General features: G+C 36.0%; 5 protein-coding genes and 2 pseudogenes across 9 annotated transcripts; 6 read left to right on the forward strand and 1 right to left on the reverse strand.

Annotated features, from left to right (window-relative positions):
• Positions 1-11,205: 11,205 nt before the first annotated feature.
• LOC137728866 (putative LRR receptor-like serine/threonine-protein kinase At1g53440) lies at positions 11,206-18,040 on the forward strand. Of its 2 annotated transcripts, none has more exons than XM_088677590.1 (26): positions 11,206-11,395; positions 11,545-11,695; positions 11,815-11,886; positions 12,089-12,160; positions 12,310-12,381; positions 12,492-12,563; positions 12,673-12,744; positions 12,893-12,964; positions 13,111-13,185; positions 13,281-13,355; positions 13,457-13,528; positions 13,831-13,908; positions 13,994-14,068; positions 14,583-14,648; positions 14,752-14,820; positions 14,938-14,997; positions 15,188-15,235; positions 15,314-15,366; positions 15,448-15,815; positions 15,907-16,105; positions 16,197-16,331; positions 16,458-16,588; positions 16,663-16,807; positions 16,988-17,228; positions 17,307-17,457; positions 17,576-18,040. In XM_088677590.1, exons 1-26 carry the CDS (start codon positions 11,263-11,265, stop codon positions 17,867-17,869), a joined length of 3,051 nt encoding a protein of 1,016 aa, XP_088533716.1. In that variant the 5' UTR covers positions 11,206-11,262; the 3' UTR covers positions 17,870-18,040. The 2 variants fall into 2 exon arrangements, with proteins under 2 accessions (XP_088533716.1, XP_088533715.1); XM_088677589.1 differs by having other exon boundaries at positions 11,207-11,395; positions 16,663-16,867.
• A 7,778-nt stretch (positions 18,041-25,818) lies between these two features.
• LOC148693949 (cysteine proteinase inhibitor 1 pseudogene) lies at positions 25,819-26,383 on the forward strand (annotated as a pseudogene).
• A 1,426-nt stretch (positions 26,384-27,809) lies between these two features.
• On the forward strand, positions 27,810-30,552 carry LOC137728645 (tonoplast dicarboxylate transporter-like). The gene is made up of 5 exons (XM_088678138.1): positions 27,810-28,122; positions 29,202-29,678; positions 30,130-30,173; positions 30,255-30,350; positions 30,457-30,552. The coding sequence occupies exons 1-5, from the start codon at positions 27,810-27,812 to the stop codon at positions 30,550-30,552; spliced, it is 1,026 nt and encodes a 341-aa protein (XP_088534264.1).
• Positions 30,553-30,788: 236 nt separating this feature from the next.
• On the reverse strand, positions 30,789-45,661 carry LOC137729517 (disease resistance RPP13-like protein 4). Of its 4 annotated transcripts, none has more exons than XM_088678515.1 (6): positions 45,304-45,622; positions 44,985-45,046; positions 44,137-44,221; positions 38,267-38,714; positions 32,147-33,939; positions 30,789-31,857 (listed from the first exon to the last, which is right to left on the reverse strand). In XM_088678515.1, the coding sequence occupies exons 4-6, from the start codon at positions 38,281-38,283 to the stop codon at positions 31,046-31,048; spliced, it is 2,622 nt and encodes an 873-aa protein (XP_088534641.1). In that variant the 5' UTR covers positions 38,284-38,714; positions 44,137-44,221; positions 44,985-45,046; positions 45,304-45,622; the 3' UTR covers positions 30,789-31,045. The 4 variants fall into 4 exon arrangements, with proteins under 4 accessions (XP_088534641.1, XP_088534642.1, XP_068324585.2 ...); XM_088678516.1 differs by having other exon boundaries at positions 44,985-45,049; XM_068468484.2 differs by lacking the exon at positions 38,267-38,714 and having other exon boundaries at positions 45,304-45,661.
• Positions 45,662-54,120: 8,459 nt separating this feature from the next.
• LOC137728646 (uncharacterized) lies at positions 54,121-64,456 on the forward strand. Its single transcript, XM_088677591.1, has 21 exons — positions 54,121-54,283; positions 54,433-54,559; positions 54,657-54,728; positions 54,829-54,900; positions 55,025-55,096; positions 55,205-55,273; positions 55,386-55,457; positions 55,649-55,720; positions 55,824-55,895; positions 55,991-56,065; positions 56,515-56,586; positions 56,691-56,765; positions 56,848-56,919; positions 57,447-57,512; positions 62,883-62,951; positions 63,070-63,129; positions 63,310-63,366; positions 63,446-63,498; positions 63,586-63,956; positions 64,036-64,230; positions 64,322-64,456. Exons 1-20 carry the CDS (start codon positions 54,154-54,156, stop codon positions 64,048-64,050), a joined length of 1,743 nt encoding a protein of 580 aa, XP_088533717.1. The 5' UTR covers positions 54,121-54,153; the 3' UTR covers positions 64,051-64,230; positions 64,322-64,456.
• A 346-nt stretch (positions 64,457-64,802) lies between these two features.
• On the forward strand, positions 64,803-65,384 carry LOC148693950 (cold-responsive protein kinase 1 pseudogene; annotated as a pseudogene).
• Positions 65,385-65,407: 23 nt separating this feature from the next.
• LOC148693951 (cold-responsive protein kinase 1-like) lies at positions 65,408-66,209 on the forward strand. The gene is made up of 2 exons (XM_088677592.1): positions 65,408-65,623; positions 65,745-66,209. Exons 1-2 carry the CDS (start codon positions 65,477-65,479, stop codon positions 66,045-66,047), a joined length of 450 nt encoding a protein of 149 aa, XP_088533718.1. The 5' UTR covers positions 65,408-65,476; the 3' UTR covers positions 66,048-66,209.
• Positions 66,210-70,933: the final 4,724 nt, after the last annotated feature.

Raw genomic sequence — 70,933 nt, forward strand, 5'->3', positions numbered from 1 at the left:
GCGTTGTGGGATGTCACAAGAAGAGTGTGAGAAATACAAATAGATGTGTAGATATCATACGTCTTTTAATAAAAAGAGTTTCACAAAACTATAATTTCCTTTTTTAAAGGAAGACTAATGAAAAATCTAAAAAAACTTTAGTTTTAATGAAAAATGACAAATAAAGGCGTAGTGAATAATACCAGAGAAATGTAAAAATGTGATTTTTCGTAAAAAGTGAATAGTACCGGGAGTGTTTCGTTAAAACTCCCTTTTTTTAATTACATGTTATGAGTAATCGCATGAACGAGAAGCACAATTATCCAGGAGTATCCTCGCCAGATCCTCTGTGTGAGGATCTTGAAAATTCTCTAATCATATTCGTTTATCATACATCGTGCAGTCAGAAGTCATTGTAAATTTTTTTATTTAAAATTGAATATAAACAATACTTGATAAAAATTGATCATATTATATACAATGCACAGACGTAATTGAAGAATTTCTGAAATCCTTACAAAAAGAATCTGGTCCTCTCTCTTTGCTATACTTGCCCCAAAAGCAAGTCTGCATAGACTCGCTAGACACGTGGATTTCCCCTAGCATTTAGATGAAAATTTCAAAATGGGGCCCACTTTAATGAAACCAGACATTAGATATATTCTTGTTTCCCATTTTAACCCTCCCATGGAAAGGAGAGGAAGAACATGGGTTAATGCTTCAAAGGGATGGCAATTTAATCCGTCAAACTCGATCTCCGTAGGTAATCGATCTGAACGATTCAGTTTTAAAGATTCGATTTCAGGTGCCATACCATACATTAGATATAAAAATTGATACTTTTTTCATGTTGTCTGGCGCCATACCATACGTTTCACTATCTTTGTCCTGCTTAATCTAAGTCAAGCCAGTCTAGCTTAGTCCTGGAAGTTAGTTCAGTCCGAGATGGTCCGGTGAAAAAAACACATCCACATAGTGTTGAATACACCCTAATCACTTTTAATGTGTATCACAAAATTATTTATCTTCTTCAACTCTTAAAACCACTATCGCCATTCATTGTGAAACAAAACCCTAACTAATAAAACTACAAACACGTTAATGGAGAAAAAAAATTAAGAATGAAATATAAGATCGATGTTTCAGAAGTTTCACATGAAGTACGACTTCATATATTTCATTGTTTTAGGTGATTTCAATAACATGAGCATGCCTATAATTGCGTTATGAATGGTATCTCTCAAATTTCATTGTTTTAGATGATTTCAATAACATGAGCATGCCTATAATTACGTTATGAATGATATCTCTCAAATGAAGTAGGAGGCTGCGTTACGCCTATAGCTACCGCTTCCGACAGATATCCAACTTTAAGTTTAAAGCATGAATCATATCCAACTTTATTTGAACAGATATGTGATGACGAGGATTCGAGGAAGCAAAAGAATGTGATTATTTATAGCATACAATGATTCGCCATAAAATATTTCCAGGCATAATTCCTTGAGTTTAATTTTTTTTCCCGGTAATCCTTTTTGCTTTCTTGAATCATGTATACTCAACAGAAAACTGTCCAAATAGTGCAACTAGCTCTTTATTGATATATGAACAGAAACACATGCAAATAAAGTGGACCGACTCTCTCTCCTATTCCACCCGCACCAATACGTCGTTTAGGATTTGTTGAACTAAATCCCCCCATGTTCAAAGTGGAGTTGTCCTTCATGTGTGCTTGGGAGAAGTTAGAAAAATTCCGGCATCATATTGGCCTTCAACTTCACATTGAAGGTGCTTTGGATGATTTTATGTATTTGCACTTAAGATGTAAATTATGTTGAGTTTATGTCAAAAATGTGAAGTGCACGTAAAAAATGTGAAGTTCATTTTGAGAGTGCGTCGTGTGAGAGTATTATGAGAAATAATGTAAGGTGTAATAAGATAAATTTTAATTGAAAAAGTAAATATAGAGTATATTAAGTATGTGATGTGTATTCATCAATATGTGGAGTGTTAATATAATAAGCCCTTAATGAAAATAGTCTCTCAAACCATGTTTTTAACCAAAATATTCAACCGACTTTGTTTAATCATAGCGACGAATTCATTAAACGTTTCCCTTTTTTTTTCCAGTCATCTTCTCTACTATGCAACTTTGAGTCATAAACCAGCAGCACCTTGTTTACTCCATCTTTGGTATACCTACGTTGCCTCTCCAAGACTCCACCATCACCACTCTTCTTCTCTCTGTAACACCCAGTACCTAGAAAAAATGAAGACAAAATATTACTCCCAAAATGAAATTGTGATTTAAACAAAAATAAATAAATAATATATCAAATAAATTAAAACTAATTAGATCCTGTTTGGGTTAATATTTGAATATTGGGTTTAAATGAAGGAAAACCCAAGGATGCCAATTTAAAGGAAGACTTGCCCGAAGCCCAGCATCGAGCTCAGAAGCAAACTGAAACCTTCTCAGCCAAGACACAAGCCACATGTCTATAACTGAAGTGACAAGTGATGAAGACTAACCTACTATCAGCCAAAGAACACTTTCTAGTGGCATTACAAGTAAAAAGATGATGACTCACTACCCTCCCAGTACTTTCGTGCAAGAGCAAGAGTTACAGCGGCCAAGCCAAATTGCCTATAAAAGGGAAGACAGGCCCTAGAGACAAGGACACTCAACCAATCAAACTTAAAGACATACAAACTTGCCCCTCAGACAAGCAAACACCCAGAAGCCTGTACATCGTCCAGACTCTACCCCTTTTAGACTTAGATCCCCCACAGATAGCCATTCTTTGGCAATATTAGAAGCTCTACTACCTGATCCCAGATTTGTAGTATCAATTCATTTTCGGAAACCCTCTTTGTATTTCCTACTTGCACTTATTTTCCCCAGTACTTACAATAGTTCGACAAACTCAAAGTGAAGTAGTTGCAAAAGGTTTGAACCTTGCCCGACAAGGTGAAATCTTGCCCGACTTCATTGTGTTTGTATTTATAGCCTGTAGATATGTCGTTTAATACATATTCTACTATGTTTTTAACTCTCTTTGCAATTGTCTCTCACGTTAAGACCCATTCATGTTCAGATCTGGTTAATAAGGTTAACTTTATTATTGTAAACATTAAACTGGAACTAATCAGATGAATAAAAGGGCTCTGGACTCCCTTCAGATGGACATATAGGACTACAAGTAAAAGTCCTTGGTCACAAGGCAAGAAAAGAACCTAAGGTGGACTTAACCCATCCACGACAATCCTTTGATAACAAGAAGTTTGAGTAACTTGGGGCGCAAGTACTCGACTTAAAACACACTTGTTTTACATCTACTATACTGATATAGTAGTGGCACGCCTAAGCACTTAGTTAGTTTTGATTGTGAGCCTCAATGCCTATACCTAAGACCCCACAAAGGCACCTTTCAGAACTAACTTCAAGCTCTTACTGTAACACACAAGGCAAGCAAGAGCCCGACTACCAAATATACACATCCAAAATGCCAATCCCTTGGGGAGCTGTGCTGAGGTCCAAGGAGAATTCTCCAAAGAAATCTTTGCTCAAAACAGATCCATTATCTTTTCTAAGCAAATCCAAACTTTCCCGATCATAATATCAAATTGCTCAATGACACAAAAATAAATTGGTGAGTGGCAGTAGGACAATCAGGGTTTATATCTGCACCCATACGTTCGTCTAGCATATTGGGATTGCGAGGGAGAAAACAAAACGAAACTGGTTTGGGATGTGGTGGTAGAAGAGAAGAAGATAAGTGGTGGCGGATGCGGCCACTGTGGAGAAGGGGGTGTGCGCCGGGTGCTTTTAAGTTTTTTTTTTTTTTTTTTTTATTTTTTTTTCTTTTCAGTTTTGAAATTGTTTATTGAAGGGTGATATTGATTTTTTTTTTCTTTTTTCTTTTCATTTTTAAAATTGTTTATTGAAGGGTGATATTGATATTTTGAGGCTGAACATTATTTATGGGGTGAACTTAAATGGGATGAGGAGTGTAAATAGAAAAACTATATTTCCTTATTCATAATTTTCTTTAATTCTTCAGGAAACTTGTACACCAATAATTGATTACTTTCCAACCATCCACACATGATTTCAAACACCAACAGATAAACTAAACCCAAACTCTTCCTTATCCTCTGTTTTCTGGATTATTTGCTTGGAAAGTTGCTTTTTGACCGTTCGGGGCATTTTCTTTTTGTCATGATCAAAGCTGAACTTTTTAGACAGCAAGTGGAGCATTTTTTGAAAAGCTTTAGTCCTTGTTTGGTACTGAGGTGATTCTGAAAAAAGCTGGTATAAAAAAAAGTTGGGAGCTGTTTTTGTGTTTGGTAAACATTCAGCTTCAGCTTTTTTTCACAGTTTTGGGTGAAAAAAAGCCAAAAATAAGAAGCTGCAAAACCCAACTTTGAAAAACCGGCTTTTTTTCACATCTATTTTACATAAAAATTTACCAAACACTATAATACTGCTTTTTTTTTTTTTTCAAAAGCACTTTTATAAAAAAGTTTACCAAACACTCTGCTGCTTATTCTCACAGCACAGCAGAAGCAGCTTTTTTTCAAAGCACAGCAATACCAAACCAGCCTTTACTATTGATGCCAAAAGAAAAAGGGCAGATTATGCATGAAACACAAGTTTTGTACAATGAATCAAAAAGTGGTAGACAGGACTCGAATTTGTTGTTGATCTTCATCTCCGTTTATAAGATTTCAGAAGCCATGTACAAAAATGATAAACGCCTTTTTATTCAGGTAAACTGAATGAATCCTACTTACATAATCTCACTAAAGTATATTAAAATAGTAAAAAAAATTATCATCTATTAGTATCATAATTAAAAGAAGGGTTGGGATCCGGAGACACGCACTTTTGATACACATTTTAACACACATTTTTGTAGGGTCCCACTTCATAATGTATTTTAATGATCAAAATCGTTCATCTTAAGATCATATCAACCAAAAATCACTCAATCCAAAACTATATGTCCGTTGAATTAAATTTAATGTTTCTTTGTATAATTGTATTCAGCCATTATCTTCCCTATAAATGAATATCTTAATAGTTTTGGATTTGTCTAATTTTTTGCAAGGATGATCAATGAATCAATAGACGATTTATATTTTTGAAATACATTACGAAGTAGACTCTACAAAATAAACATCTAAATGTGTGTCCCGAATCTCAACCCTTATACAAAAATAAAATAAATTATGTGATAACAAAACCATTAGCACACGTGTAAAAGAAACCATGAAACCAAAAATAATAATGAATAAATTAAGTAGAAACTAGAAACACTTATTCAAATTGCAAAACAAAAATTATAGTAAGACCTAAATTAAGGATAGTTTAATTTCCCGCAACAAATGAAATTAAAGCCTTAATATATCATGTGATCAATCAACAAAATCATTAGTGAACATATAAAATAAAATAAAAACCATGAAACAAAACAAAATGAAGAACAATCAACAACAAAAAGGCGTCTTTCTAGAGCCTAATCTTAAAAAAATTTAAATTATGTGATAAATAAAAAAAAATCATTTGGGTATAAAAGAAATCAAGAAACAAAACAAAATGATGAATAAATTAAAGTAGAAACGATAAACACTAATCCAAATTGCAAAACAGCAGTTATAGTAAGACATAAATAAAAGTAGTCTTTAATTTTCTGCAACAAGTGATATTAAAGCCTTGATTTCTCTACATATCTCTCCACTCCCTCGGCAAACAAGAAACAAAATAATCAAATCTTATAGTTGATTAATGGGACCTTTAAATGTGGAGGCTCTGTGCAATTGCACAAGGTACTCCTCCTTAATGCTGGTACTAATCTATTATTGTTATTGTCTTTTAGTAATCATGGTTTTCGTTCGTACGATTAGCCTATCTTGTGGAAAACTTTGATGCTAAAAGAAAAATGACAGATGCATGAAACACGAGTTTTGTGCAATGAATCAAAAAGTGGTAGATAGGAAAATAATTGTTTAGGGTTTAGATATGATCTAATAATTGTTCATAGATATGGCCTAATTATTTGAAGCAAGATTCCAATCAAATTTGCATGTACGCCACTCAAAAAAATTCCAATTGTTCATAGACATGTGTAAAGGACGACAACTTTAAACAAAGCCGATTGTTTGGAGCTTTAAATTTTATAGACAATATGTGGTGCAAAAGCAAAATGCCAGGTAATGCATGAAACAAGATTTCCAATCAAATAATCAGGGATACTTTTCTCGTTACTTCTCTTACAGAAATACAGGACCCAATAGTTATACGTGCCTGCTGGCTCAGACTAAAACATTCAGGACAAATTTATAAATAATTGATGAACTGCAACAGGGCAAATAGATGATGATAAGAGGAATAAAGGTCTAGTTGGTCCAAGAGGGATAAAGGCAATATGTTTAAAATTGAATAAGATGTTGGGTACATAAATGTAATCCTTAACTTCTTGGTTTAGGGTCTCCTCAATTCTTAATTAATCCACAATTTACGGTTGTGATAAATTTTCAGGCCAGCATAGTCCACTACCAATGCCACTAATATTACCTCCACTTAACCATCTATCAAAGAATTTGAGGAATAAGAGATTGTGTTTTAATTAATTCACAATTAACTCTCTTTTATTTATGAATTTGATTCACTCTCCTCTATCATTAACTGTGATTTATTTCTCCCTTCCCCAAACACTCATGCTTCTAATTTTCTCCTCCTCATTTTTTTAAGAAAACTAGCTTTTAATTATTAAATAAGATGAAGTTTAGAAAAATGTTTTATACAAAATTAAAAATTGATTTTAGTCCCTAGACTCTATTTAATGCCGGTGTATGTATTTAATGTCTTTTTTTTAATTTATAATTTTATGGTGTTCATAAATAAAATTTTAAGATTATATTATAAATTTTATTTCTCATTATGGTAAGTATCTTATATAAGAAAATATTTTCGTAGAGATTTTTCGGTACGCTTATATTTTTGCATATGTCTTATGCGCCACTAATTCATTGTAATATATTTAGGTATGAATATTTCAGTACACTAGTTTAGTATAATATATTTAGGTACGGACATTTCGGTACACTAGCTTTGTAAGATCCCACATCGACCAACGGATAGGGGGTGATGTACCTTATATGTATATGCTCCCCTCCCTATAGCACAAGGCATTTTGGGAACTCACTGGATTTGGATTCCATCGGAACTCTGAAGTTAAGCGAGTTCGGGTGAGAGCAATCCTACGAGGGTGAGAGCAATCCTATGATGGGTGACCCACTGGGAAGTTCTCGTCTGAGTTCCCAGAAACAAATCCGTGAGGGAATGGTAAGCTCAAAGCAGACAATATTGTGCTACGGAGGAGCCGGATTGGGATATGACAAATTTAGTATAACATATTTAGGTACATACGTTTCGGTACACTAGTTTAGCATCATATATTTAGGTACGGAATTTTTGGTACGCTCATATTTTTGCATATTTTCTTATGTGCCACTAATTCACTACAATGTATTTAGGTATTACAATATATTTAGGTACGGACATTTCGGTACACTAATTTAGTAAAATATATTATGATACGGACGTTTAGGTACACTAATTAGAAGAAGTTAAATAAAATTAATGAATTAAAATGTGTATAATAATAAACTATCTTGGGGTATTATTTTTCTCGAATACCTAATGTTTTGTGTTTAGATCTCTTCACAAAATTTGGTGGCTATTTTGGACTTCTAAACAACCATCTTAATCTCTACAAACAACCCCACAATCACTTTACATTGTGAATCTGTGATAGTAATGTACTAGATTTTTTTATTCTTTTGTTCTGTCAAACTAATCAGGCAATAATTTCATATTCCATAATTTGGCTTCTATGTTTTATATATAACAATCTACTGTATAGTTCATCATATATGTATATATATGTGTGTGTGTGTATATTCATCAAATCTAAATCAAAACGAATATATATACCCTTTTTAATTAGAAGTAACCTCAGATGGAAAATCATAATCGGCCATATACACGGACCACCAAAATAATCCAAATACTCATTCTAGACAACGATTCATTTGTTTCTCACAGCCTCACAGAAGGTGTGAAACGAGCTGGATTTAGCAGAGCACATCGACAAGGGCAGTGATGATGACGTGAGTTATTTAGTGTATGAGGGAGGGGAATGAGAAAAACATAACAAGCAATGAAAATAAAATATTGAAAATTTGAGAGCAAGAACATAAAGTACTTAACCAATATTTCTAAGTAGCCTGATAACTACAGTAACGTGTATGAATAAAACTAGAGAAAAGTTTGAAGAGAAGAAATGGAGACACTACTACATATTGCGTCATTAATAACATAAATGAGGGTGCCATACAAAATATGCTTTATGATGCATAAAATGCGCCATTGTTCAAGTTCAATAACACCTTTTCCACGTCATAAATCTAAAACAAGCGTAGTTGATTAAAAATAATGATGCTTAAACCGCGACGGCCTCGGAAGGCTTGGTGGGGCGTCGCTCTAATTCTAGTTTTGGTGGGTTCAACATATATAGCACGAACGTGGATGCTGACTGGCAAGGGAACCCTGGATCTAGTCTGTGAAAAATGGTGATAATCAATCGAATCCTAGCTAGGGCGGGAGATGATATAGGCAATCCCGACGAACATAGATAGATATGAGAGAATCGATTGGATGAGACGATGGGAGGTATTCATGTTATAAACAATCTTCCTTATTCGTGAAGAAGAAAACTTGGGGTTTATGTTATTGAGGTTTTGGTTTTTGTTTGAAATTAGTGTGGCTGGAGTGGTATGTACACCATGTCATTGTATGAATGGAGAAAAATTTAGTTTTCAAGTGTTCATCCACTTGTATAGTGATATGTGGTGTACTACCCTATATTCCCAGCTCATTGAAAAATCTGTCATTAATTGCAGTAACAAAATCTATCTATTTTGATTTAAACACAATTGCCATGCTACAAGAGCCATGAAATTTTGGTGTAATAGTTGGGGGTTATCTTATTCAAAACTTATTAGCAGCAGAACCAGAGAACAAATTAAATATGGACAAATAAACCATAGCAGGGATTTGAAACTAAATCAAGAGGAAGGTTCTATCCAAGGATGATAGAGCAAAGACTTGACAAGAGTGAAGGTCGATAAGCAGGAAACAAATGGAGGTATCTCTCCCATGCAGGTTTTGACCTCTTGTTTGCACCTTTACAGGTTTTTTCTTCAGTTTTTTTTTCCTTTCCCTTTTTTAGTTCTATTTTATAAAATCCACATTAGCGTCTATGTAATTTAATCACTTTTTTGGAGCATTTTTGCTCATCATCATAACTATAGCGTATGCTCACTATTTTTTAATAGAACCTTCCTCTTGATTCACCATACACCTAAACCATTCATCACTTATGTGGCACATTAATCTTTTTGTAAATTTTGTTCTTCACTCGATACGTCAGATTTAAACTATTATTAATTACATATTAGTTGTAATTAGTATTTCTAAAACAAAAGGTAATAACAAAAAGGGAAGTGTTATTGACACTCCAAAATCTCATTCTACACTCCTCACAAATGTATTTTTCTTTCTAAATATAGAAAGTTTGGAGTGTAGATTGAGAATTTTGGAGTGTCAAGAACAATTCCCTAACAAAAATTGTAAAAAACATTTATTACCCACTAAAAATAGATTTGAAGCAGCTGTCAGCAACTCTCTCTGTTATCATTTTATGTCATGCCACATATGAATTGGAATTTCAGTTGAGAAACACTAGTACTGTCTTTTTTTAACGTTATTGCTGATATAGACTTTTTAACATCTCTTTTGAATTTCAGTTGGAAACCATTTATCTTTTTTTACTGCATTCCATTAAGGATAAATGTTCATCACACACCTTAATGTTAAATGTTAAATGATGAATTTTAAAACACTAGTGCTGCCTTTGTACACACCTTAAAGATAAGTGTTAACTCAACAACGCAATCCTAACATTTGTATCTCAGATTTTCAAGCGTCTCATCCCCTTCTTCCTCCCTCCTCCCATCTCTTTCCTCTCTCGTTTTTTTCCCCTTCTCTGTTATTGGGCAAACATCACAAATCAAAAATCCTAAAGTGGTGAAGTGTTATTCTTTTCTTTTCTTTTTTTTGGTTGAAAAAGTGGTGAAGTGTTATTGCATCCAGAAACTTATGTCCATACAGAAGATCCAAATTACAATATTGATTCCAATTGCGAATTTGCAGAAAATAATAAAAAAGTGTGAGAGACTCCGGGAAGACGAAACGATGCCGTGCCAAAAATTGTGCGATTACTGCGTTCCATACATAACTAATTAGCCAACAGACAAAATACAAATTATATAATACAAGACAATCACAAACCCAGCCCTGTAATTTATAAATTATAAGTAAATAAGTCAAGTACTGAAAACATGGATAAAATCATCACAAGTAAACCCATTTCTTCAAATGCTTAATATCATCAAAAGAGAAGAAATATTCGAGAAACCCAATTGGGAACACCACAAAACGACATCAGTATCACCGTAATTAAGGAATGGAGGGTTCGGAGGTGGACTTGGCGTCCATGGCCCGGACGATTTGAAGTAAAATATGGAGGAATGGAGGGTTCGGAGGTGGACTTGGCGTCCATGGCCCGGACGATTTGAAGTAAAATATGGAGGAATGGAGGGTGGTGGCCTCGGGGCGTGGGTGTTTGTAGCCGTTGCCGGGGTGGTGGTTATTGGGTCGAAAAGAGAGGAAGAGGAGGAGTCCTGTTGGAAATTTTTATTATGTTTAATTTATTTATTTTTAACTCTTTTCAAAAGTATTTTAATATTAAATTTAATCCTGATTAGTTGGTGGGGGGAGAGGTGAGCATCCATCAAAACTAGCGGTAGTGGGCAAAAATGTTTCTGAAAAATAATGAAATGAGTGTGGCTATATTTACCACAGTTTTATCATTTTTTCAATAAAGGTAAGATCCATAAACATATGTGAGTCTCATTTATATTATAGAGGTGATACAATTACGATAGAAAAAATATGATAAGAGTATCATTTTTGTAATGAAATTGTTCGCAAGTACATATTTTATATTGATGACCACATTACCGATTGCGATGTTGACCACCTTTATAATATAGATGGGTCTCATTTCCACGGGTGATTTCGTAATATATATAGGTAATCGACATTGATGGAGCAAATTATCTTCTACAACGAGTCACGACCTAGCAATAGAAATGAGTAAGCCTTCTCTTAGACTGCAGCTTACAAAGCTTGTTTTTTACCATATTCTACTTTGGCAACTTGGACGCTGGCCTCAATCCAAATTCCACTGTAGAGCCGACGTGCCTCGACTGCCGGTAGATGAAGGTATTCATTACCAATATCACTCCATCTGTTTTAATCATCAGCTAACTTTCTGATTAAATCGCCTTCAAACACATGTTTAACTAATTAATTAATTTCAGCTAAGAGGCCTGATCATCGTATTTATTAATTACTTACCGAAATATTGGCAGTGTCTGCTCTCCGAGCCATTATGAGAGACTTAGAGTTCAAGCAACAACCAGCCATTACAAACACAATGTGCGTCGATGGAGTCTCAGCTTATGGTTTTACATTCAATTGTGATTGCAATAACGCAACTAATCTATGCCGCATCTCTGAAATGTATGTATGAAACAGTATTCACAAATACGCATTAGGTCAAATAAATCATCAAAATCTTGTTTAAATTATGTATAGAACGGTATTAACCCTTTTTTTTGTGCACTCATTTTGTGTGGCAGTGAAATAAGCAACTTAGATTTAACTGGAACTATTCATGAAGGTGTGGGTTATCTTAGTAATCTACGGAGACTGTACGTAATCCGACTCTTTCTCTGCCCACCAATCTTTAATGTAATTTCAGTTGTTTATGTTATGTTGCAGACTCCAGTGACAACTTTGGGGTGTAAAAAGAACTAACCTTCACAAAAATATTCACCAAGCAAGAGTGTAAAGAAATCATAAGTTCAACCTAATTAATTTTTTTTTTCTTTCTTTCAAATATCATATCAAAAGCATTCTATCCAGCAACAAACTTCATGGCAGCATACCTGATACATTGGGGAATTTGATGTATCTCGGAACCTTGTAAGTAAATATATACTAGATGGTTAATTACACGCACACACTAGAATTTGCATGATTATGAATATATGGATAGTTTTACATGAAAATTCATTGTTAATCAATATGTACTTGTGAAAATTAGAATCTGAATTGGGGTTCTCTGTATCAAGGGATCTATCGCAAAATCAACTCAATGGTCCAATACCAGCAAGCTTAGGGGGCTTGGTTTCTCTTCGATATTTGTAAGGGCTTGATGTCGCCAATTTAATTGTGGAGAGTCATCTTGATTAATTTCCATTAATTTCTTTTGTTAAAATTCTTATCAAGTCATTTTCACGCTCTATATATATAGATATCTGCAATACAACTTGCTTAGCGGAGGTATACCACGAAATTTTGGTTCACTGACGAAGCTTACTGAATTGTGGGTACATTAATTAATTATTTCTTTTCTTAATCTCCTCCACCTCAGATTTTAATTTGTGATGGATTAATTCATTTCATGCATGCTTTACTTTCACCGGCTTTTGCAGATATCTGCAGTTTAATATGCTATCAGGCACAATTCCTGAGGGTTTTGGAGATCTTTCGCTTCTTACAACTATGTTTGTTCTTTGCTTACACCACATTTAATTATACTTATAGACTTGTGATTTTATTCGTATGCATGTTTAGATAAAATATATATATATATATAATTAATCTTCTAAAACCTTAATTCTAAGAAGTCTTTTGTCATTTTTTTTCCCACAGGGATCTGTCTGAGAATCAGCTCTCTGGTCCTCTTCCAGAAAGCCTCGGAAAGTTGAAATCACTCACAACCTTGTAAGTTTAAATGACAACACAAAAAAAAAAAAAAAAAAAAAAAAAAAACACCAAACTCGTCGCTTAAAAACTAAATAAAATAGATAACAATCAAGAGTTAATATGCAAAAGTAATTAACATAGGAGTGTCTCTTTCATTGTTGCAGCCTTGTGTCGGCCAATTATTTGAGTGAGAAATTTCCAAATACTTCTTTTGGCAACCTCACAAGCCTGAAAAAGTTGTAAGTGTTCACTCCTGTCAATGATTAATTTGAGGTTTGCCACACATTAATTAAATAATTAAGAGAATATGATGGTGACTGGTGAATGCATACAGTTCAATAGCTGGGAATTACATTTCTGGTCCCTTACCAGTTGAAACCATAGCCAAGTGGACTAATATCTATTACCTGTAAGTAATTTTTAGCTTTACACTCAGCAGGTAGCAATATTATCCTCTCCCGCTTACCATTAAGGTTTCTTAAAAAGACAATTTTTTTACACGGCGTGCAGGGTGCTCATGGGAAACAATTTCGAAGGACGGGTGACTGAAGAAATATTCAGCTTGCAAAACCTTCAGTATCTGTATAAGACATCTTCGTCTTTCTTTCACTTTGCTGGTTCTATAATATATGTGTGTGTGTGTGTATATATATATAGGTTAATGCTAGGGAGGTTACATTTGTAGACAAAATTTGCAAACTAAATAATGTGTTACCAATAGATATGAGCACGTTTATCAATGTTTAAGTAATATCCAATAATGAGCTTCCATGTCATTTTATTTACAAAATTTTGTTTACAAATTTAATTTCTCTTGTATTACATATATATATATATATATATTATTAGAGGTTGAAAATGTGTATATATTTATTCCTCTACAGGTTGATAAGCGACCTGGCAACGAATCATAGTTTCCCATTACCACAAAAGATCGCCAACAGTGCTAATTTCTTTTCTCTGTGAGTGCCTTGTTGTAATAATTGCTTCTAGCCCAGTTTGTGCCCAAAGGCTTCATTTTTCGTTCTTCACGTTCGTTTTCTACAGAACACTGAGGAACTGCTCAATCACCGGCCCAATCCCCAAATACATTGGTGAAGAAATGACATCTCTAAGATACCTGTAATTTCACTTCACTTTTGTAATTTTGCTTTTGGAGTTGTCCTGTTAATTTGGCTGGAAAGAAAATTGATTCAGTTTTACGGCTTGTTTTATAATCATAATCGCTTATGCTATAAGTGTTTTCATTAAAAACGTTTCAATTTTTTTATTTTTAAAAATTCAAGTGATTTCTTGCAAAAGCACTTACAAGTGTTTTCTGAAAAAGTATATGATGTGCACTGGTTTTTCCAAAACACACTTTTAGGACCCAAAATCATTTATTACTTTTTGTGGCAATCGTAATTGCATTTAATTATTAAAAAGTACTTTTAGCTATTCTCAAAGCGCTCTCCAACAAACTTTCAACTGCGTCATTAGATAATTAATTAAGCATCGTCTGATATATCTTTCTATGTTGTATTTTTTATTTCACAATATATAGCCAAATTACATGGAACCATAATTGAGTATGTTCTTAATATCATTGTAGATCAAAACTCCTTTAACTGTTAATCCTCTGTGTTTTGTCTTGCAGAGACTTGAGCTTCAATTATTTAACCGGTGGCCTCCCTCATTATATGAAATCAGATATGATTTACATGTAAAGGAATAACATTCTTAACTGGAAGAATTTAGATCAACTACAGATCTAAGTCTTGTTCATTACATGCGTTAATATAATATATACGCTTAATTATATTCAGGTCTTTTTCTGGAAATATGCTTAACGGGCCAATCCCACGTTGGATATTTCGGGCCTCCCAAACTAGGATGTATGTCTTCATATTCTGAACTGAAGTTGGAAGGACTTTCATTTGCAACAGCTTTAATTTTTTGCTCATATGTACAAATTAATTAATGAGATTGATGCATGCTATGTTATTTTTTAGGGATCTTTCGTTCAACAATTTTTCAGCAGTAGACTCTGCAGTTCCAAGCAACCTACAACTGTGAGGATATGTTCCTTCTTCTTTAATGTTTCTGTTGACGAAATTGAATGGTTCCACTTCCACTACTAATTGCATCAAGCCCTTTTGTTTAAACCACACCACAACTATTGTAGCATGTCGCTTAAGTTGAAGACAATATCAATTATGAAATTTTTTTGTTTCATGGCCTTAACTTTTTTTTTCTTTTCAGGAACTTGTTTGCCTGCTGCCCCAACTCCTCAACCTCTTTACCAGATATGTATGTTTTTTTCCCTTTTGTATTAGTAAGAGACTCGATCATCAGAACCTTGTATAACATATTGGTAACTACTTTTAGGATGGATACATTTGGAATGAAAAACACATACTGTCCTCGAAACAAACCAAAGTGTAAGTTTATTCTTCAGAAATCGGCATCCTGAAAACAAACTAAATGCTGCAGGATATATTATATGTTAATTTTTCCTGCAGACCATTCCTTGTTTATTAATTGTGGTGGTGAAGAGACAACTGTTCTTGGGAATATATATGATCAAGATAATGACACATCCCTCTCTTACACAAGCCCAAAGAAAAACTGGGCTTACAGCCTTTCCGGAGACATTGGTGTACTAAAAAGTAATACTAGTGATTTCATCAAGAGCACAACACGTGGAGTTTCCATTACTGAAGCACCGTTGTATGAAAAAGCTCGTCTGTCCCCGGTATCCCTCAAGTATTATGCTTTTTGTCTACGTAAAGGCACATATAATGTGACGCTTCATTTCCATGAAATTATATACACTGATGTTGCAGACTATACTAGTCTAAGGAAACGCGCATTTGATGTATATATTCAGGTAACAGTTATTTTTTTATGGTCATGGTAACAATCACATCATTCTACTTTTATTTATTGCATCATCTCATTTTAGGTAAATTTTGTGGCAGGGTAACAGGACACTAAATTATTTCGACATTAGAGACAAGGAGGGAATTGGAGAAAAACCAATAAGTGTAAGTCATTCAGCTGAGGTTGTACATGATAGTGATCTGTTAGAGATCCACTTGTACTGGCCTGGAAAGGGGTCTATTGCTTACCAGCCTAATTTTAATGGACCTCTAATATCAGCTATTTCTGTGAATCCTGGTAATATTTTATTTCGTGAATTGATTCCTTTTTAATTTATTTTGTTCAAATGAACACTCATGTATTATTGCTCTCTTCCCACTAATTTCAGAGTTCGATATTAGTCCCGATAAATATAAACGTCTACGCATTGCATTGATTACGATTGCATCCTTCATTGCTGCTCTGCTGCTCTTATTGGCTTTCGCTTGGAGGATGGGCTGGCTGTCAATCAAAGAGGAGCCCAGTAAGTCAATAAGCTGCATGCTAAGCTACAATTATATACTGCACTCTGTATGCCTTCTTTGATACACCAAAACAAAAAGAATTAAAGTTGTATATATGTTCTTGATGCATTTTTTTCTTTGTACAGAAATCAAAATAGGTCAAGAAAAAAAAGATGACGAGCTTAAAGACAAACTTGTCACAGTCAAAGAATTAATAAAAGCTACTGAAAATTTTAGTGACAACACGAAACTTGGTCGTTTTGGAACAGTTTATAAGGTAAACTTCTATACTTGTATACATTTTATAATTTTTGTAATTTTGTTTTATTCTATAATTTTGTGTGGATGAAGGCAAAACTGCAAGGTTACATTGTGGCCGTGAAGAAACTAAATCCCGCTCAATTTAACGAAAAAATCGAAGGCCTGAACAAGGAAATTGGCACCATAAGTTCATTACAACACAACAATATCCTTGAACTCTTGGATGTTTATATTGGTAAAGACCTCCAACTTCTTGTTTACGAGTATATGGAATCCCTTGCCGACATCTTATTTGGTAATGCATTTTCTACTTCTTGTTTACTTGTACTGTGATGTTTTGATGCATATAATGGTTTAAAAACTATCATGAAAGACGAATACAACATATAACGTATTGAAGTGTATGCAACTGCAGACTCGAGCACTTCTAGCACAGTCAAGCTTGATTGGAATACAAGGGTTAAAATTTGCTTGGGAATAGCAAAGGGTTTGGATCATCTACACGAGCATCCGAGAGTAAAGATCCTTCATACGAATATAAAATCCGCTAATATTCTTCTTAATGAAAATTTTGAGGCTAAGTTATCAGACTTTGGATTTGCAAGTTTTTATACCAACGAAGAGAAAGTTAAGGTCATCACAAGAGAAGTTTCGCAGTAAGTAAACTAGCAACTCATTAGTTTTATGAGGCAAATTTAAGTCTATGTAAAACTAAATGCTTATGCTTACTACAGAGGCTACATGGCGCCAGAGTATTTCCAAACAAATGTTTTAACGAGCAAATCGGATGTTTATAGCTTTGGGGTGGTCATACTTGAAATTGTTAGTGGGAAGAGAAACATATTGAGCAAATCAAGCGAGGAAACTCAGGTTCTTTTAGATAGGGTAAGCAAGAGTGACAGGGTTGTGCTTTAGTGTTTTCTTCTCTATATTTGATTATGCATTTTTAGGTGTGAATATGCATTCAAGCCTGATGCTAACAACCCATCCTGCATATGTGCAGGCATATCAAGCACTTGCCAAAGGAAATTTGACGAGCTTGGTTGATAAAAATTTGTCTAATAAATATGATGAAAAAGAAGCCCTCATCATTATGAAATTAGCAGTCCATTGCACCACTCTAGCTCCTAGTGTCAGACCTACAATGTCTGAAGTTGTGAGTGTTCTGGTTGGCGAAAAAACCCTTGGCGAGGTTTTTCCACCCGCCAAGCTCACCGGCGATGGCAATGTTGCTGCTTCCACCTCTTCGGGGAAGACTTCAGCAGCATCAACTTCGTCTAATGATCCCGGAAAGTAGTTCTAGATTGAAAAAGTTCATATGATTAGCATTAGGCGTTCTTGAATTGCTACCGCTACTGGTGTGGTTTAATCTTTTTTGTGGTTTCTTTCGTATCCTTATAAACTTTGTGAACCCTTTTTCCAGCAAAATGTTATATCACAACATTGAGGTTTTGGTTTTGGTTTGAAATTTTTTCTTTTTTGTATCATTGTATATCATGTTAATTGTGAGAATTTTTTTATTGTGTTCGGAACATCGAGTGGTACATTACGTATCATTATAAAAAGGATAATGCTAGGAAGATCAAAATTTTAAACTAAATTTGCCAACCAAATGAAATGTAACAAATAAAAAATATGCATATTAATCAACACTTAAGCAATCATTTAATCATCATATACCACATTATTTGATTTACAAATTTAACCTCTCTAACATTACCCTTATATAAACAGAAGAAAATTTTTATTTTTCAACTATTCTTCAATTGTAAAGTAATATGTAATGTACTATTTCGTATTTCAAGTATAATGAAAAATCTATCATTATTGATCGAACTCGTCACGCTTGTCACGCTTTTGCAGAAACCATTAAAGATCTAACTTGTTACACATTAGGCGACCAGTTTTCAGATCCATCTCATTTTGTTTTGCTTTTTCACAATATTTGATGGGTCGGATTAGAAACAGCAGTTGCTTCACTTTATTGGATACAGCCCTAAGATTTCCTTTTTAAGTGGAGCCTTTAGATGATCCGTTCCTAAAGGAAATTGGGCCCTCGGCTTTGAGCTTAGGGACCGATGAAGAGGTGATGAACTAGGTTAATGTGACACCAATTTTTCAGCTCTTCAGTATGATTAATATTATTTTATGTTATTCTTCCTTATTAATTGTATACTTTAGAGGAGGACCAGTGTCATAATAAAAATTACACACTCTTCTAGCCCTTTTGACTCGGATTCAAGGCTGCCCACCTGCTTTTCCCCTCAGAACACACCTTCTTTTGTTTTTTTTTGAGTCCCTCAGAACTCACTTAACTGTTGACAATATATATATATATATATATTTTTAAGGTTTTGGTTGCTTGATTTGACTTATGTAGTGACCGAGGTACAATGTTGTTTGACTTACAAGTTTGGTAATGTGAGGAGAAGGAGAGAGATGGAAAAAAATTGAAATGTACTGCAGCCTCATGGTTGAAAATTTTAAAAGTCAAAACCAAAATCCAATCGTTTTCTTATAGTGAGATCCGGTTTCAAACTGAAACCGTTTCAAGACTACAAAACTAAATCGTTCGGTCTGATTCAATTTGGTTCGTGTTTTGATTTTGGTTTTCAATTTCTAGTGCCCACCCCTAATTTTACTCTCGCAATTTGGAAAATGGGTTATCCTTCAATATTAAATCCTTTAAGCGATGGATTTATAAGAGTGTCCAATCAGTTAGACAATCCAAATTTATTTTTTTGATCATTTTAACAAGTGACCCTCAACCACACTGGTAAGAGGAGTGTTGCTTTTGCATCATGGCGTGAATTCAAATCTCATCAACTCTCTGATCTAACACTTAATCTAACAAATCTATCGCTTAACAAAAAAAAAAGATCATCTTAGTAAATTGCCAAAAAATATTGACATGATGCAAATTAAAATTCCAAACCATGACCATACCCACATAACAAGCATTTGTATTTTATCCATCAGGTTGGTCATCCATAACTATATATAGTTTTTGTTGATATAAAAGTGAGTTGAAATAAATAAATAATTGGAGGCAATCATTTGAGTGAGTGAATTTCAAATTATGAATGAATGGACTTTGCATGAGTTTATGAATGAGTCCTGTTACGTATGTTGTCAATTTATTTTAAAGTAAAAACTTAATTGCCAACATGCTTTCAAAGAGTAGAATTCTTCCCCTTTTCTTTTTTCTCCATCTCCTATTTGAATGGTCACGATTAAGTTTCGTCAACATTTTGTATTAACTTTTTTATTAAAAAAAATAAAAAGTGCTAGAGGAGAAAAGAAAAAGCGACAAAAATTGTAGGGGAGAGAATCTCACTACTCTCTGTCTTCACATGCACGATCGATGATCCATCCTTGTTTGCCCCTTGACCACGTCTGTCCCTTGAGTTTATCTAATTTTATTTTAGGGTAAATATCAGATTACTACCTTCAAATTTCGTGGTTTTCAATATTTGGTACATAAAGTTTTTTTCGTCTCAGAGCCATACCTAAAGTGTTAATTTTAGGACAGTTTCATATATCCGTTAGTTTAGCTGTTAAGTCTCCCGTTAATTGATGATGTAATGCTTATGTGGACAATGATTGGATGTCACGTGAAAAAAAAAAATAAAATAAAATAAAATAACTAACCTACCCGTCTTCTACCTCCCCAACAACCCGTACATTCCATTGCTCTGCAACCCCCACCCATCATCCCTCCCTTCTTTCCTCTGTAACCCGCACCACAGTTCCTCATTTCCTTTGCAGGTAAACCATGGCTAACCCCCTGCGCGGGTAAACCGTAGCCCACATTGAACACACCCAACTCCCTATACGCACGTAAACCATGGCTAAATCGTTGGTGAGCTCGATTTGTCAGACTACTCCCACAGCCTCGTGCACTATGCTGTCGTTTTGTCAGACCACACCACACTCTCCCTAATCGTCCCCCAACTTAAATCCACATGCAGTCCGACTCCCTTTCCCAGGAATAAACTGCGGACCGAATCTCATCAATGCTCGATCGCCGTGACCTCCGACATCGCTTTAATCCTTCTTCGGCGCCGCCTAGTTTTTCCCTTTTCCTTGTTTCCTCTCCATTTAGTAATTAAAGTTCTAATCTTTGGATTAATTACTGATGATGAATATTATGGGATGGAAATTAGGGGGATTTATATAACTGGGAGGGTGGGTACGGGTGCCACAACATCGGGTACGCCTTCACACCCAAAAAAGAGCAGACCTTCATCCAGTCCTCTTGTCACGCCTCAATCCCGACATACGTCCAGAATTGACACGTGACGTCACCAAAATCCGTATCTATCATACCCCACCTCCGGGATATGGGCAAGCATAACTCAATAATCGAATCGCATAGTTATTTTTCGTATGCATTATGGCTGCATCTAACCTCCCTATTAGACTGCCTACGTACCCTAAACAGGGATCAAGCCATTCATAGTTCGTCATGCTCAATAATTGACATATAACACAGTCTGATTAAGTCGAAAGGTATAACATTTCTCAATCAATCAATAAAACTTGACAAGCATGAAATTATTAGACTCAGGGTTACATAACAAACCCACCTGAAAATCATGATTTCCCCTCCATCAATATATAGGTCATTATGTCGCGACATGATACCGCAATTCACAACATATATCCTTTCAAAGAACCAACGAAGCACAATACCATTCTCTAGCCACATTTATCAACAAGTCTAATCATAACAATAACAATGATATCCGACATAACAATCCCACATGACGATTAACATTTCCACTTCATCCATTACATAATTCATCACGTTTCCCACATAAAATCGCATTTTATAGTGTGTAACATAATTAAGAATTAACAAAGTACACATTATTATCTAGAAATATTAATCAACTAAAATACTCATGATAACTACACTCATATCCAACGTCATTCCATAATCACATCAATCAATAATGTTAACCATCACATCATCAATAACACATGCAACATGTCGAAATACAAGGCTAGAGCAACACAATTCGGTTGAAGACTACATCTTTGGAAAAAGGGGATTTTGGACCACCCAACGGACCAAGGCACCAAAGGGGATTCCGGACCATCACTCAACGAAATCCAAACAGAACTCAGTTCCAGACCACCCAACCGAATTGAACGGAAGTCCAAGAAGCATAACAACGGCTCGAAGGAACAAGACATGATTCAAGTTACCCAATTCATGAAAACTCAACGAAACGAAGCAATATCGAGCACAAATCCACATCATAATGGGTTATCGTTCAATTACTAAACCTCACATCTCCCAAGCAATTCAATATGCATTTCAATCACATGTCACAACCATTTCCAATACGCAAGTCAAATCACATTACACTTCATCATGCCAATCACTATACTTCCAACATTATATCTCAATACATAGCTTGTAACATATCAAGGAATCACGAAGCACAATATTAATATTTAATTATGTGAATCAATCAGTGAGATAACATATCATTTCACGAATTTAATTAAAGAACTCTTCATAATTCCCAACTTGGGTTATGAATAATAACATGGTAATTCTAATTTATTTTCACAATATCTATTGTGGGTAATTCCCATCTACTCGAATTTAGGATTCTAAGATCACCTTACGGAATGAACAAGAGCAAAGATTCCGGACCACTCAACGGATTCCAACAACATTGGGTTCCAGACCACTCAACGGAACCAAAATATTAAGTGGTTTCTCATAATCTACCCAGACATGTCATATGTAAAGTCAATGCCAATATTATGGAATTGGTGCACTGGCAAATCAGGCACTCAGATAAGCTGAGAGGCTCGGGTGAGGGACAATAAAATAAGCATGTGATACAATAATAAAACCAGCCATCAATCACAATTTATAAACCTTGAATATAAATCTTTTATAAGAAATCAATACCAAACTTTTGAAAACTCTGAGGGAGTCACCCAGACATCCAAAAGTTCATTTCAAACAACCATAACATCTCACACCCATATTCACATACACACAATGAAAGTAGAATTAGGGCGACACAGTTCATCCAAAGCCTACACCTTTGCAACCATCTCAAACTAAACTCAATGAACTAAGGTGGATACAATCGCGGACCATCACTCAATGGGATCCAAAGTAAGAGGGATTCCAGACCATCACTCAACGGAACCCAAACCAAGATACGATTCCTGACCATCACTCAACGGAATCGCGGAGTGAAGTAGGAAGGATTCCGGACCATCACTCAACGGAATCCAAACTAGGATACGATTCCTGACCATCACTCAACGGAATCGCGAAGTACATTGCATAACCAACAATCTATGAAACAACACATAAATCAAGTTACTCAAGTTATAAAGGCTCAACGAAACAAGGAATGAAATAATGAAACGAGCATTGACATATGTTTCAAAGCAACAAACCCCATGGCAATGGGTTAAGGGTCCACCACTAGCCCTCACCGCATCAAATCAAGCCACTTATAGAAAACAAACCATATTTCCAATATGCACGTCAAATCCCACGTCATATAACTATATCATTGGCTAAATATGAAAAATTAACAATTTATAGGAAAAATGATTATAAAACTATTTGATATTCACATATATTAAAGTCACTCACATTTCATCATATCATACCATCTATGTAAATCAACCACCTTTCAAATATGCACGTCAAATCACATATCACGATCATCATCAGTACACAAGCCAAATCATGTTTAATAAACATAGGTCTATGGCTAAATATATATATATATATATATATATATATATATATATATAATCACATTTCAATAGAATCACATTGTAAGACCAAGTCAAATTCACAAATGATACCAATATAAGAAATCAAGGTAATAACCATATCACATATGTTCAAGTCACTCTCTAACCAATGTAGGCCCACTAGACTTCACTTAAGTCTCCCATAGTACTAATTTTATTATTTAGAACGTTCTGAGACATGTTAACCATAATTCAACTCTCGGTCAACGATGGGGTCCACAACGATCCGCAAATTAGATTTATGATCCATAACTTCCCAAAGTCCACATTATGCTTTGAGAATAACATACTAAAGTTTCATTATGATCCAACGGTCGGATTGTCGTCAATCACACAAACAAGTGGCGGTCCAAATTGATCACCACACCAAACAAATGAATCTTTGGAAACCAAGCTAGACATAGGTTCACAGGGTCACTAGAAGGTATTTGGAACCTAGAAAACACTTGTGAACGATCCCACGCACCGCCACACGCGGTGGTAGTCAAGATGGAGGGTTTAGAAACACCGAATTTTCAACATTAACTAGATGAGCTCAAATTTACGTGGTAGCTAGAGATCAACAAGGGAAACACTTTTCACAACTAGGCCGACGATAAATTCTAACCGGAACCGTCCAATTTCACCGGAGAAAACCGGATTTCTACGGTTCAAAACACCCAACTCTAAAATGAATAGGAAAGGACAAACTAAGCATACCCACTTTAAGATTTTGAAGAGTATATGAAGTTTCATACCTCACTCGAAGGAAATCATTGCCGGAATCGTCGGAAAAATGATAAAATCGCCGGAAAAGTTGTGGGCTTTGCGACCTCGAACTGCAAAGATGGAAAAGAAATGGGCAAATCTAACATTACAAAGATGTAGGGCTCGTCAAGAGCTTTCCATGGACACCAAGATCACCCAAAACGGAGCTCGAATGAAGAAGATACAAGCGGGTCAAGTTTGGTGGGTTTATGGGTCCAATTCTCCCTAAAACGGTTAGGCAGCTCCCCCTTTCCATTTTCTGAAACCTCTCCCCTTTTCAGGAGGTTTCACTCCAATTATAGCATTTTGGTAAAATTACCAAAATGCCACCAACTTCAACGACTCTAACTTCTCCGTTCCGACTCGGAAATAAGATCTGTTTACGCCTACGCGCTCATGGAATCGAACTCTACCTAACCAATTCAAGAGTTGACCGAAAAGGTTGAGAAAATTAGAAATGACTAAAGTACCCCTCACTTCGATTTTCTTAAATTTGGAGAAATAAAGAACTAGTTCCAATCAAATCTTCGAAATACGTCAAGAATAAAATAAAATAATAATTTTAGGGATGGGATATCACACCTCTTTCATCCACCATGCTTCCCGATACGGCATCGATTTCATCCCCATTTCAATCCTTGATTCCACCAACACCGCCAAGACCCTGATTGAGCAAAGCCTCTTCGATTGCAGGTGCAGATGAGAGAATGGAGGGAATGGATGCAGGTGCAGAGAAGAGAATGTAGGGTGGTGCAGGTGCATAATAGAGAAATGAAGGAATAGGTGCTGGCTGCAGAAAAGATAAGGGAAAGAGAGAGGGTGCGGGGGAGAAGGTGGGTACGGTTTTTTTTTTTTTTTTTTTTGTATTTTTTTAATTTTTTAATATTGAAGTGGGCCCATATTGACACGTGGCGCCCAGTAATTGTCCACGTGGGCGCCACATCATCAATTAACAAAAGTTCTAACGGAAAACTTAACAGATGTATGAGATTGTCCCAAAATTAACACTTTAGGTATGACTTTGGGATGAAAAAAGTTTCATGTACCAAATTTTGAAACCCACGAAACTTGAGAGTAGTAAACTGATATTTATCATTTCTTTTATATTGGTCTCCTGGGTTAAAGATTTAATTAAAATTACTATTTTGTCCTTATTTTGTTAGGGTTGTTCTCTATACTTTTCTATGAAAGTAAAGCATTATAGGATACTAAAAGTTTCACCATTTTTGCCTTCTCATTTTATAAATACAGATAACTATAGTCTACTTAAGGGTAACACCATACCCTAAATATATCAAGAAAGCAATCGCAAAGAAAATCCCCGAATGACCCGATAATGGACAGTAATATCCAGAATACACAAATCAATATCTAACCTTCCATGTACGAATCTCGTGGAAGGTGAATTTGATACCAAATTAGGCTGCTCATTGTTTGGCTTAGCCGAACTCTCACTTTTAATGTATATAATATCGATGTACTAAAAAATATATATATCTAACCTTCCATGTACGCCAAACCCTTTACTTTCCTGCCCATTATGCACAGATCAAGATCCTCTCTTGAGCTAAGGGTGAAGATCCTCCTGAGCAAGCTCATATGGCCGTTCAAATTTTATCCAAAGGTTACAATTATTACAACTTTTAGAGGGGCTCCCTGTTTGTAGCCGTTGGATAAAATTTGAACGACCCCATGAGCTTGCTCAGGAGGATCCTCACATTTAGCTCAGAAGAGGATCCTAATCCGTTATGCACGTCCAACCACCACCTATATATCTTGCCATCCCCTAATGCAGGTCATCAGTCATCGCTTGTCGTCTGTGGAGTAGAGCCAGTTAAAGAAACTTCAATGGATTGAAGAAATCAACGGTCACGTTGCGCCCTCACTGCCGCCTCATTGTCGCACTCGTCCTCCTTCCTCCGGTGGCCACTGCCGCAAACCGATGGGGCCTTATAACCTGTTGTTGGCAGCCCATAAAGAACACAAGTGACCTCCATGTGAAAGAGATCGCAGAGTTCGCGTGTCGGAGTACAACAAGCAAGCCCAAGGCTATAACAAGTTGCCGTTTCAGAGTGTCGTCCGGGGTGACAGTCAGGTGGTGGCGGGCATCAACTACCGACTTGTCATTTTTGAAAAAAAAAGGTCGGTGGTTGATTCCATTGTTGCCACTGCTGCTGACGATTATGAGGGCATTATGTGGGAGAAGGCTTGGGAGCATTTCAAGCAATTGATCTCATTTCATTAATTGTCAAAAACAAAATAATTTTATGAAGATTATGATAATTTCGTATTTTCATCGTTGTCTTTAATATGCTCTAATGCACTCTGGGTTGCTTGAAGATATCACCTCCTTTCATTATAATAAAGAAATTGAGTGAAAATTTGATGTTTAATTCTTAATTTTCTTGATCTTTTGTAAGTTCAGTTATTATTTTTAATCGAGAAGGGCCGAATTGTTTACTGAATGTCTGTGAGAATCACAAACCAAATGTAGGAAATAGCTATTTTTAACAAATAAAACAGGGAAAATAATTTTTGGAATTGCTTTACTTACCTAGATCTAGAAATGATTTATTAAAAGAAAAATAATTAAGCTCCCTAATAACATTACCAAAAAAATAAAAAACAAACTCATTCTTAAGTGAGTGAAAAACTTGAATACAATCACAGTTAACCATCATAAGCATCAATATAAGGCTTAATTCAACATCCATTAGAAGCGTAACTACCTTCGCATAAGAGTCCGAGTCTGAGTCTGGACAGTTACCTTTCTCAACTCCTTTGAGGTGCACAACACAAGACAACCCTTAAAGAACCTTGCATTGGTTGGTGGAGCTAGCTAGACGGTCACCTCTCCCAACTCCCCTCAAAGACATACAAAACATGAATAAACAATACTTGTTCTTTTCTGTGGCAATTGAAAATACTCACAAATAACTTTAACAATTAAAGAGTAGAAAAAATGAATAAACTTTTGATTTCATTGAATTACAAGTTTCTTCCCAAAACTTTGTATTCACAATTACACCAGACTATCCACTTAAGTGACTTAAAACAAAATCGTTAGCCATCATAATATGCATGCTTATTATAGCACAAAATGACATTAGCACCCTAAAAGTGGAGAATAGCTACGATACTTACACTCTGTAAGTACAATTATTTATTGACGGTTAGAGATAATGATTAAATATCACTAAAACATATTTGACCTTTTAGATGAGTGATTGGATTTCAAAGTTATGAGGACTTTGTCATGAATAATGCGAAACGTTACTTAAGGATATTACTGAACTTTGGTAAAGTTCGTATTTTCTTCTCGGAGACGTATGTGAGAATCACAAACCAAATAATGTAACAAACAAATATTGGAAGAAATCACATCACAAAATTAAATGAAACTTAATGCGAAGGAGTGTAGGTTCAAAGCATATGGTCAGTTCAACAAATATAATTAAAATCTGTTAAATTTGTACGAAAAAATAAAGAGCCCTTCATCATACATGCATCTGCGTCACATGTATAATCCAGCCATGCACCAGTGGAGGTCATCACTTGTCATTTGTGTGGTGTGCCGTAAAAATCTTCAACAAAATAAAGAAAACAACGGTCATGATGCGCCCTCAATACCTCCTCCTTTTCGCCCTCGTCCTCCTTCCTTTAGTGGTCGCTGCCTCGGACCGATGGAGCCTTCTGGTCGGCCATCGCGAGCCGTACACATCAGCGATCGACCCCATTTGAAAGATATCGGGAACTCTGCAGTGACGGACTACAACAAGCAATTGGAAACCAAAGGCCAGAACAAGTTGGTGTTTGTGAACGTTGAAGGGGGCGAGTTCATAGTGGAGGACGGCATCAAATATCTGCTTGTCATTTCCGCCAGGGATGAGATGGTGGCTGATCCTGCCGCCATCTCTGCCGTCGGTTACTATCACGTCTTTGTGTCGGAGAAGTCTTGGGAGCATTTTAAGCAATTCCTCTTTTTTGTATCAATTGGTAGAATTTAACTAATTTTCAGGACGATGATCAAATCATATTTTAATGCGTTGTTTTATGCACTAGTGAACTTTGGATTGCTTGAAGTTTATCATCTTTTACCATATAATAAAGAAAACGAAGAAATAGTTGATGTCTAATTCTTAGTTGTTCGTTTTCTTTTGTGGGTTTGGTTATTATAATTAATATCATCTTTCTAACAATTGTAGTCGTAGATATAGGATATAAATATATATATATGCCAAATTGATGAAAGATTTGGGTATATTTAACTATGATAATTCTTCAAGATTGAGGAACATTAATGTATAAATATTATAATATATATATAGAGAGAGAGAGAGAGAGAGAGAGAGAGAGAGAGAGAGAGAGAACCTAATGAGTACTTAGCCCATATTAAAAGGACAAGGCTTGTTTGCCTTCCACTTTCGATGTCCTCCCGTGCCTTTCTATTTTGGATGGTCACGGTTAAATCACGTCAATATTTTATATTGTTTTTTTATATAGATAATAAGACAAAAATGAATAGTAATATAAAATGTGATACATCTTCCACAAAATATTATTGGCGTCTATAAAGCAAACATAAATATATTTTCAACAACATTAATACGTGTCACAACTTAAGAATTGACTGTTTTAGCACTCGAATCCTACCAGGGTGAGAGCCACATTGTGCTCAAACCCTGTCGCATACCATCCGCTTAGGGTTTTTAAAATAATTCCTTTTTTGGATTCAAGCAATTTTAGTGAAGGAGAATCGAACTTTGGACTTCAGGTACATGAATAATTTTTGTTATTGCTAAAGAGACCATCTATATGTCATGGTCATTGATGATTGAGAAAAAGTTTTTAATGTGCCGGAAATATTGTTTGGTACATCAAGTGTCATAATAAAATTGGTTAGAATTTCCTTTTTCAAGTTTCCAATAAATTGTATTATAACACTTGATCTAATAGGCAATGTTTAGGCACAATAAAAAATCTTTCGATGATTGAATTATTATTAAAATATTAATTAAAGTGTTTACTTTATACTAGTAACATATTTACAAATTTTTACAAGTTCATTTAACTAGTATTACTAGTGTTCTGCGGAGATCCCTTGAATCCGCCATTGCTGCTGCTGGGAATATGTGGGACCGCAACATTCATCAGCATGTGGATGCACAACGTGGCAACTGCGGTGATGATGATGCCTGTAGCCACCGGAATTCTCCAGCAGTTTCCAACGGGTCCCGACCAGTCCGTGGTTGTGAGCAACTTTTGCAAAGCCGTGATTCTGGGGGTGTTGTACTCCATAACCATAGGAGGGATGAGCACTCTGACGGGGACAGGTGTCAATCTCATATTGATTGGAATATGGAAGAGCTATTTCCCACAAGCAGCTCCGATCGCCTTCAGCACCTGGTTCTGTTTCGCCTTCCCTTCGGCATTGTTGATGTTCTTGGCTTTGTGGGGTTTGCTTTGCTGCTTGTGTTGCTCAAGGAGTTCAGGCCAGGTTCTCTCTGTTTATTTAGACAAGGCCCATTTGAAGAAGGAGCTCGAATTGCTAGGTAGGAACTCTCAAACTTATAGCAAGTTGCATGCAATCAGCATCCAATTTTGGTGTATTCTAAATCAATCACGCATTGTTGTGTGAATTTTTTGACAACTAAAACTGCTTCTAACTAAATTAGGCAAAAAAAGTTCAAATGTGTTTTTGAGGGAGTAGGACTGTTATAAAAAAAAATCAACGTGTTTCTTATGAAAGTATTGGTATTAAAGCTTGATGAGAAAAAGTGTTTCTTACAAAAATATCTCGAAAAAGCCAATTTTTTTTATGGCAATTGCTGTGAATACCCCAAATGCCATAATAAAATATGTAACACATCGTATTACCGTATTGGCCATGTTCTTTTTTGCTTTTGGCCCAATGTTCAGTATCTAATTTTAGGCACTAGAGAACGCCTTCTGTGTATGTGTATTTCCAAATCAACTTACAAGGGTTGATGCGGCAACCGGCAAGTCCAATGGCTTTTGCTGAGAAGATGGTACTGGCTTTGTTTTCGGTGCGTCCCCAAGTACTCAGTTTTGCATAGTTTTCGAGTATGGATGTGTCCTCCAATTATTATGACTAGCGTTTTCTGCAGATGCTGATTGTTTTGTGGATGACAAGAAGCATAACAGAGGATATTCCGGGCTGGGGAGTCCTCTTCAACGGGCGTGCCGGAGATGGAACTATCAGTGTGAGTGACATTTCTTCTTGTGTGTTCTAACTTTAAAGACGAAATAGCCTTACAAACAGACCTTTCGTTGGATCAAATTTTCAAGTGTAACTTGAAATGTTTGTAGGCTATGGTTGCAACTTTTTTGTTCAGAATTCCAAGCAAAAAGCAAAAGGGTGAGAAGTTGATGGACTGGGAAAATTGCAGGAGCTTATGTATTTAAGACAAATGAACCAGCTCAATGACTTGAAAGTTCAGAAATGTTTCCATGTCTCGCAAAATTTCAGGGCATAAAAAAAAAGTAGAACATATTTCATTAGCGATAGTCTTATGATCCCCTTCATTTGTGAGTCTATCAGTAACTGAGATACCTATATGAATTCGAAACACAACTTTAAATTACATTTTATATTTGAACTCCATGATGGTCAACCTTATAAACATGAGTGAATATGTATATCAATCAAATTAACTTTAAACCAATCAAATAAATAAACTACTATTAATGCATATACATTTTTGCTTATTATACAAGATCATATCACCACATAATCTCTAATCATACATTACATCCCATGCAAATTTAACTTTTAACAGCACACCAATATATAACTCGCATACAAAGTTTAAGGCTAGAGTAACCAAGATAAATCAATGATCGGAGGCTTCCATGGAGATGGTGATTTTCTGGGCTGTTATTGATCACTCTATACTGATCAACTTTGCTTTGTCCAAACTCCTCGCTGGCCAACCGAGCAGGGAAAATTTTTGAACTCGAAACAACTGCTAATCTCCATGTAGCGAAGTGCAGGCATAATTTTCCTCAAGTTCTCCCAATCTTCCTCAAACCTCAGCAACTTCAAACACAAACCCTCAACATTTTTCCAAGGGGACTCGTCACTGGTCAGTCTCACAATGTCACAATTCTCGACACAGAGATACTGCAATCTAGAAAGCTTGGCCGGATGAAACCAGTTGGGCATTGTTTTGGAATGATAATTCCTTACATACAGCTCCCTGAGATTTGGAGGCATCTTAAGCCCGTCTAACTTTCCCAAAGTTTCCCGTTCTTTACATTCTTCAGCGTCAATGGTAAGGACCTTGAGATTGCTGATTCTTGATAGGATACCCATTTCGTCTTGGGAGATTTCAGTGTCAGCACTTAGGACAATTCGAAGAACTCTTAGCTGCTTGAGTTCGCTGAGCTCACGAAGGGCGCAACCTTGTGTTTTGGCCGGATTCACCACCTTGAATCCGGTGAGTTCTTGTAGAAGACAGAGGCTTCTTAGACCCTTGGGTAGGCAAACAAGGGGACAATCTCCAAGGTCCAAGACAATGAGCCTCTTCAAACATTTGATTGATGGGTGTATTTTGACTAGTTCTTTGCATCCTTTCAACACCAAAAGCTGGAGGTTAAGCAGTTTCTTAATTGAAGACGTGACTTCCCGTATCTGAGTTCCACTCAAGTTTAGACATGCTAAGCGTTGGAGAGAACTGATATCTCTGAAGAGATCCTCAGCGCACGTCACTGTTAAATAAAACATGTGAGATGGAATATTTTGTTTTGTTTCGTTTTTTGTTTTTGTTTTTGTTTGTGGAAAATGATTTCTACATGTCTCTTCTTCTTATACACACTCATGTTTATTTTTTTCCTTTGATTTATTCTATCAAAGGTCATAAATAAAGTGGGCGTGCATAAAGGAAGAAAAGAGGCTTGTGATAATCGTTTTTATATGCACAAACATCACATACACAAGTGCACACACTCAATAGATCGAAATTAGAAAGCATGATGAAGAATTTAAAGTACGTTCTACCTGGAGACAGGCTGCTGCTATCTTCGACAACTTTAGAGTAAGACAAGTCCAACACCCTGAGGGACTCCAGGAACCTAAAATTCTTGCCAAAGTTATTAGGAGGGCTTGACATGAGAAAAAATGTCCTCAACTTTGGATTATCTTCTAGTTCCTTCTCGTCATCATCCATGTCTTCGCTGATACGGAACCATCGTGGCTTTTGCTCATCTTGCTCATGTTTCTGCATTAGCTTTCCTTGCTCATTGAAGATGCAAAATGCCTCCTCTCCCGCAATCTTGATAATTACCTCCCGCACCATATCGTGTATCTTGCACTTATAAACTTTCCCATCGTACCATCGCCGATCCACTAGTTCCAGCAGGCATCTATTCACTAGTTCTGCGAGATATTTATATCCTAATTCTATAGCTGTGTTTGAGCCCTGTTGCTGGACGAGGCCCTCCCCAACCCACCAGTGAATCAACTGTTCAGCATCTATCTCAAAGTCTTCAGGATAAATGGAGAGACACAATAGGCATTGCTTAAGACTGGTAAATGGAAGTTCATCATAGCTTAACTGCAGAGAGTTGATGACAGAGTCAGTTTTTCCTTCTTTTGTGAGTTCATGGAATTTGTCCGAAATGTCTGTCCATTCTGAAGGAGAACCAACCTTCTCAGACAATAAGCTTCCTAAAGTTTTTATTGCCAGAGGAAGGCCACCACATTTCTTCAAGATATTCACGGAGACATCTTTAAAATGATCACCAGGGCATTCTCCCTTGCTTTTTCGAAATGCATATTCACTGAATAAATCCCAGCTGTCTTCGTTCTTCAGAGGTTTATGGTAATGAATTTGTGTGTTTCTAAGAACCATTGTTTGTGCAACGTGTTCATTCCTGGTGGTAATAATGATGCAGCTGGATTTACTAACTGATGTTGGTAGCTTGGAGCACAGGTCGTTCAACCAATCTGATTTGTTTCTGTAAGGCCACACATCATCCAGGACAATGAGATAGGATTTACCGTTAAGGACATTAATGAGTCTGCGCAATATTTCATCACTATCCAAGGAAGACGTTTCTACGTTAACTTTGTTGAGTAACTTCTTCAGGATCCCCCGCTCGCAGAAATTTTCCGAGACACACACCCACATTGTCTTTTCAAAGTGAGCCAAGATTTGAGAATCGTTAAAGAGTTTTTGAGCAAGGGTGGTTTTCCCCAAGCCCCCCATCCCCACAATGCCAATGCAGTTCATTGCTTGTTCCTTCTCGTCGCCGTTAAGTATCCACCCTTTCAACTTTTCTATGTCCCCATCCAATCCATATGTCTTATGTGGGTTTAGTGAACAAACAAATGGCCTGCTGCTGCTGATGGGTTGGCTCATACTACTATGTTGTGCAGCAGCTGATGCACTCAAATACTTGACCAACTCGTCATGCACGTCCCTCATATCAGAATTAATGTTTGTCAACCTCCTGCCCATCTTATGCGGGAAAACCGGATCCAGAGGCAACAAGCATGAGAAGAACTTATTTTTCTTCTTTTTTTCCTCCCTAATCAGGCAATCCGTCAATGCGTTGTCGGCTTCATAAATCACTTCCCTTAGCTCACTCAAATATTTCTTGATCGTTTCCTGATCGGACAGTTTCAGGTTCTTATCTGCGTCGACAACTAAGCAATTCATTTTTCCAAGCCATTTCTTCATCTTCTCAAGCTCACTTTTGAAATTAAAACAGAACTGAGCTTCGTGCGCTGCAGCAATGACTGCTTTTGCTGTTACGGCCTGAACCAGAGCTACTAGCATCGTCATCGATCTGTTACATTTTTACACATTTCGCTCTTGGTTATATTATATTTATAACTATTTATGACAATTAAAATAGATAAAATCTATACGATAACATTTTAGCATAGAATAAGTTGGAAAATTGCAAGTGGTGAATTGTAGAATCTTACACTTCAACTCATTGTGTCTTGTCACTTAATACTACATTTTAGTGGTATTCCTCTTCACTTGTGAGAGGTCTTAGGTTCGATTCTTCCCAAAGCCGAATTTGAACCACATTATTGCTAGCTCATTATGAGGCTAAGCCCACCCCCTCCCCTTTTGTGTAGATAATATGGTTTTTTTCAAAAAAAAAAAAAAAAAAAAACTCATTATGTCTCGGATTTAAATTATTTTCTTTTTCTTAATGTAAATTAATGTAAAATATTTCTTATAATAATAATAATAACAAACGAATAAGATGACATCCCCCTTAATAATAGTAAAACTGTTATTTTTAAATGTTAGACTGTATTGTGAAATAAATTATAGAGTGAGCGAGAGGGACGGAATGAAAGAGAAGAGGGGATCAAAGGTTTTCATTTTTTTTTAATAAAGAGAGGTTATATTAAAACCAAGGCCGGAGCCAAAAACACAGGGAGGCCTACCAAGAGGCAACAACCAAAGGAAACAAACAGAAAGCAGAGAAGAGGGGAACAAATGCTAAAGACGCTGCACCAAGTGCCAAGCGTCGCCCCTTTCACTACCCAAAAAATTAAGGAGGACTTGGAAGGCCATCCTTGTTCAGAATATGGACCAAAGGTTTGTGATGTGTGTTTTCACCTTAGTCTTGCCCTTTCATTTATACTAATTGATGGTGGGCTTTACTTGACCCCAAACTAAACCCTATAAGATTTCTCAATCTAGTTTACACAATTACACTTAATATAGGATATGAATTTGCTACTCACTCTTAATTACTAGGTGGTGATCGTTACCACCATTCTTAGAGTACACCACGAGTTGATGGATTAACCATGGTTAACTAGCTTAAATTTTATATACATAAAATATAGCTTACTAATTGAATTACAATCCCTTTTTTTTTTTTTTCCAATTATGTCTTGCTTCAAGCAAATAGCTCATTTTTTTTAATAATTGGAATGATCCATAAGAGTGAGCCAAAGGATCCTCTTTAGCAAGGTACTTAGTTTGTAATGCTTTACAGGATATGTCTATGAATAAAGATCAAGGTGATGGCTTATTCAGCTTCTTTGCTATTATTGGCTTCAATGATTTCTTAATTTTTTAGTAATTAAGTGGAGCTTCACATCTCATACACACGTCAAGTGGAGTTTCACCATTGTTGACTCGAAGAAAAACTTGAAAAACTGACTGGGCTTCTGTCCCAACAAAGAACCCAGGTCTCAAACGAATTAGGGAATCAATAGTTGTATGCGAAATCTGTTATCGCAGTTTTTCTTATTATAGAATCTGCTCTCAAGTCTCACTAATATAAAACCAAACAGCCAAAAACGCATCTTTCATTGATTTTTTTTTAAGTTTTTTAACAGTCGTTGAGAACCATGTCCAACAAACTTTCCATACGTTTTTTCACTAGTTTTTAATTGGGTCTGCGCTAAGGTTTATTAATCTGTTCCCCAAAAACATTAGAATGACAACGAGGCAGGGCGACGGGTGAGTTCAACTCCATCCCTGCCTCCGTTGGTGACTTTTTTTTTTTCATAACAACATTCATAAATATTCTTTTTAAACGGGGATTCCACATCCCCACATCCATGGGGAGGTGCACTCTAAGAGTATCTTCGAAGAAGATATTAAAATTACCACATAAGTATACAACAGTAAAAAATGGCAATAAACTCTCTCCAACCGAGCCTTCAATTTCTTAGGTGACACTGAATCATTTGAAGGCAAAGCATTTTGCTATCAAATTTGACAGCAGATGTCAAATTTATTAAATGATATTTTGATAGATTAATATAATATATAATAAATGTGTTATGTTTTTGAAATATTTGATTGATTGCCTTAATCATTGGACTCCACAAAAAAATAAAAATAAATTATTAAATGACATTATTACTTAACATATTGGGTTGAGCAAAATATTGTACAAAATGTCAAATTGCCGCATAAGCTATCAACTATCATTTTGATGTTTAAAATTTAACATCTCCTTTGAAGATGCTTTAAACCAACATCAACTAACCCGCCTATGATAAAAAACCTAATCTCGAAATATTGATTATGCAATACAAGATAATCAATGATCGACTAGCGTAAGTATGTAAATCAAAAAAGATAATAACAAAGTAAGTAACTTCAAAAGAAAAATTCCACACAATTATAATAGCAAGGAAATATGAGACAATGCATAACCAATAAAGCGGAGGAGTCACAAACATAATTTATAAGAATTGTACTAATAATTAAATGGATAATTCTCACTTTACTACCCTGAAGTATCGTGGTTTTTAAACTTTTATACATCAAGTGTTTTTCATCCCAGTCTCATACCTAACGTTATGTTTTCCTCTCAATTTCATACTTCCGTTAGGTTGACCGTTAATAACTTTGTTAAAGTGTGGCACGGCTCTTATATGGACAATAATTGTGTATCCACATAGTACTTTGGCTCCACGTAGACAATTAAAACATTATTTTTTTTTATAAAACAATTATTTTTATTTTTACAAAATTAAAATTAAAATTTTTCTTGTCGACTCTTTGCGTGCTGACTCCGCTTGAACGGCTTTACAATCTCTTGCATTTGCCGCCGTCGCTGCTATACCCATGCTTCCCAATTAGGTTGACCGTTAATAACTTATTGAAGTGTTGGTACGGTTTTTACGTGGACAATTAAAAAATTAATTTTTTTCTTGAGAAAATAGAAAATTAAAATTTTCCCGTCGACTCCTTATTTGTTGACTCTGTCTAACGGCTTTCCAATCTCTTGCATTTGTCGGCGTTGCTGCTCTACCCCCGCATCCCATTTTGATAAGAAAAAGGAGATTCAGAAGTCGGGACCCGATAGCGGATGAATTTTTGATTGTGGTTGATGCAATGGATGATGGCCGCGAAGTTATTGATGATGATGTGGGTGGTGTTCGTCAGCGTAAGAACAACGAAGAACCCAGTTGGGTCTGGAATTTCAGATTTTTTCTTTCTTATTTTTTAATTTAATATTGACGTGGGACCACAGTAACACGTGGATGCAGAGTCATCATCCACGTGGAAGCCATATCACACTTTAACGGAGTTACTAATGATTAATCTAACAGAGATTTGAAGCTTGGAGAAAAACTTAATTTTAGATATGAGACTGAAATAAATAAAAAATAAATAAAATAAAAACTTGATGTATTGCAAATCATAATACTTAAGAATAATAAAGGAATATTACCCTAATTAATTATAGGGAATTTTAACGAAAAACTCTCGGTATTGTTCAATTTAACGAAAAATCACATTTTTACACTAAAAAGTCAATCATGGTAATATTCATTTTACCATTTATTTTGTCATTTTCGTTAAAACTCAAATTTTTCAAACTATTTTCATTAGTTTCACTTTAATTATATGTATATCTGTTCGGGTCGGGTTTTGCAATACCACCACCGCTCCATTCCATATATATCCACCCTGAGTTTTTTTTTTAAAAAATTCCAAACCCGCCCCATAACCGTTTATTGTCATCCATAACCACCCCATTAGGGTCCGGCATATGCGGATACCCAAGCCTGTGGGCCTTTTTGCAATCCCCTTAAAACATTTTTTGTCAATTCATCCTAGTTCATTTATTTTAATATTATTTAAATCTTGAGTTGTCTATTTATCACAAAAAATAGCTTTATTATTAGAGTTTTGTTATTCTCATTCTATTGTCTTATCTTCCCATCTACTTTTTAATTACAAGTTTGCCCATTTATAAAATAACTGTAAAGATCTTAAAAGATATATAAAACTAATAGGTTAGGCGCGATTCTAACTCCTATGGAGTTTGACGAAAATTGAACTTGGTGCAGTGCTCATCCACAATTTATATATATTTTTTTTCTTTTTTAATTGGTTTACTGTAAGACATTTTTGCAATTTAAATTTCAAGATTTTTTTTTTTTTTTTTGAATCACGTATTCAAAAAAATGTATGTCATGTAAAACATTTTTCTTGATATAAAACATTCATGTGTTTTTCTTATGTTAAATGAAGCAGATAAAATTCGATCATGATTGTATCCTTAATTTTAGATTTATATATTATTTGATTATATTCTTTTTTCTAAGAGATAAGTTTATAATATTAAATATTTATTAGAAATTATTTTAAGAATAATAGAGATTGTTTTCTTCTACCTCCAGCCATACACCATTGTTGCAGAGTTAAGGTTGAATCAGACCATCCGGTTTGATTCCTAACATTGGTATCACCCTCTCGGTCCTGGTTACCCTTCATTGTATACCTGCCACACTACTACCACTTGATTTTCAGTAATAGATGAGCGTGTTGTTGTGTTCGTGGCTTATGTCGCCAATATCTATGTCACCATCTCCGAGGCGTTAAATGGGAAGTTGCCGATGTATTTCGAGCAATTCTGCTGCGAAGTAACTTGTGTTATGGGCTATGGATCTTCCTCTAACCCAGTTCCTCCTGCGATTCTGCCAGATCCGATCGATCCTTCCAGATTCGGCCGATCCTCCAGCCATCGACCCTCTTCGCACTCCGCGTCATGAGATTCACGATATGAGAGGGCCTAATAACCACCGGCCCTTCCAACTTCACATTGATTTTCCTAAATTCCTCCTGAGCAGTCACGGGTCCAGGTTTTTAAACTTGAGAGTCCCAATAATAAAGATCAAAAATCATATGCAAAACAATATTACAAATTATAAAATTATAAGTCAAGTGTCTGTTACGAGGTTTCATAAGTTAATAGAGAGTACCTAAGTTATTGATTATCTAATATGGACCACTAAATTTAAAACACCAGTCAAATAAAACTCTCCCCAAACTTCCACTATCTTTCTAACCAAACACACCATTTTTCTCTTTTTCTAGTTTCCAAACATCCATATTCTCTCTCACTAAGAACATAGCTGCCATACCTCCACCAACCGCCTCCCTCCCCATTCTCTCGAAGCCATGGCAGCTACACCCCCAAATTTCACCAACCCATGAAGATCATATCCATCTTACTAAACTTATGTAGGATATTTCACCCATAAGAAAAATTACTAAGGTGGTTGAAATAATTTGGGGAAATTTGGGCATGTGTATTGTCCGCCAAACGACAGAGAAATGTTGGAGGAGAAGTGGGTGGCACTAATGGATGACAACATGGTAGAAGCAAGGAGGAGAGAGGTTGGAAGGGTCCCTATTTTCTTTCTTTTCCGTGCGTGGTCATCTTCTCCGAGAAGAAATAGCCACTGCAACCAGCACAGACCTCATGCTCGAGTACGAGGGGTCCCCGAAAAATTTCTAGCAGTGATTTAAGATCGCCGATGGATCCTGGGACCTCCCATGTCCCTATGTGGATCCTTCCTTGTCCCTGAGGATGATCCGCTTGCCTGGATCTACAAGATCGAGCAATACTTTGCTTATTACCACAGAGCTGTCTCATTTCATCTTTAGGGGGACGCACTTTAATGGTTTCGTTGAATTGACTGTTTTCAATCTACGCCTGGGTGAGATGATTTCACTAAGGCATTTTATCGTGATTTGGACCTTCGGAGTTTGAGGATTGTGCAAAAGCCTTGTTCAAATTGTGCCAAATAGGTACCCTCAAAGATTATGTTGCTAAGTTTCGTAAATTAGCTACTCGTACTCCTGATGTAGGTCTTGTATTACTTAAGAGTTGTTTCTTGGGGGTACTCAAGAAGGAATTAAAATTTGATGATAAACTTCTTCGTCCTGCAACTGTTCATGATGTTATATCTTTAGCTATCCATATTGACCTAAGCATACTGAACTTAGATCCGCCACTTTTAGGTAGCCTTTTACCTTTAGGCCACAAACCACCACTCCCAATTCTAACCCTAAGCCTGGTGCCTTGTTGGTCAAGGAACTGTCTCCCATTAAAATTCAATGAAAACGAGAGTTGGGGGAATGCTGGTTTTGTGATGAGAAATAGAGTAGAGCTGCTCATAAGCAACTGCTTATGTTAGATATGGTTTGCCTGAGGAATTTAGGGAAGGTTTAGTAGAGGAACCCTTACCTGAGTGTCTTGCAATGGAACTTAGTAACTGTGCCTTTTATTGTACCACCGCCAAGCAAACCATTCAGACCATGAAAGTTCAGGGTATTATCACTCATCCACAAGTTATCATTCTGTTAGATTATGGCAATACGCACAATTTTGTGGACTCCAGATTATTAAAAAAAAAGGGTTGGCCTTCTTCACCCACTAAACCATTTGAGGTTATGATAACTGATGGGGGTAGAGTTAGCAGCTCTGGTTGCTACAAATCCACTCCATTATCTGTGGGTGGTTATGACTGTTCAGTTGACTAGTTTTCCCTTCCTCTAAAGGCTGTGACATAGTATTGAGTGTCCAATGGTTATCTTCTGTTAGCCCAGTTCTTTGGGATTTCTAGTTGCTCACAATGGAGTTTGATAAGGCCAATGTTCATTACAAAGTGGTCCATAGTCCTGCACCCACTCTTTCTATTCAGAAAATATCCTTGCAGCATCTCGACAAAGAACTCTTTAGCTCCAACTTTGGTTTGTTCTTGTACTCTATGGAGAACCAGAAGTTAGAAGCTTCTAATCTTACTAATGATCAACTCCAGGAGTTGCAGTCTCTATTAGGTCAATATGAGGAGATGATCATCCTCCCTTCCAGCTTGCCTCCACATAGAGACCATGATTAACATATACCATTGATCCATAGGGCAAACCCCCTAACATAAGACCATATCACTATGGTCCTCTTCAAAAAACTGAGATTGAAAAGGCTTTGAAGGAACTACTAGACTCAGGGTTCATCAGGCATGGTCACATCACTTTTCCTTTCATGTGCTTTTGGTCAAAAAGAAAGAATGGACTTGGAGGCTATTTATGAACTATAGGGAGCTCAATTCCCTAACCATTAAGGACAAATACCCTTTTCCTCTTATTGATGACTTATTGGATGAGTTATTTGGAGCTATATATTTCTTTAAGTTGGACCTATGGTCTGGTTATCATCAAATTAGAATACACCCTGCAGATGCGGAAAAACTACATTTCGAACCCATGGACACTATGAGTTCTTGATTATGCCATTGGCCTCACCAATGCCCCTGCCACTTTCCAAAATCTCATGAATGACATCTTCAAGCCATATCTTAGAGTTCTTTATATTGGTCTTTTTTTATATTATTTTAGTCTACATTAAGAGTTCGAAGGACCACTTAGAGCATTTACGTCTCACTTTTGAACTCTTACAGGAACAACTCTTTGTTAAAAAACAAAAGTGTGTTTTTGGTCAAAGTAAAATTGAGTACCTTGGTCACATTGTATCTGGTCATGGTGTTGAGGCTAACCCTTACAAAATTCAAGACATCATTCATTTGCCAATACCCAAAACTGTAAAAGAATTAAGAGGTTTCTTGGGACTTATAGGATATTATAGAAAGTTTGTACCAGGTTATGGGAATATATGCTAACCACTCCATCATCTTACCAAGAAAGATGGGTTTCACTGGAATTCTGCAACAACTACAGCTTTTCAGCAACTCAAAACTATAATGTCATCACCTCAGGTTCTTGGTTTGCCTAATTTCTCTCTACTATTTGAACTTGAATATGATACTTCAGACTCTAGTATAAGTGCAATACTACAACATCGTACAAGGCTTATTGCTTTCTCTAGCAAGGCTCTAAGACCCAAAAATCAATTACTCTCTACTTATGAAAAGGAACTCATAGCAATTGTTCATGCTGCAAGGAAATGGCACAACTATTTTCAGGGCAGACACTTAATTATCAGGACAAATCATAATAGCTTAAAATATTTCCTTGATCAGAGAGCCAATACTTAATTTCAACAAAAATGGGTGTCCAAACTTCTAGGCTTCGATTATGAGATTCAATATAAGAGGAGACCTGAGAACTTGGTAGCTGATGACTTATCTAGGTTACATGTAGCTATGGAACCTGTGGATGACCCTTCTATGGTTTGTTCTTCAATTACCTACCCCTACTTTGGATGAACTTTGGAGATTCAATGAAGGTGAAGAATGGATCCTGTAGAAAAAGCAAAACTCACCGCACCTACTCATTCTGCCACTTCGTCTTCTAAGCTTGCTCATTATCATCTTGATAATGGTATGTTGAAGTATAAATCCAGAATTGTGGTTAACCCTCATTTACATTGGAAGTTAAAACTGATCCCTGAGCATCACTCTACCCCAGCTGCTAGTCACCAATGGGTTTTTCAAACTTACCAGAGACTCAAAAAGGGGTTTTATTAGCCTGGTATGAGAGGTGATATCAAAGTCTTTTGTCTCTGAATGTCATATTTGCCAACAAAACAAGTATGAAACCATTTCTCCTTATTGCTTATTGCATATTCCAAAAAAGGTTTGGTCTGACATAAGCATGGGTTTCACTGTTGGTCTTCCTATCAGCAAAGGGAAATCTGTGATAATGGTGGTAGTTGACAGATTGAGTAAGTACACCCACTTCATCTCATTAGCACATCCCCATACTGCATCTTCAGTGGCTCAGTCCTTTGTTGAAAATGTATTCAAATTGCATGGCATGCCCTCTACCATTGTCAGTGATAGGGAACCTAAATTTTTTTAGTGCTTTTTGGAAAGAGTTTTTCAAGCTACAGAGTTCAAAACTTTGCATAAGCTCTGTCTACCACCCCCCCGAGTGATGGACAAACATAAGTGGTTAACAGATGTGTAGAAACTTATCTCAGGTGCTTTGTAGGCACTCAACCCAAGATGTGGACTTCCTGGCTTCCATGGGCTGAATGGTGTTACAACACTTCATACGTTCATCTTCCAAGTTCACCTCTTTTGAAATGGTCTATGGATATGCACATCCCCATGTGAATCCTCATGAAAAGGGCATTGCAAGGCTTGAGACAGTGGAACAAGGGTTGTTGGAGAGGGATAAAGTTATTTCCATACTGAAAAGTAACTTGGAATTGCTCAAAATAGAATTAGAGTTCAAGCTAACAAGCATATGACTGAAAGAACATTTGTGGTTGGTGACTTTGTGTATTTAAAGTTGGTACCTTACCAATTTCAGTCCTTAGCTTCACATACTTCACACAAACTGCATCCCATATACTATGGTCCTTATGAAGTGTTGGAGAAGATTGGCCCTATGGCATATAAACTCAAACTTCCTGTGGGTCCAAAATCCATCCAGTGTTCCATGTCAGTGCATTGAAGAAGCACTGGGAGCATTGGTGCAATCTACCACACAACTGCCAGATTGTCCTAATTCTGAACTAAGTCATGGCATTCCATTGAAGGTGCTGAGCAGAATGATGTATAAGAAGAATCATACAGCTGGAGTGCAACTTCTGGTGCAGTGGACTGGCCAGGAGGAGATTGATGCAACATAGGAAGATTATGAAGATTTTTCAAACCCGATTTCTACAATTCCAGTTTTAACCTTGAGGACGAGGTTGTTTTTCCAGGGGGGGTATGATGTTAGGACTGTGAATTGGGCTTTTGGGCTAATAAGTTGTAATTTGTTAAGCTTTGTTGTTATTGGGCTTTTTATGGTTTTGGTTTGTTATTGGGACCAGCTGGATTATGGTTTCCGCTTGACTTGCAAGGCAAGCCTCCCTTAATTGCGACGGTCGTTCTCATGTTTTAATATGTTACGAATTTGGCTTATTCCATTTCTGTTATACATGTCTTCTACCTCCAGCCATACACCATTGCTGCAGAGTTAAGGTTGAACCAAACCATCGAGTTTGATTCCTAACACTCAGTCTCGAGCAGTTGTTGGCTCGGCTCAAGCGCTCGGCTGATGGTTTGGGCTTCATACCCAACTCGAGAATTAATTCTTCCTGAATTCTTGTTTAGGATTTATTTATTTGATTTCCAGATTTTTGGTCACTAACTGCACATGCAAACTCCATAATTCAAGCAATTCACGATAATCGAATAACCAAACCAGGATATAGAATTCTATAAATTACTAAATTGGGTTCATTCTTCATGGTAATTGTTCATATAATCAAGGCTCTGAAACATGAATTTGAGTTTAGAATTACTTGGTTGACGTGTCCAAACTTTGATCTTCAAGGGACCTCTCCCCAATCGAGTACAGAGCACTGCCAGCCCTTGATAATGGTGAATCTACAAAGAAAGCCATATCTAATTAGAACAAACCTAATTGTAAATAAAGTATCAACGAAAATCATCGCTATAAAACTTTCAGAAATAAATATAGAGAGACGATCCTCATTGATTCCTCTAGAACTTCATATACTACAGTAAAATACACCTATAGCGAGAAGATAATTCCTCTAAAAGCAGGAAAGAGTCGCATAATAAGGATTTCATTGTAGGCACCTCGGAGATAGTCTAAGGCGAGGAACTATTGATAACCTTTTTGAGAGAGGAATTATTCCTCACTATTAGTCCAAAGCATTCATGTTTGTTTTACTGATACAAGTATCGTGAAATAAATTATAGAGTGGGAAGGAACATAAGAGAGATATATGTGTGTTTTACCCTTGGACTTGTGCCAGATTTGTGACTTTATTTATACAAATTCATAGTAACTTTTACTTAAGCTCTAATTAGTACAGTCATACAAAGAAATGATCATCTAAATACTACATGATTTGTGCCTTTATTTAATATAAAATACTATTCATAAAACACTCAATTTGTTTTCTTAATATTTTGCTCTACTCATTACATATGTATATATATTATCTGGTTTTGGTGCATCTAGCTTCACAAAAATCAACTTTTAAGAACGTTTGAAGTATTTTTCGCTTAAAACATCATCCTTTCTTGACGTCCTGAACATATATAGATCGAAGGCACAACCAAATTAACTAAGAACTTGACAATAATTAATTTATACATCATCATTCAGGAATGCACATACTCAAATTAACATATGCGTGCAAATCGATCGAGTTCAACTTGACTATCCGAGGACTTCAAATCCTGCTGATCAGATACAAAGAATTAATCCAATTGTGAGTTAGAGTTACATACATACATACATACATACATATATATATATATATATATAACCAGAAATTATTGGAAGGGCAGTTTTGTTGATGCATTCCGTTGAGAAAGGTTTTTTTTTTCTCCAACTCCGGATGAGTTTGAGGCCCCCGGCAAATTGATGACTTTTACTCTGTAATCTATAGTATAATTAATTAGCGGGGAAAGATGGAGAAGAAGGTGAATGCTACCTTGTTTTGTTTTCTGGTGAAAGCTAGCCAGCTGCTTCATCTGAAACTGACTATGCAATCAATAAGATTGATGCTCCAAGACCACCTAAAAAAAGAAAAACCTTATACCTTGTACTCTTGGGTTTGATATTTCATGGAAACAATATATTTGAGAACAGAAGTAGGGGATCCGTGATTATCTTTTAAGGACGTTCTAAGAAATTCATATTCGGATGTTTTAATAGTTAGATCTTTAATTATAAATTCAAAATCAAGATTTAATGATTATAATACCCATAGTATTGGGTACTCAAGCAAACACAACACAATATGTGGTGTCGTTGTATGAATCGAACGCTACTGCGCTTGGTTTTGCACCAAGTTTTCTATTGGCTCCAGGTATTTCATATCTTTTCTTAAGGTCTCTTTCTAAGTTTTCCTCTATCCCTTTTGGCTTGACCATCTGTTTCATAATCGCATATTCTAATTAGAGCATCTATAATAGTTTTGGTTCACGTATCCAAACCACCTTAACTGGTCTCTCATCTTATCTAAAAATACATCTAACAATCATTAGTCCAGCTCAGCAATACAGTTATCATTGTGATAGTTTACTTTAGTCACTGGTTTTATCAATATCCCCATACCGTAGTAGAGTAAGTAATATATTCAAGAAGTTAACTTTTTACTAAAAGATTAGAATATTGTATTAGTTTCCTATTCAATATTGTATAAGAATACTGTCTATACTAAAACCTAAAAAATAAAAAATAAAATAAAATAAAAACTTCTAATTAAAATTTTATAATCATAAAGAAAAAGAAAAAAGAAAAAAACATACCCCGTACGGGCAAATCATGAGATAGTTGAAAATTTCGGTGTACAAATTTCATGAAGAAATAAAGAAAATTATGAATAATGAATAAGAATTTTTCTATTTATATTCCGGACCTGGATTGTTTGCCCTTCTCATCCTATATCTTTTCCATCCCCTCATATTTCTGTGGTCACAGTTAAACCACGTCAACATTTTATATTCCTATTGTTTTTTATCTTATTATTTTTATAAAAAAAATCAATATAAAATGCTAATATGACTTAACAATAACCACAAAAATAGGAGGGGATGGGGAGGATAGACAATCTAGGTCTCATGTAAAGGACAACAACTTTGAATAAAGTCGAAGCCTTGAGGCCCACACTCCAGAGTGCAGCTTTAAAGCTTTTCTGAAAGAGAAGTGTTATTGATATTTCAAAAATCTTATTATACATTCCTTACAAATGTTTTTTTTCCTAATATAGAAAGTTTGAACTGTAGAATGAGATTTTTGGAGTGCTAATAACAATTCTCTTCTGAAAAGCTTAACTTTTGAAGCTTTGGATGCCAAAAGCAACATGCCAAGTTATGCACGAATCACGAGCTTCATAGACTGAACCAAACAACGCTAGAACCAAACAGCGGTAGATAGGAAAATAATTGGATCACGAGTTTCGTAGATTGAACCAAACAACGCTAGAACCAAACAACAGGAAAATAATTGGAATCACGAGTTTCGTAGACGGAACCAAACAACGATAAAACCAAACAGCGCTAGACAGGAAAATAATTGAAATCACGAGTTTCGTAGATTGAACCAAATAGCGCTAGACAGGAAAATAATTGTTCATTGAAAATTTGAAAGGACCATTTTACGTCAAGCAAGATTCCCCAATCAAAATTTGACATAATTACTAAATGCCAATCGGACGAGAACCGTGATTACTAAATGCCAATAAAGAATAATAGAGTACTGTGGAGTGTGGACCGTCAAAAATAAGACCTGGATTATATGCCCTACCCATCCTATATCATTTTTATTTTTTCGTATTTCTATGGTCATGGTTAAATCATGTTAATATTTTGCATTATTTTTTTTATATAAATAATAAGATAAAAAGTAATAAAAATATAAAATGTTAATATAGTTTAACCATGATCACAGAAATAAGAAGGGATGAAAAACAATCCAGATTCCTTTACATGGCAATCTTACGAGAAATTTTTGTAGGTACCCAGCACATATGCTTACATGAGTTCCCCACTAATAAATGTTTGACACATGTGCTACTACTGTTTAAGTGACCGCTAGGGTTATGATTTTATTAAAATACCTATTTTATCCTTATATTTATTTTCAGAAAATAATTAAAAAAAGAAAGAAGAGGAAGAGATTCTTCCGTTCCGTCCGCCGTCACGTCCATCCCCACCAACCAACCCCCCGACCCATCCCCTCACCTCTCTCTCTCCCTTTCTTTCTTTCTTTCTTTCCTTCTCTCTCTCTCTCTCTCTTCCCTTTTTAGTTCTTCTGCGCCAGAAAAAAGAACACAAAGGATGCCGGGGACCTCAGCGGCTGATAGATCTGAGTTGGAGTCGCCGCCGACAATTCCTGGGTTCCATGTAGAAGTAAGAGTGGGAGAGAAAAAGTGGAAATAAAAAAGGTGAAAGTCGAAGAGAGAGAAGGGATGGATGAAGCTAGTAAAATCGCCGGCCGGTGATGGAGGTGGGTGCACGGGGTGGTTGATCGGTGTCGTAAGACTGAGGGTAGTAGTGAGTTTCTATTTTTCTTTTTTTTTTTCGAGGTTATTTTGAAACAGCTGGCATTTTTTTAGATTTAAAGGAATAAAAATATAAGGGTGTTAAGTGATTATTGGTATGACTCAATTTATAATATTTTATTCGTTTGATTTTAATATTTTTTAAGTTTAGAAGATGAGTATTTGGGTTTCAATTTTTTTCATCAATTTCAAATGATTTGTTAAACTTTCTGCAATTGGAAAATTCTAAAGAAAAAGTTCTTAGATTATAAACTTCCTTACTTGTTGATAAATATAAGGGGATGAATTGTTTGATTTATTACTTATGCACATCAATAGAAAGAAAAAAAACCAAATATCTGGATTTGGTAGTAGAAAGAAAAAAAGGTAGCCATGTAAATGCTAGTGGAAAGAGGGGGTGGGGCAAGGATGCCTCTTTTTTTTAAAAAAAAAAAAAAAAAATCAATTACAGAAGTTATTTTATAAAGGAAATGAGTGTAAAGATAACTTAATATTTTGAATTGTGTTTGAAATGGTAGTTTAGGTAATAAATTTGGGTTTAAAGAGAGATTAATTTTTTAATAAAAAAATAATATGGGTGAAAAGAGTAAATTGGATGTAAAAAGAAGTTACAGGGGTTCAAATAAAATTTCCCAAAAATTAATAACTTAAAAAATAAAATTTCCCACTATTCTTATTAAAAAACGTAGTATACCACTTATATTTTCATCATAATTAAAAATTTCTCCAATTGTATGAGAACCACGATTACTAAATGCCAATAAAGAATAATAGAGTACTGTGGAGTCTTGGCCGTCAAAAATATTTAACCAACTTTTTTTTTCTTTTCCAATTTTGAATGTTCTTGCCATCGGGCGCTTGCAGCACATCTAAACAAAATAGTTAGCTATCAAAATTCAATTAGGAATTATAGAATCCTTACAAACAGGGATGTTAACATGACACTCAAATCCATTCAGTAAGAAGTTAACACGATACGTGAATCTATTGAATAAGAAACTAATACAATATTCTAATCTTTTAGTGAGAAGTTAACTTCTTAAATGACATGCTCCGATCTTGATGTTCTAGGGACATTGGAATGGTTATGTAGGTGTCGAAAGCCATTTAATTTATGCAAATAGAATTCGAAGTCAGTGAACTCTCAAAAAGTCTCGTGCTATATGTTGGTGGACATGTACATATAAAGTATAGAGGATCCACTTTTCTGGACGATGAGGGATCTAACATTAAATATATTAGTCACTCATATTATGGTCCGATGGTATTCCTCTTCATTAGTAAATAAGAGGTTTTAGATTCAAATTTCGTTAATCTCAACTAATATTTTCATATTCCATAACTTGGCAACGATGTTGTATATAACAATCAAGTCTAAATCAAAACGTAAACCCTTTTTAATTAGCAAGATGTAGCCTCACAGAAAGTGTGAAACGAGCTGGATTTAGCAAAAGACATCAACAAGGGCAGTGATGATGACGGTGAGTTGTTTGGTGTAAGAGGGAGGAGAAAGAGAAATATATAACAAGCAATGAAAATGAAATGTTGAGAATTTGAGAGTAAGAACATAAAGTACCTAACCAATATTTGCAGCCTGATAACTACTGTAACGTGAAGTTTGAAGACAAGAAATGGAGACACTTCAAACGATTATAATTAGATTTCGACTTGTATATCTTAAAAATCTAAGCTCCTACTTTTTTTTAATACATCGATATATTTATATTAAGGGGAGGAGGAGTTCGGCTAAGCCACACAATATACAACCTAATTTGGTATCAAATTCGCCATTCATGAAATTCAAACCTAAAACTTCTCACTTCTAAGTAAAAAAGAATATCACCAAACTATAGTATTGAGTGACAATCTAAGCTCCTACTTAGACTTAATTTGTCTAACACTTCATATAATTAAAAGCAATAGATGGCTAAGGAGGCTAAGGAAGTCGCTGATGTTAAGGCACCAAATTTTAAGCTCCTACTTAGACTTAATGACACACCCCGATCGAGATCAGGGCATGCTGGTCGTCACGTGGAAGTGACGTAACCATGTGCACAATGCGGAAGCTAATAAAATAATAATGTAAATAGTACGAATAAATAAAAACTAGTCTTACATGAAGTAATAACAAACAAGTGCAAGCGTAAGTGTGACGCTAAGTTCAGAGTATAAAGCCTAAAGCAGTCCAAGAGAAAACGACACAACAAAAGTACACCCGAAGGTGGTCCTACGCTGGTGATCGTCTGTCAGATATGCCGGGAAAATCCTCAGGGAAACCACCAAACGTGCTAGCCAACTAGAACCTGGAGGGGCGCAAAACAAAAGCGTGAGTGGGCAAAAACAAAGCTTTTCGAAAACTATTTAATAAATAAGTTCTAACCCCTTGCCGTAAAACCTGTATACTTCCCAGAAAAATAGTATATAAATATATAAACCATGCTCAAGAATATGCTATGCCAAAACCTCAAAATGAAATGCAAGTGCTCAGGTAATCACACATCAATATCATATAATCTGTCAGCCGGAGTCACCTAACGTGACCTGTACGGCTGAATCTAGAGCTTAAATCTCAATCTCACTAACTAGACCTGCACACGAGTCGGAACCACCTAAAGTGGTTTGTACGACAGGCCTGGGTGTAACATATATATATACGCTCAAGTGCTACGATCACGTGAAGGTTGAGCGAATAATCGCGGGTCACCTACGAGTCGGAACCACCTAAAGTGGTCTGTACGACAGGACTGTGCACCTAACTTGGATCCAAGCTGAGCGTGTGGTGCGGGAGGTGAACATCACGTGAAGGACTGTGCCCAACTCTGGGCGGGAGCACTAACACCGGGGGTGCAGGTTATGAGCTCTCTATGCATCTCAAATCACTACTGAATGTAAACATAAACCATAACTGACCTGACACTTACCTGTGCGTCTGCAGCACCAAACATATATATATAAACAATTAACAATGCATAAACAACGGCAAAACTATATGCATGGCATAACAAATAAACGTTCTAAATGAATTTCTGGGAAAATATAAGTATATAGGTATATACGGAAAACCAAAAGCCCACTCACTGGTAAGTGGAAGGGTCGTAACCCCCTGCCTCGAGTGACCACGCTCGTCCTCGGGATAGGATTCACCTATATGCGAAACAACTATAAAAACGTTAATTTTAAAGCACATAACCAAACTTAAGAAATAACTTCTCATACAATGCTCAAATGGGGTGTATGAATACACCAACGTGATCTACTCAACCTCAGGAACATCCCCATATTTTTAAAATAATTTTTCACCGTCGCACGCGCCCCCATGCGCCGCCCAAGGCACGGCCACACGCGTCGGCCACGCGCAGGCACGTGCCTGGCACGCTGACGGCGTCAGTTAACGCCGTCAGGAATATTCCGTTAACTTTAACGGATTCCGTCAACGGCGTTAGGAATATTCCGTCGTCTTCTCCGGCGAGGCTCTGGCGCCGTCGTCGGCGCCGAAAAATCGGAAATTTTCAAATCGTGATATCTTCTTCGTTTTTCAACCAAATTTCACAAAATTGGTACCAAAATGAAGCTTACAACGAGAGGAACAAAATAATACCACTTTCAAGTGCTAAAATCCACGAAATCTCGCCTGGAAATTACCCCCAACTCCGGCCAACCTCGAAACTCGTGATCCCGACGTCCAAAACCTTCAAACGAACCACCCCGAGCCTCCTAAGGACCTCACCAAGCTTCCTACAAACTTGAAATTCCCAAAAACATAAGAAATTACGTGTGCATGAACAGTACCAAAAATCGGGTATCCCGAGTTCGACGTGAAAATGAAGGTATCCTTACCTGAAATGGGTATGGTTAGACTCCAATGGACCTCACGAGCATGGATATGTACTTTATTTCTTCGATCTGTGAAGGTTTGGTGTGTTTGTGTGTGTGTCCGTACACATGGGTAGGAAATGGGAAGGGAAGGGAGCTCGGGACAGGGTGCAGGGATAGGGGAAAAGGGTGTAGGGTGTAGGAGAGTGTGTGTGTGGCCCAAAACATGCCAACAAAAACCCAAAAACATGCACACAACGAAAAATCACACTAGGGGCAAAATCGTCTTTTCACGCGTACGTTTTAAAATTTTCGGAACAGGCTGTCACACTTAATTTGTCTAACACATACACATAATTAATTTGTCTAAATATTTTTATAATCTGGGACTTACTTTAAAAAAAAAAAAAAAAAAAAAAAAAAAAAAAAAAAAACTAGTCTAAATTCTTTTTTTTTTTTTAATTTAGGGCTAAATATTTTAACTCATGAGAATTGAAGCAGAAAAAGTTATTTTTGGGTTAAAATCTAAATTTTCTAGGCTAAAAATTTGAAGTTTTAAGCCAAGGGTTGGAAATGATCTTAGAGGAAAATCTTGGGCTAAATTTACTCCATAAATGAGTTTTGAGTTTTAACTCATATTGGGTTGGAGCAAGTTGGGGTAAGTTTAGAATCTAAAATTTGAGTTTTACTCTAAAAATTGGAATATGTCTTAAGAATTAGGGTTGAAATTGCTCGGTGATACATAAAAATATAGGAAAATTAATGAAAATGGTTTGAAAACTTTGAGTTTTAACGAAAATGAAAAAATAAAGGGTAAAATGAATAGTACTAAGATTGACTTTTTAATATAAAAATATGATTTTTTTGTTAAAATAAATAGTATCAAAAGTTTTTCGTTAAAGTTTCTTATAAATATAGTATAATAAATGTAATAAAAGTATCATTTTTATAATGAAATTGTTCGATTTTACTTTGTGATAATAATGATTACTTTTGATATGGTACAACATATACGGAAAGGAGGGGTGGGGGTGCCAATGAAGAAAAAGGATCATCTTCTGAGCACAAGATGAGATCTTCTTGATCACGAAATCAGGACCATTCAAATTTAATTCAACGATTGCAATTATTATAACTTTTGGAGACCCCTTATTTAGAGTCGTTGGATTAAATTTGAACGGTTTGGATTTTGTGGTTAGGAGGATCCTCATCCTGAGCTCAGGAGAGGATCCTCTTCCGCCAATGAAAGACGAATAACCTTTCTTTCATGATTACTGCTATTTGCATCGTTGACCATCTTTATATTAAAGGATGAACTGCCAATTTAATTCTTGAATTTTTGTTAAAGTTCTCTATATTAAATGCAAACAAGTATCTTATTCGAAAGTTAGATTCAATTTAAATGGTCCCTGAGATTGAAATGATCAATAGAAATGGTCCCTGAGATTGAAAATCAATAGAAATGGTACCTGAGATTGTCCACCATCCATGATTTTGGTCATTTCGTTAAAAACTCTTTAGACAATTTTCAAAGCTTCGTAACTCAATCGATTCTTAACCAAATTAAACCCATAATATATCAAAATGAAGATAATAAAGTGTAGAACAAGATTATACCTATTTGGAAGCCCAATGATTGCCGGAGATGGCCGGAAAATAGCCTAAAAGGTGACTGGTCCGTGGGAAAACTGGAAAACTCGCCGAAAACTGGGTAAACTTTAAACGTTCATAACTTCTTCAATACTCAACGAAATTGAGTAATTCAAAAAGAAAATCATACTTCTTGACGAGATGAAGAGAATGGTATATTTCTTTACTGCTAACTCGCCGTGGTTTGGCCGGAAAACTTCTTGAAAGTGGCTAACTCGAAAATGGTTAGCCATTTTCGAGCCGTTGTCCGACCAAACTACGGCGAGTTAGCCTTCGAGAAAGGTACCATTCTCTTCGTCTCGTCAAGAAGTATTATTTTTGTTTTTGAATCACTCGATTTGGTTGAGTATTGAAGAAGTTATGAATGTTTAAAGTTTAGCCAGTTTCCGGCGAATTTTCGAGTTTTCCCGACCAGTCACCTCTCAGGCTATTTTTCGGATCTCCGGCAAACATTGGGCTTCCAAATAGGTATAATCTTATTCTACACTTTCCTATTTTCATTTTGATATATTATGAGTCGAATTTGGTTAAGAAACGATTGAGTTACAAAACTTTGAAAATTGTCCAAAATCTTTTTTAACAGAAGGATCAAAATCATGGATGATGGACAATCTCAGAGACCATTTCTATTGATTTTCAATCTCATGGACCATTTCTATTGATTTTCAATCTCAGAGACCATTTATATTGATCATGCAAATTCCAGGGACCATTTTGTATAATAACCCAATATATTATTTCGTACTATATATAGGCAAGTGACATTGATGGACCAAATTATCATCTATAACGAGGTACGAGCTAGCAACAGAAATGAAGAAGCCTTCTTTAAGACTGCAGCTTACTAAGCTTGTTTTATATCATATTCTACTTTGGCAACTTGGACAGTCGCCTCATTCCAAATTCCACTGCAGAGCTGATTGTTGGTTGAGACCAGATGAAGGTATTCAGTGCCAATTTCACTCTATCTGTTTTAATCACCAGCCAACTTTCTGATTATATTACCTTTAAACACATATTTAATTAATTGATTTCAGCTAATTAAGAGGCATGACCATCGTATTTATTAATTACTTACCAAAATATTGGCAGCGTCTACTCTCCTGGCCCTTACGAGCAACTTAGGAAGGCAAAAGCAAACCACATATTGCCTTGACGTAATCTCAGAATACGGTTCAGAAATCATATGTGATTGCAATATTTCAAGGATCTCTGAAATGTATGTATAAAATAATATTTCACAAGTACACGTTAAATCTTGTTTAAAATTATATACTAACCTTTTTTTTTGTGCACTCATTTTGTGTGGCATACAGTACAATAACCAACTCAGATTTAAGTGGAACTATTATTGAAGATGTGGGTTATCTTAGCAACCTAAGGAAACTGTACGTAATCTGACTCTTTCTCTTCCCACCAACCTCTAATTATAAGTTCAACCTAATTAATTTTTTTTTTTTTTCTTTCATTCAAATATCATATCAAAAGCTCTCTAGCCAACAACAAACTTCATGGCAGGATACCTGATACCTTGAGTTATTTGAAGTATCTCGAAATCCTGTAAGTAAATATATACTAGATAGTTTTACATGAAAATTCATTGTTCATCGATTGGCGGTTTTCAACGGGGATGCTCTAGTACTTTTGAAAACTAGAAATTTGATTTGAAATTCTCTATATCAAGGGATCTATCAGGAAATCAACTTAGTGGTTTAATACCAGCAAGCTTAAACGAGTTGGATTCTCTTCAATATCTGTAAGGGCTTGACGTCACTAATTTAATTATGGAGAGTCGTCTTGATTAATTTTGATTAATTGTTTTTGTTAATATTCTTATGGTTTCATTTTCACGTCCTATGTATAGATATTTGCATAACAACTTGCTTACCGGCTGTGTACCACAATTGAGATCACTGACGAATCTTACTGTATTGTAAGTACATTAATTAATTATTTCTTTTCTTAATATCCTCCATCTCATCAAAATTTAATTTGTGATGTATTAATTCATTTCATGCAAGGTTTTCTTTCTCGGGCTTTTGCAGGAATCTGCAACTTAATAAGTTATCAGGCTCAATTCCTGAGTATTTTGGAGATCTTTCAAGTCTTACAACTATGTTTGTTCTTTACTTACACCACCTTTGATTATACTTATAGACTTATGAATTTATTTACATGCATAAAACGGACGACTTCAAATCAACAATGTTTTTGGCTTTGGTAATGGTGAAGAAAGACCTCTATATATATAATTAATCTTCTAGAACGTTAATTCCAAGAAGTCCTTTGTCAATTTTTTTTTCCATAGGGATCTGTCTGAGAATCAACTCTTTGGTAATCTTCCAAACAGCCTCGGAAAGTTGAAATCACTCGAAACCTTGTAAGTTTAAATGAAAAAAAAATCTCATCCTTGAAAACTAAATAAAATTAAAATAATAAGCAAAAGTAATTAATATAGGAGAGTGTCTCCTTCATTGTTGCAGCTTGGTGTCAGCCAATTATTTGACTGATAAAATTCCAGAAACTTATGGCAACCTCACAAGCCTGAAAGAGTTGTAAGTGTTCACTCCTGTCAATGATTAATTTGAGGTTTGCCACAAATCAATTAAATAATTAAGAGAATATGATGGTGATTGGTGAATGCATACAGTTCAATATCCGGGAATGACATCTCTGGTCCCTTACCCGTTGAAACCATAGCCAAGTGGACTAATATCGAATACGTGTAAGTAATTTTTAGCTTTACACTGGAAACGGCCTGATTTATTATGTCAACGTCTTAAAAATATCTATATTTTAACCGTTCATTGTGAATTGTGTGATAATAAATCATTTGATTTTTATTATTTTAAATTAAACATAAATAATATCTGATGAAAATTAATCGTACGATATATAATGAACGACTGAGATGTGGGGATCTCTAAAATCCTCACATGATATATCCAAAGAGAATCCGTTCCCCTTTACACTTATCAGGGGAGGCAGATTGTTTGCCCTCCTGTTTGAGTGCCTTTCTCATCTCCTCCTATTACCGCACAAAATAAAAAAAAGATGGAAAGGACATCCAAACAGGAGGACATACAATATGCCTCCCTTATCAGGTAGCAATATTATTCCCTCCCTCGTAGTATTGAGTTTTCTTAAAAGATAAATTTTTTACACGGCGTGCAGGGATCTCGAGGGAAACAATTTCAAGGGAAAGCTGACTAAAGAAATATTCAATTTGCCAAAACTTCAGTCTCTGTATAGGACATCTTCTTCTTTCTTTCACTTCGCTGTTTCTATAATATAGGCATATATATTATGATTAGAGGTTGAAAATGTATTATATATTTATTCCTCTACAGGTTCATAAGTGACCTGGCAAATGATGGTTTCCATTTACCACCAAAAATCGCCAACAGTACCAATTTCTTATATCTGTGAGTGGTTTGTTGTAATTATTGCTTCTAGCCCAGTTTGTGCCCAAAGGCCTTTTTTCATTCTTCATTTGGTTTTCTACAGAACTCTGAGGAACTGCTCAATCATCGGCCCAATCCCCAAAAGCATTGGAGAAATGATAAATCTAAGATACCTGTAATCTCACTTCTTTTGTAATTTTGCTTTTGAGTTGTCCTGTTAGTTTGGCTGGAAAGAAAATTGAATCAGTTTTATGGCTTGTTTTCTACGATTCAGTTTTAGGGCTTGTTTTCTACTCATAAGTACTTATGTTAGAAGTGTTTTCACTAAAAACTTTTTTAACTTTTTTATTAAAAATTCAAGTTATTTCTTGCCAAAGCACTTCAAAGTATTTCCTGAAAAATCATATGATGTGCATTTTTTTTTTTAGAATACACTTTTACAACCCAAAATCATTTATTACTTTTTGTGACACACGCAATCATAAGTGCTTTTAACTATTAGAAATGACTTTTAGTCATTCTATAAGCAATCTCCAACTAATCCTTAATTGCGTTATCGGACTGTTAATTAAGCACCATCTGATATATCTTTCTATGTTGTATTTTTTTATTTCACAATATATAGCCAATTACACGAAACCAGTATATTTTTAATACCAAACTCCTTTTAACTGTAAATCCACTTTGTGTTTCGTCTTGCAGAGACTTGAGCTTCAATAACTTAACCGGTGATCTCCCGTTTGTACAATCAAATATGATTTACTACATGTAAAGGAATAACATTCTTAATTGGAAGAATTTAGTGTTGAGAGAACTTGTCCCACTAACTTGGACATAAGGAATATTGCACATGGTTTTAGACTTTTGTGCTTTCAGCTTGCAGTGAGCACGCCACCTTTACAACCTGTGCTTGGAATGATGCATGTGGATGCCACACCCTAGACAGCAGGGATTTGCACTTCGGTTACTGCATCATGGGCAGCAAGGATGCCATCTGTTTTTGTATTTGTTTAATGCATGCGTGTGTGTATATGTATATATGAAAGCTGCTTCCATTAGCAGCAACACTCATCAATAATACAACCAAATATTAGAATTAATATGGTATCAGAGCGCAAGAGTCATCGTGGGGAACTTCTTGGCTGCTGTGAACCGAAGTGCTGGCAGAAAGCGCACAGTGGTGATGCTTCTTGACATCAAGTAGCTGCAGGCCCATCAGTCTTCGACTTTGAATTTCAAGTGCTTGCTGCAACTCAGCTTGCTCCTCCAGCTTCCTCCTCCACAGCATATCTTGAGGATTGTAAACAGCGACATCTGTTACTGCAGCAACCAGTGCACTGCAAGCTGCACACTCGCTGCCTTGCCATCGCAAAGCTGCTACACAGCCATCGTCGCTGCTCTACCTGTCACAGCCATTAAGCACAGCCGCAGAGCACAGCCAAGCACAGCCACTGCACACTGACTGCCGACATGGCAACTGACTCTTCCAGCAAACACACCAAATATGAAGATCCCAGCGATCCTCTTTATCTTCATCACTCTGATCAGCCTGGAGCGATCCTCGTCACACACCCTTTGAATGACGAAAATTACTCCACTTGGAGCCGAGCCATGGCCATGGCCCTCAATGCCAAGAACAAGGAAAGATTCATCAATGGATCCATTAAAAGGCCCGAGTCTGCATCCACAAGTGAATTCCAACAGTGGACTCGTTGCAACAACCTCGTGAAATCCTGGCTGCTCAACTCTGTCTCGAAAGATATCGGAGCAAGTGTCATCTACAACAATGTTGCAGCTGATATTTGGAATGAGTTGAAGGAACGTTTCTCTCACACAAACAGTGTACATCTCTTCCATATTGAACAAGAGATACATGGAAGTGTTCAAGGGAATTTGAACATTGGTGCATATTATACCAAACTGAAAAGTTTTTGGGATGAACGTGATGCCATGTGCACTCTCCCAACCTGTACATGTGGAGCTGCAAAAGAATTAATGCAGTTTCAGCAAAGTCAGAAAACCATGAAGTTTCTCATGGGCCTCAATGAATCCTACGCTGCGGTTCGTGGGCAACTTTTACTTATGGATCCCCTCCCTGTTGTCAACAAAGCTTTTTCACTTATTATTCAAGATGAGAAGCAAAGAACAGTTTCAATACATGCTCCTGGAAGGTCCTCAGTCACCGATACCGCAGCTTTCGCCGTGCGGGATAACATGCGAAACTTTGGTAGGAATTTTTCTCCAAGAAATTCCCATCTAAAATGTGGTCGTTGTGATGCAACTGGACACACTTCAGATACCTGTCGTGCACACCTCAAGTGCGACTACTGTAATTGGAAAGGTCACACCATTGATCAATGCCGCAAACTGAAAAAGGCGAAAGACAACAGCAATTGGGGAGATTATCAGGATCGCAGGGGTTTCAATTCCAAGGCTAATCATGTTGATACCCAGCCAACGCCTCCAGCAACATTTCCTTCGTCCTACAGCCTCACTTCCGAGCAATATCACAATCTGCTCAACATCTAATCATGTCGGTACCACCTCTACTATGAATAACTTGTCAGGTAGAGTTTTTTGTGCTTCTGCTCTCAATAAGGGAAGGGACTGGATTTTCGATACAGGCGCCACAGACCACATGGTCTGCTCACCAAGCTTAATGACCACAAGTGTTCCGGTATACAATCGACAAGTGCACTTACCCAATCATGCACTTGCCGATGTCACACATATTGGCACAGTTCATCTCTCGAATGATCTCACCCTTCACAACGTGCTTTGTGTTCCATCATTTAAACTGAATTTAATTTCTGTCAGCAAACTCACTAATACCTCATCTTGCTTTGTCATCTTCACTGATAAAATGTGTCTACTTCAGGGCCAACGATCGGGGAAGATGATTGGGACGGGAACTGAACGAGAAGGACTCTACTACCTTGATAATGTGATGAAAACCAGGTGCAATTCAGCGTCAATTGTTGCCTCTTCCTCTTCTCAGCTTTGGCATCAACGCCTTGGCCATCTTTCCAACAAGACCTTACGGCATCTCTCTACTTGCATTAAAAATTTGAATTTTTGTAGCATTGATGATTGTTTGATCTGTCCATTAGCCAAACAAACACGTGCTCCTTTTCCTTTGAGTTCTATCACCACAAAGGCTCCTTTTGAGTTAATTCATGTTGACATTTGGGGAGGTTACCATGTTCCCACTATCACAGGGGCACAATATTTCTTAACTATTGTGGATGATTTCTCAAGATGTACATGGGTTTATTTAATGAATCACAAATCAGATGCACGATCTTATCTCATTACTTTTATCCACCTTGTTGAAACACAATTTTCCACACGAGTCAAGGTTCTTCGTAGTGATAACGGTCCAGAATTTTTTATGACCCAATTTTTTTCAGATAAGGGGATTCTCCATCAAACAAGTTGTGTCTCTACTCCCCAACAAAACGGGGTAGCAGAGCGCAAACACCGCCACTTACTCAATGTTGCTAGAGCCTTACTTTTTCAATCTCATCTTCCTAAGAAATTTTGGGGTGATGCAATCCTCACTGCCACTTATCTCATAAATCGAACTCTCACTCCTCTTCTTCAAGGCAAATCACCCTATGAAATACTTCACCACAAACAGCCAGCGTATGCACATTTGCGAGTGTTTGGTTGCTTATGTTTTTCTTCCACCCACCACCATCGTCCCACAAAATTTGATGCAAGAGCCACACGGTGTCTTTTTCTTGGGTATCCATATGGCACAAAGGGATATCGAGTTTACGACCTTCACACGGGTAAAATCTTTATCTCCCGTGATGTTATTTTCCATGAACATGTGTTCCCTTTTTCATCTTCTGCTGCAGTTTCACCACTTATGTTTCCACATACTCAAGATACTACCTGTGATGATCCCATCATTCATCCGTCCATTCTACTGGAGCAGGATTCCATCGATCCATCCTCTTCTTCGCCGGTGAGTCCTGTTTCGGTTTCATCTCCTTTTCTTTCCACCTCACCACCTCGTCTTAAACGACCCACTCATGCACCTGGTTATCTTCAACAATATCACATCGACATCAACCTCCCTTCTCGGTCCGTCCCTTCATCTCACTCGGCGTTGACCAAAGTACCAGGTACTCCTTACCCTTTGTCTGATGTCCTCACATACGATCGTTTATCTGCTCGACATCGTGCTTTCACCACTTCCATTTCAGCTGCCATAGAACCCAGCTCATTCTCACAGGCTATACGCGACCCTCACTGGCGTTTCGCTATGGAAGAAGAACTGGCAGCCCTTGTTGCGAATAGGACATGGTCTCTGCAACCATTGCCCCCTGGCAAGAAGCCGGTTGGATGTAAATGGGTTTACAAAATCAAATTTCGATCCGATGGATCCATTGAGAGATATAAAACACGCTTGGTTGCCAAAGGTTATAGCCAAATTGAAGGCTTAGACTATCGAGAGACCTTTGCTCCGGTTGCAAAATTGACTACAGTTCGCCTACTCCTTGCTGTTGCCTCGGTCCAACAATGGCACCTCCACCAGCTTGATGTTAATAACGCTTTCCTCCATGGTGATCTTGAAGAAGATGTCTACATGTCCTTGCCTCCTGGTTTCGGACGAAAGGGGGAGACACGAGTTTGTAAACTTCATAAATCTTTGTATGGACTTAAGCAAGCATCTCGTCAATGGTTTATCAAACTCTCTTGTGCTCTTAGAAAGGCCGGTTATCAACAATCCAAGGCAGATTATTCATTGTTCGTCCGAAACCATGATGGTAAATTCACTGCCCTCCTTGTCTATGTTGATGATATTATCTTGGCAGGAAATAACATACAAGCAATTGAAGATACCAAGTCTTTTCTTATGAAGCAATTCAAGTTGAAAGACCTTGGCCAATTAAGATATTTCTTGGGCATTGAAATTGCTCGCTCTAGCAAGGGGATCACTCTCTCACAGCGAAAATATGCCCTTGAAATACTTGAGGATGCAGGTCATCTTGGCGCAAAACCAGCCACCTCTCCTATGGAGCAAAACTTATCACTCAGAAAGGACGAAGGACAATGGGTTACTGATCCTTCCTCTTATCGACGACTTGTTGGGAGACTAATCTACCTGACAATCACGCGCCCTGATTTGGTGTATGCTGTCCATATTCTTAGTCAATTTATGGAGAAGCCTCGAACTCCACACTTGGAGGCAGCCCAGCGAGTCTTACGATACGTTAAGCACACACCAGGGCAAGGTATTTTTCTTTCTGCAAGAAGTCCAATTCAATTGAATGCTTTTTGTGATGCGGATTGGGCCAGATGTCGAGACACACGACGTTCTACCACCGGATACTGTGTATTTCTTGGAGAATCCTTGATCTCCTGGAAAAGCAAGAAACAAAATACTGTGTCACGTTCTAGTGCAGAGGCGGAGTATCGTTCAATGGCAGCAACTTGTTGTGAAGTCACTTGGTTGAAATCTGTTCTACAAGACTTGGGTATCAAACATGAACGTCCAGTCAAGTTATATTGTGATAATCAAGCGGCACTTCACATCGCTTCGAATCCGGTCTTTCACGAAAGAACCAAACACATAGAAATTGACTGCCATCTTGTACGAGAAAGGGTTCAAAGTGGAATGATCGAGACATCTCACATCTCAACCATGAAACAACCAGCCGACATCTTCACAAAGCCACTGAGCTTATACCAGTTTACGACTTTGCTTTGCAAGTTAGGAATAATCAACATTCATTCCAAACTTGAGGGGGAGTGTTGAGAGAACTTGTCCCACTAACTTGGTCATAAGGAATATTGCACATGGTTTTAGACTTTTGTGCTTTCAGCTTGCAGTGAGCACGCCACCTTTACAACCTGTGCTTGGAATGATGCATGTGGATGCCACACCCTAGACAGCAGGGATTTGCACTTCGGTTACTGCATCATGGGCAGCAAGGATGCCATCTGTTTTTGTATTTGTTTAATGCATGCGTGTGTGTATATGTATATATGAAAGCTGCTTCCATTAGCAGCAACACTCATCAATAATACAACCAAATATTAGAATTAATATTTAGATTAATTACAGGTCTGAGCCTTGTTAATTACATGCGTTAATATGATATATATACGCTTAATTATGTTCAGGTCTTTTTCTAGAAATATGCTTAACGGGAACATCCCGCTTTGGATCTTTACGCCCTTACAAACTAGGATGTATGTCTTCATATTCTGAACTGAAGTGAAAAGAACTTTCATTTCGAACAGCTTTAATTTTTTTGCTCATATGTACAAATTAATTAATGAGTTTGATGCATGGTATTTTATCTTTTAGGGATCTTTCGTTCAACAATTTTTCAGCAATAGACTATGCAGTACCAAACAACCAACAACTGTGAGGATTTGTTTCTTTTCCTTAATGTTTCTGTTGACGAAATAGAATGGTTCCACTTCCACTACTAATTGAATCGGGGCTTTTGTTTAAAACTCCACAATTATTGTTGCACATCACTTGAGTTGGTAAAATTATCAATTAAGAAATTTTTTGTTTCATGACCTTGAACTATTTTTTCAGGAACTTGTTTGCCTGCTGCGGCAACTCCTCAACCACTGCATCAGATTTGTTATATACGTATGTTTCTTTTCCGTTTTGCATTAGTAAGAGACTCAATCATCAGAGCCTTGTATAACATATTGGTAACTACTTTTAGGATGGGTCCATTTGAAATGAAGAACACATACTGTCCTGAAAACAAACCAAAGTGTAAGTTTATTCTTCGGAAATCGGCATCCTGAAAACAAACTAAATGCCGCAGAATATATTATGATATGTGTTAATTTTTTCTTGCAGACCATTCCTTGTTTATTAATTGTGGTGGTGAAGAAACAACTGTTAATGGGCATAAATATGATCAAGATAATGACACGTCCCTCTTTTACACAAGTCCAAAGAAAAACTGGGCTTACAGCCTTTCCGGAGACTTTGGTGCGCAAAATATTAATACTAGTGATTACATCAAGAGAATGACATGTGGATTAGTTTCCAATACTGAGGCACCGTTGTATGAAAATGCTCGTCTGTCCCCATTATCTCTCAAGTATTATGCTTTTTGTTTGCGTAAAGGCAAATATACTGTGACGCTTCATTTCAATGAAATTGTTTACAACAAGAATGCAGACTATACTAGTTTAAGAAAACGCGCATTTGATGTATATATTCAGGTAACAATTCATTTTTTGGGTCATATTATTCTACTATTATTTATTGGATAATATTATTCTCAGTAAATTTTGTTGCAAGGTAAGAGGAGACTAAATAATTTCGACATTAGAAAGAAGGCGGGAAGTGTAGAAAAACCAATACCGGTAAATCTTTCAGCTGAGGTTGTACATGATAGTGATCTGTTGGAGATCCACTTGTACTGGCGTGGAAAGGGGTCTATTAGCTGGCCTAGTTTTAATGGACCCCTAATATCAGCTATTTCTGTGACTCCTTGTAATACTTTATTCCGTTAATCAATTCCTTTTAAATTTATTTTGTTCAAATTATCACTCATGTATTATTACTCTCTTCCCACTAATTCCAGAGTTCGAAATTAATCCCGACAAACATAAAGGTCAACGTGCTGCATTGATTACGATTGCTTCAATCGTTGCTGCTCTGCTGCTTTTATTGTCTTTTGCTTGGAGGATGGGCTGGCTGTCAAGCAAAGAGGTCCACAGTAAGTGTCTATAAACTGCATGCAAAGCTACAATTATATACTGCATTGCGATACGAGAACATGTCCTCTTTGATACACCAAAACGAAAAGAATTAAAGTTGTCTGATTGATATATGTTCTTGATGCATTTTTTTCTCTGAACAGAAATCAAAATAGGTGAAGAAAAAATAGGTGACGAGCTTCAAGATAAATTTATCACCGTCAAAGAATTAATAAAGGCTACTGAAAATTTTAGCAACAAAAAAAAACTTGGGCGTTTTGGGACAGTTTATAAGGTAAACTTATATACTTGCATACATTCTATTATTTTTGTAATTTTGGTTTATTCTATATTTTTTTTTTGTGGATGAAGGCAGAACTGCATGGTCATATTGTAGCTGTGAAGAAACTAGATCCCGCTCAATTTAAGAAAAACATCGAAGACCTGAACAAGGAAATTGGCACCATAAGGTCATTACAACACAAAAATATCCTTCAACTGTTGGATGTTTATATTGATAAAGACCTCCAACTTCTTGTTTACGAGTACATGGAAAAGCAATCCCTTGCCGATATCTTATTTGGTAATGTATTTTCTACTTCTTTTTTACTTGTACTGTAATGTTTTGATGCATATAATGGTTTTAAAACTATCATGAAAGACGAATACAACATATAACGTATTGAAGTGTATGCAACTGCAGGCTCGAGTACTTCTAGCACATTCAAGCTTGATTGGAATACAAGGGTTAATATTTGCTTGGGAATAGCAAAGGGTTTGAATTATCTACATGAGCATCCGAGAGTACAGATTCTTCATAGGAATATAAAATCCGCTAATATTCTTCTTAATGAAAATTTTGAGGCTAAGATATCAGACTTTGGATATGCAAGTCTTTATACCAAAGAAGCTAAAGTTAAGGTCATCACAAGAGAAGTTCCGGAGTAAGTGAACAAGTAACTCACCAGTTTTATGAGGCAAATATGAGGCAAATTTAAGTCTATGTAAAACTAAATGCTTATGCTAACTACAGAGGCTACATGGCGCCAGAGTGTTACCTCGAAACAAATGACATAACGTACAAAGCGGATGTTTACAGCTTTGGGGTGGTCATACTTGAAATTGTTAGTGGGAAGAGAAACATATTGAGCAAATTAAACGAGGAAACTCAGGTTCTTTTAGATAGGGTAAGTAAGAGTGATGACAGGGTTGTGCTTTTGTGTTTTCTTCTCTATATTTGATTATGCATTTTTAGGTGTGATTACGCATTCAAGCTTGATGCTAACAACCCATCCTGCATATGTGCAGGCTTATCAAGCACTTGCCGAAGGAAATTTGAAGAGCTTGGTTGATAAAAGTTTGTATAAATATGATGAAAAAGAAGCCCTGGTCATTATGAAATTAGCAGTGTATTGCACTACTCTAGGTCCTAGTGTCAGACCTACAATGTCTGAAGTTGTGAGTGTCCTTGTTCGCGAAAAAACCCTTGACGAGGTTTTTCCACACGCCAAGCTCACTGGCATTGGCAATGTTGCTGGTTCCACCTCTTTGGGGAAGGCTTCAGCAGCATCAACTTCGTCTAATGATCACGGGAAAGAATTTCTAGGTTGAACAAGTTTCATATGATTAGCATTAGGCGTTCTTGAATTGCCACCGTTACTGGTGTGGTTTAATCTTTTTTGTGGTTTCTTTCGCATCCTTATGAACTTTGTGAACCCTTTCTTCCAGCAACATGTTATATCAAAACATTGAGGTGTTGGTTTTGGTTTGAAATTTTTTATTGTGTTCAGAAAATCAAGTGGTACATTACATGTCATTTTACAAAGGACAATGCTATGAAGATCAAAATTTTAAACTAAATTTACAAACCAAATGACGTGTAACAAATAGAAAATATGCATGTTAATCAACACTGAAGTAATCATTCAATCAACAAATACCATATTATTTGGTTTACAAATTTAATCTCTCTAGCATTACCCTTATATAAATAGAAGAAAATTTTATTTTTCAACTATTCTCCAATTATAAAGTAACATGTAATGTACTACTTCGTATTTCCGACACAATAAAAAATTTATCATTAATTATCTAACTTGTCACGCTTTTGCAGAAGCTATTAAAGATCTAACTTGTTACACATTAGGCGACGAGTTTTCTGATCAATTTTATTTTGTTTTGCTTTTTCACCATGTTTGATGGGTCAGATTAGACACAGCAGTTGTTTCACTTTATTGGATAGAGCCCTATAATTTCCTTTTTAAGTGGAGCCTTTGGACGATCCGTTCCTAAGAGCATCCCCAGCGTGGGGTTTTGCTCGGGGGAAGGGGTCCAAAACAATGGCCCGAGGGCCGGTGGCTTGGCTCCAGCGTGGGGGAGCCGGATGGAAGGGGGAGGCCCGAGGGCCAGGCCCGTGAGGGATTGCCAGGCCTTGAGCCCGAGGTGGGGGTGACGCAATGCTGACGCCAGAGTGGCGTCAGCGCATTATTTAATTTTTTTTATGTCAGGCGCGTGCACCCCACCCGCGCGTGGGGGCGCGTCGCCGACACAAAAAAAATTAAAAAAATAAAGTGTCAGTTACCGTTGGGAAGCCACGTGGCTTCCCACGGTGCGTTAGATCTTAACGGTCAGTTAATGTGGACCGTTAGATCTCAACGGTAAAAAAAAAAAGTCAGATTTAATATCCACCGTTCGATCTGAGATCAACGGTGGATATTAAAATGCTTTATAAATTAAAAAATAAATGAAAAAATAGTTTTAAAAATCTGAAAAGTTACCGTTGTGACACGTGGCACAATCTGGAGTGTTGGAATTCAAATTTTTTTATATCCAACGGCATAGATTAATTAATTGAATAAAAATTTAAAAAAAATTCAAAAAAATTCAAAAAAATATCTGAAAAATCTGAAAAAAATTGTAAAAAAAATTGTTTTTACTTTTCTATAAATACCTTCTCATTATCATCTACCTTATTTGTTACTTATTTGTTACATTTATTTGTTATGTTGTTTGTATTATTTATTTTTTACTTATTTTCATTAAAATTAATGTATAATATCACTTACATTAAGAAAAAAAAATGTGTATATTTAAGGTTAAAATTATTTACTAAACTTGGAACTCTAGCCCCATGTTATGATTAACATGACATATATATATATATATATATATATTTGCTAGGTATACATTTGCATGATAATTATTTATTATAATATTTGCTAGTTACTTATTTTCATTATAATTATTTATTTGTTACTTATTTTCATTATTTACTAAACTTGAAGCCTTCTTACTTATTTTCATTATATTTGTTACTTATATATATATATATATATATATATATATATATATGTATATATTTGCTAGTTACTTATTTTCATTATAATTATTTATTTGTATTATTTTGTATTATTTAATAATACTTCGGATAATGACACATGGCGCAACGAGAACGATTAAAAATCTTATCCGATATTACAATTAAAATTATTTTGTATTAATTTTATAAATAAAAAAATACTAATATTTTATTGCCTATTGCCAGGGCTATTGAAGTGTAACGGTGGAGATGCAAATTCTATTGTCAGGGCTACTTACTGTTCATTAAGGGCAATTACTGTTCATTAGGTGGATTGAATAGTGTATTGCTAGGGGGGAGGGCTCCAACGCTGGAGTTGCTCTAAAGGAAATTGGACCCTCGGGCTCGGCTTTGATCTTATGGACCGATGAAGAGGTGATGAACTAGGTTAATGTGACTTCAATTTTTCAGCTCTTCAGTATGATTAATATTATTTTTTGTTATTCTTCCTTGTTAATTGTATGTTTTAGAGGAGGACAAGTGTCATAATAAAAATTAAACACTCTTCTGGCCCTTTTGACTCGGATTCAAGGCTGCCCACCCGCTTTCCCCTTTTTCCCCTCAGAACACACTTAACTGTTGACAATTTTTTTTTTTTAATGTTTTGGTTGCTTGATTTGACTTATGTAGTGACCGAGGTACAATACTCATAAGTTTGGTAACGTGAGGAAAAGGAGACAGATGTAAAAAAAAATTGAAATGTACTGCAACCTCATGGTTGAATATTTTAAAAGTCAAAACCAAAATTTGATCGTTTTTTTACGCTGTGGTTCGGTTTCAATCTGAAATCGTTTTAAGATTAAAAAATTAAATTGTTCGGTCCGATTCAATTTGGTTCGTGTTTTGATTTTGGTTTTTGATTTCTAGTGCCCATCCCTAATTGTAATCTCACAATTCGAAAAATGGTTTATCCTTCAATAATAAATCCTTAAATGAAGGATTTATAAGAGTGTCCCATCAGTTAGACAATCAAGATTTAATTTTTGATCATCTTAACAAGTGGCCATCTATCGCATTGATGGAGAGAAGTGTTGCATTTGCACCACGTCGTGGTTTCGAATCATGTCAGCTCTTTAATCTAACACTTAATTTAACAAATCTATCGCTTGACAAAAAAAAAAAAATGATCATTTTAGTAAATTGCCAAAAAATATTGACATGATGCAAATTAAAATTCCAAACCATGACCATACCCACATAACAAGCATTTGTATTTTACCCATCAGGTTGGTCATCCATAACTATATATAGTTTTTGTTGATATAAAAGTGAGATGAAATAAATAAATAATGCGAGGCAATCAATTGAGAGAGTGAATTTCAAATTAGGAATGAATTGACTTTGCATGAGTTTACAAAGAGTCCAGTTATATATGTTGTCAATTTATTTTAAAGTAAAAACTCGATTGCCAACATGCTTTCAAAGAGTAGAATTCTTCCCGTCTTTTATTTTTTATTTTTTTTATCCCTCTCCTATTTGAATGATTACGATTAAGTTTCGTTAATATTTTGTATTAATTTTTTGGGGCTTTTAGATCCAGGTCCAAAAACATAGATGGTTTTTAGGAGTGAGTCCAATTACCTAATTATATGTATTTATTTTTTTAATGCTCATTTTATATTTTCTAAAAATATTAAAAATCAATTAAAATCTTCTAATATTATGAATTTTCAACCCCAAAAAATATAATTAATATCTTATAACAAAAAAAATAATATATTGACTTAAATTTATCTGCAAATCATTCTACCTTAACTCAAGTAACAAATACATGAATGTATATCATACCTATAAGTAAGATATGAAACTTAAATAAAAGGTAGAAAAAACATAATATATCTACAAGTAAGACACATGATTCTTACTTGATTATAAAAAAGAATCTGTCATATAGGTAGATAAATATTATTAACCTGTGATATAGGTTGATTATAAAAATAAAAACTAAAATCTATAAATGGGGTTTAAAATGGGATATAGAACAAGAAAGAACAAAATAAATAAATAATCAAAAAGATAATTAGGAAGAAATTTGATTTTTATAATAAATTGGACTATTCCTACTATTGACTCAAAAAAATTAGACCTATATCAAGTTTCTCCTAATTTTTTTATAGAGAGAAAAACAAAATAAAAAGTGTTAGAGAAGAAAAGAAAAGGCTAGAAAAATTGTAGGGGAGAGAATCTCACTGCTCTCCGTCTCATCAATGATCCATCCTTGTTTGTCCTTTGATCATGTATGTCCCTTGAGTTTATCTAATTTTCTTTTATATTGGTCTCCTGGGTTTGAAGATTTATTTAAAATTACTATTTGGTCCTTTTTTTGTTGTGGGTAGTTGTTCGATATACTTTTCTATAAAAGTGAGGGTATTGTAGGATACTGAAAATTTCACCATTTTTGCCTTCTCATTTTATAAATACGGATAATTGTAGTCTACTTAAGGATAACACCATACTCTAAATATATCAAGAAAACAATCGCGAAGGAAATCCCTGAATGACCCAATAATGGACAGTAATATCCAGAATATACAAGTTAATATCTAACCTTCCATGTACGAGTCTCATGGAAGGCGAATTTAATATCAAATTAGGCTGCTTATTGTTTGGCTTAGCCGAACTTCCTCTTTTAATGTAAAAATATCAATGTACTAAAAAAAAAAAAAAATCTAACCTTCCATGTACGTCAAACCCTTTAGGCCATCTCCAATCGAGAGCTGGCCAAATGGCTTGTTTTAGCCCTCTGACCCTCCAAGATTCTCTAAGATATTAATATTTTAATGAATAGTACATGGCCATATTTGCTTTCGTCTTCAACCGAGGGCTAGAGGGCCAGATGGCTTGTTTTAGCCCTACCATAAAAAACCATCTCCAACCGAGGGCCAAACATAATTTATTACTTAAATTTAAAAATTACAACAATTTAAATTCAAATCCAACAACTTAAATTTAAAAACTACAACGATAACTGGCCCAAAAAACCAAAAAAATTAGAATTTAAATTTAATGAATGGTTTAGGTATTTATAAGAAAAAAAATTTGAATTTTTAAGAATTTAAAAAAAAAATGGCCCAAAAAACCAAAAAAAAAAAAATATATTGAATACATTTAATTTTCAATATAAATATATTCCTGTCAG

The sequence above is a fragment of the Pyrus communis genome, chromosome 10 (genome assembly GCF_041283825.1).
Source record: "Pyrus communis isolate YQ-2024b chromosome 10, ASM4128382v1, whole genome shotgun sequence".
Lineage (NCBI taxonomy): Eukaryota > Viridiplantae > Streptophyta > Magnoliopsida > Rosales > Rosaceae > Pyrus > Pyrus communis.

Excerpts from the sequence above, each read along its gene's own strand:
- LOC137728866 (XM_088677589.1), top strand. The coding sequence starts at position 11,263 with ATGAGTAAGCCTTCTCTTAGACTGCAGCTTACAAAGCTTGTTTTTTAC. Across the intron at positions 14,821-14,937 it reads CGGGCCTCCCAAACTAGGAT|GGATCTTTCGTTCAACAATT; the intron begins GTATGTCTTCAT and ends GTTATTTTTTAG. Across the intron at positions 15,236-15,313 it reads TCAACCTCTTTACCAGATAT|GATGGATACATTTGGAATGA; the intron begins GTATGTTTTTTT and ends AACTACTTTTAG.
- LOC137728645 (XM_088678138.1), top strand. The coding sequence starts at position 27,810 with ATGGAGCCTTCTGGTCGGCCATCGCGAGCCGTACACATCAGCGATCGA. Across the intron at positions 28,123-29,201 it reads CCTCTTTTTTGTATCAATTG|TATTACTAGTGTTCTGCGGA; the intron begins GTAGAATTTAAC and ends TCATTTAACTAG. Across the intron at positions 29,679-30,129 it reads GAAGGAGCTCGAATTGCTAG|GTCCAATGGCTTTTGCTGAG; the intron begins GTAGGAACTCTC and ends GGCAACCGGCAA.
- LOC137729517 (XM_088678515.1), bottom strand. Across the intron at positions 31,858-32,146 it reads TAGCAGCAGCCTGTCTCCAG|TGACGTGCGCTGAGGATCTC; the intron begins GTAGAACGTACT and ends TTTATTTAACAG.
- LOC137728646 (XM_088677591.1), top strand. The coding sequence starts at position 54,154 with ATGAAGAAGCCTTCTTTAAGACTGCAGCTTACTAAGCTTGTTTTATAT. Across the intron at positions 55,097-55,204 it reads TTGGATTCTCTTCAATATCT|ATATTTGCATAACAACTTGC; the intron begins GTAAGGGCTTGA and ends TCCTATGTATAG. Across the intron at positions 63,130-63,309 it reads GTACCAAACAACCAACAACT|GAACTTGTTTGCCTGCTGCG; the intron begins GTGAGGATTTGT and ends CTATTTTTTCAG.
- LOC148693951 (XM_088677592.1), top strand. The coding sequence starts at position 65,477 with ATGGCGCCAGAGTGTTACCTCGAAACAAATGACATAACGTACAAAGCG. Across the intron at positions 65,624-65,744 it reads CTCAGGTTCTTTTAGATAGG|GCTTATCAAGCACTTGCCGA; the intron begins GTAAGTAAGAGT and ends GCATATGTGCAG.